The 72,089-nt window shown below is 33.5% G+C and overlaps 2 protein-coding genes across 2 annotated transcripts; both read right to left on the bottom strand.

Annotated features, from left to right (window-relative positions):
• Window positions 1-20,988: 20,988 nt before the first annotated feature.
• LOC120182738 (exocyst complex component EXO70H1-like) lies at window positions 20,989-32,609 on the bottom strand. The gene is made up of 2 exons (XM_039187615.1): window positions 32,599-32,609; window positions 20,989-22,949 (listed from the first exon to the last, which is right to left on the bottom strand). The coding sequence occupies exon 2, from the start codon at window positions 22,925-22,927 to the stop codon at window positions 21,095-21,097; it is 1,833 nt and encodes a 610-aa protein (XP_039043546.1). The 5' UTR covers window positions 22,928-22,949; window positions 32,599-32,609; the 3' UTR covers window positions 20,989-21,094.
• On the bottom strand, window positions 31,540-33,238 carry LOC120182739 (60S ribosomal protein L35-like). The gene is made up of 4 exons (XM_039187616.1): window positions 33,157-33,238; window positions 32,896-33,031; window positions 32,648-32,804; window positions 31,540-31,803 (listed from the first exon to the last, which is right to left on the bottom strand). Exons 1-4 carry the CDS (start codon window positions 33,158-33,160, stop codon window positions 31,729-31,731), a joined length of 372 nt encoding a protein of 123 aa, XP_039043547.1. The 5' UTR covers window positions 33,161-33,238; the 3' UTR covers window positions 31,540-31,728.
• Between the last annotated feature and the right edge of the window lie 38,851 nt (window positions 33,239-72,089).

Consider the following 72,089-nt stretch of genomic DNA (forward strand, 5'->3'; position numbering starts at 1 on the left):
TCCTCCGAAAAGCATAAGTGTCATAGGGACACGTGAACGTAGTCTCCTCTTGGTCCTTTGGTGCGGCGACAATTTGATTATACCCCGAGTATACATTCAAGAAACAGTAATATGCCTTGCTAGCCAATCAATCCAGGATTTGATCGATGACAGGCAAAGGGAAGTAGTCCTTCTTAGTGGCCTTGTTGAGTTTGCGGTAGTCCAAGCATATTCGTCACCCGGTGACAGTGCGTGTTGGTAACAGCTCATTGTCTTCACATGTTACCACGATCGTGTCTCCCTTCTTTGGCACACATTGGACGAGACTCACCCAAAAACTATTAGAGATGGGGTAAATCATTCCAGCATCAAGTCATTTGAGAATTTCTTTCATCATGACTTGCTTCATGATTGGGTTTAATCTTCTTTGTGATTCTATGGATTTGCCATAACATTCTTCTAGCAGAATTTTATGCATGCAAATGGTGGGACTTATTTCCTTCATATCTTCCACAGTCCATCTTAACGTTCTCTTATGTTGTGATAAAACTCTTAACAAACTACATTCTTGGTTAGGAGTAATGGCATAGGAAATAATAACAGGTAAAGTTTCATTACTAACCAGATAGATATATTTAAGCTCTTGTGTCAAATTCTTTAACTCTAGGGTAGGTGCATGCTGTAATGAGAGATTAGGAGGAACAAACTCATCGAAATCAAGAGGTTCAAAATGTGTACCTAGGCTAGCTATGAGGAAGCTAGCCTGCTACTCCTCCAAATGAAAGTCATTGGGCTCTTCAGACTTTTCTTCTTCAAATAGCCTCTCATACTTTTCCAGCTGAATGAAATTGTCATGGTAAAATTTATCAGATTCTCTTGCTATCAATGAATCCGCTTTGAAAATACTCTGGCATTCTTCAGCCTCATCCATGTACTTGAGAGTACGGAAGACATTAACTGTGACATATTGGTCGGCAACTCTCATGGTAAGCTCACCCTTCTCGCAGTCAATAAGAATACGTCTGGTAGCTAGGAAGGGTCTCCCCAAGCTTATGGGTACTGTAGCATCAACCTCGCAATCCAGTATAAGAAAGTCTATTGGAAACACGAATTTGTCCACCTTCACAATGACATCCTCGACTCGCCCCTAAGGATAATTATGAGAACGGTCAGTAAATTGCAAGATAACAGAGATGGGCCTCGTATTTCTTATTCCAAGCTACATGAAGATTGACTTAGGCATTAAGTTCACGTTTGAGCCAAGGTCACATAGTGCCTTCCCAACATAATTTTCTCCTATCGAACATGGAATGATAAAACTACATGGATCTTGTCTCTTTGGTGGTAGCTTTCTTATGGCAGAACAATATTCTTTTGTCGTGGCAACTATCTCGTACCTCTCAGCTTTTCTTTTCTTTGTAACAATCTCCTTGAGAAATTTAGCATATGTTGGCATTTGTTCTATAGCTTCAAAAAAAGGAACATTAATGTGAAGTTGGTTCAAAATGTCGAAAAACTTCTTGAATTGAATGTCATCATTATGCTTCTTTAGTCTTTTTGGGAAATGAGGTGAGGGTCTGACTTCCTTTAATGAAAGGGCGGGAACAACAATTGCCTTGGCATTTTTGTTTGCTCCCTCAGTTGTTTTACTCTATGAAGCCTCATCCTTATCCTCTTTCACTTGTGTTTCTTCTGGCAATTCACGCTTAGCCTGCACGGTTACAGGGGGTAAATTAATCTTTGGTCTTCCCCCATACTTGTCTTCTACATTAATTTGGGTACCACTCTGTAGTGTGAGTACACTGCATTGCTCCTTTTCATGAGGTTTGGTGACTTCAGTTTAACTCGCCAGACGACCTGGTTGACGTTATTGACCAACCCGACCCTCCAACGCCCTCAGAGATAAATTGTGGCTTTAAAGCAAAGCTCATTGGTTTTTTATGGAGGTCGCATGGTCTTCGTGGTTGCTATAAACACTTGTATTGTGGCCTCCAAATAACTTGTGTTAGATGAAGATGGCATTCCCTTGTTAGAATTATGCCATGGCATATTCGTTTGAAAACCTTGGGAGTCATTGAAATACTGTTGCTTAATGGGTTGATTTGCATTGCTAGTTCCTTGATTTCCCCATGAGAAGTTTGGATGTTGATGTCATCTAGGATTATATGTGTTAGAATAGGGGTTATTATTGCATCGATTGTAGTTTCCCACATAGTTGATAGATTCTTGATTGGTCGGGCACTCGCTCTCATGGTGATTACCATGGCATAATAAACATGCTGAATTGGTTGCCTTCACTTCTTTCACCTCACTTGGTCTTTTCAAATTCTTTAGCATATTGGTGATAACAGCAAGTTGGGCGAACACAGAATCCTTAGTGTCTAACTAGAATGCTCTATGTGATTTTCGCCTAATTCCAAGCCTTGTAGATGGGAATTGATAATCATTATTGGCAATCCTGTCCAGAATACTAAATACATCTGTAGGTGATTTATCGAGTAATGTCTCATTTACCGAGGCATCTAGCATCATCCTCGCATTAACTCTGTTATATAACATTACCACTTGAGTTCAATCTTAGAAACCATGATTTGAACATTTGCAAAGCAATCCTTTATACCGATCTCAACATTCATACAGTGATTCACCATCAGCTTGATGAAAAGAAGCGATGTCGTTCCTCAGTTGGGTGTTCATATTCGGAGGATTATACCGTAGAAAAAAACTTTTGCATATATCAGTCCAACACTCCATCAAACCCGCTGGAACGCCACTCAACCAAGCCCTTGCTCGGTCACGCAAAGAATATGGAAATAGCTTTAACTTTAATACATCTTCGTGCGCTGCTTGTTGACGGAAAAAATCGTACACCTCCAAGAAGAGTTATTTGGCATGCCTCTATGTATTAGAATTGTATGGCAGGTTTGAGCTCAAAATGGGCTGCCTAAATCTCGGGTGCCACAATTCCTGGATTTAAATCGTCTAAGATGGGATTTAAGTGATCACGAATGGCACGAAGTCTGGCTGCATTCCCAGCATTCAGAATTGCCTCGACATTTTGATCTTCCTCATGACCAATACCTTGATTTCCAATTTGATACATATTTTCACGTTGAGCACGTCTTTTTTTCCTAAACATCCTTTGAATCTCGGGTTCAATTGGTTCTAATGGCTCGTTAGAATGCCTTCTGGTCATACACCAAGAAAAACCTGAAAAATATAAGGAAAATGACAATTAAAACTATATTAAAAAATATAAAAGGTAAAATAAAACTTCTATGAAAAAACTAATTAGCTTCTAGTTTATAATCCCCAACAACAGTGCCAAAAACTTGTCCGTAAATTGTGACTACTATCTATGGTCGTGAAAATATGTGCAAGTATACACAATCAAATAAGTAATACAGTGATGAGTGAGTATCGTATCCATAGGGATTGGAGGAAATTTACAAGCTTAATCACAATAATTTACTACTTCACCTAAGTATAGTTAGTGATGTTATTTACAAATGAGAATGTTGTGGCAATATGAAATGGATGTTGTGGAAATGAAATGATGGTAATATGGTAGCAAATGGAGATGTTGTGGCAAAGTGGATGGAGATGTCGTGGAAAATTATATTGTGTTCGGTGCAATCAAATGAGAATGTAAAGGTAAAATAAAATTCAAATACTGGATTTGATTATCAGGACTTTAGACTCCTCACACAACAAGCTACTATGAGAATGAATGATAGAAGTCACTAAGAAAATTTAAGTCTACTTCTCAAGATGGTCTTACTTTTATGCATTATCTGCCCGACAGAATTTACTAAGGGTTCTCTATGTTATCTCTAGTCAAGGGACTCAACAGGTTCAAGATGCCATGGCAAACCTATTGGCGTTAGCAAGTGTAGGGATCCTATATGTCCAGATAACAAGATATATCATGGCAATACCTTTTTACAGCAACACTAACATCTAACCTCTCGATCAAGCATTACTCCTTTTATTCGATTGAAATCCTAACCTTAAGTCTAAGGTTAGATTAGGCCTAGTTACTACCTAGAACCCCTTGCTTATGTGGATCCTCCCTAGTTTCTCTCGAACACTAAGGACATGCTACTTAGTCATTCTCTCGAACACTAAGCAATCTCCTAAGTAATGGCTACTCTCATAGCTCATACAACCTTAAGGCATTACACATCATAAACAAAACAAATAACAACATATAAAAACAACTATTCATTAAAGTAAAACTTAAATATACATAAGGAACTCCTACCAAATAAGACTAGTTCATGGTGGGGTTCGAATATTTCAAGCAATAAGGCAAGAAGTTAATTCGTTCCATACAACCCAAATGAGATAAATGAAAGCAAACAACAAAGGGAATGAGGAAAAGCCTTCAACGTTCACTGTCAAAGCTACCATCGGCCACCACGAACGGCTCTAGCTTGTTAATGGAGGAATGCCACGGCAAATACGATTGATGGAAAAAAGAAAGACCTTTTCCTCTCTGAAAATAAGCTCAAGTCGGCGTGTCTAAAAGTCTCATTCTTATTGTGGTTTTATCTCCTATTTATAGGGGAGAATAAACCTAGGAATTTATGTTAAAATTCCTAGGATACCCCGAACATGCTTCATTCGCATGAGGGGGTGAGCAGCTGTAGCATTGATCCCCTCCAGGCAGCTAGGCAAGTACTAGACAGGATCAGCTGCAGCTAGGCGTGGTCCCCTCTAGGAAGTTGGGCATGGTCCCAAAAGGATCAGACAACCCAGGTGGCAAATGTCTCCTCTCGGGTGACTGGTGGTAGAGTGCACGTGAAGAAAATGACAACTGGCTCTTAAACTTTTCTGCTTGTTCGCTTTCGAAATGCCATCCAATTTGGCATTTGCATTTTGCTTAGCGGTCTCATCTTGTCACGACAATTCCCTTTTTTTTATCCTTGCTCCCAAATCCTGCATATCATCAAACAAAACATCTTCTCCATAATGCAGCAATATTTACAACATAAAATGCCACAACAAAATATATTTCCACCACATGCAACTATATGATACTAAATGCATCTATATGATCCTATATGAGCTCTTAGACAATCAATAACTTAAGTGAAAATGCCCTAAATATGGCCTTTTTACGGAGTTATCACTTGTCAGCAAGTTAAAGTGGAACATTAGGTTTCATCAGTGTTGCTTATGCCTATCCAGATTCTGTAATGGAAGTGGGACAGAGTGACAATGGATTTTATAACTAGGTTATTGATAACACAAAAGAAGCACGACATAATATGGGTAGTGATTGACAAGTTAACCAAGTTTACTTATTTCCTACCGATTCGTATGGATTTCACCTTCAAGAGGTTGGTTGGACTATATATCCAAGATATAGTGAGGTTACATGGAGTATCGATATTAATCATCTCCGACCGAGATGTGTATTTCACGTCTAGATTTTGGAAGACACTATTTGAGACCTTAGGCACCTAACTGTATTTTAGTATTGCTTTCCACCCATAGACCAATAGTCAGTACGTGTGATTCAGATTTTGGTGGACATGCTTAGCTTTTACGTGTTAGACCTCAAGGGTAGTTGGTATGATCATCTGTCATTGGTCGAATTCGCCTACAAAAATAGTTATAAGCCAAGATTCCAGATGGCCCCTTATGAAGCCTTGTATGGAAGAAATGTAGGACACCTTTATTATGGAAAAATCTTAGTGAGAAAAACTTGATTGGCCCTGAGTTAATCAGAGAAGTAAAAGATAAAGTTTGATTAATTTATAGTCGTTTAAAGGAAGCTTTTGTCCGGAAAATATCATACCCATATTTGAAGCGTAAAGACATAGAGTTTGAGGTGGTCGATAAAGTTTTCCTCAAGGTGTCACCTTGGAAGAGGGTGCTTAAGTTTGGGTGAAATGGGAGGTTAACTCTGCGCTTTGTTGGACCTTATGAGATTCTTGAGAAAGTCGGGACTCATTGCCTACTGCCTTGCCTTACTGCCTGAGATGAAGCGCATTCATAATATGTTTCATGTATCGATCGATACTTAGGAGGTATCATTTGGATCATTCATATATCATCCCATTAAAGAAAAAAGAAGTAAGTCAATATATGACCTATGAGGAGGAACCAATGGAGATCTTGGATCGAGAGGTCAAACATTTGATAAACAAGTGGATTCCGTTAGTGAAGGTTTTGTAGAGAAACCATAGGATTGAGGAAGCAACTTGGGAGACCGAGGAAGATATACAACTTCAGTATTTGTATCTCTTCTACTCAGGTAAATTTTGATTACGAAATTTCTTTCAAAGAGGGGAGAGTTGTAATGCTCCAATTCTCGAGTTAGTAGATTCGGGATAACCCAAGAGAGAGTTATTTAGATCCAATATACTTGTGAGAAGCCCTTGCCTAAGTATGAAATGGATTGGGCTTGTGTTGGGCCTAAGCTAGTTTAAAAAGGGGTGATTTTAATTGGAAACTAAAAGAGAATATATTAGGAGTGAAATAAACCCTTAAACTTCTTAAAACTAATTTCTAACAAAAAAATGATGATGTGTGTGTATCATGCTCCTCTTTTTCTTCATCCGTATTTGTTTTTTCATCATTCTTCTTCTTCATTTCATCTCTAGTTGAAACTATCAAAGGAAGCATCTTTGTATCCCAACTTTCCTAGTCTGAATTTGTAAAGGTAAGTTTCGAAATCTTCTCTATTATAGCTCAATTTGAGCTCATAATCTTAGAGTTTGGCCATGGTGGCCACAGGGTTTATGAAAGGTTTTAGGTGTTTCGAGCTTATGAGTGGCTCTAAACCATTCCCAAGCTTTAAAAACTTTTTTCATACCTTTGTCAAGTTTTTAGGTGAGTTAATAACTCATTTTATTTAGTGTTTTAGTGAGAGAAGTGGGTGAAAGCTCAAAGGTGAAGGGGAAAGAGAAAGAGGTTCTATGGTGAGCTTGAGGTTATTCCTAAAACTCCTAGGTGTAAGGTAAAATACTTCTAACGTTTCATTATTGCTTGTAGATTAGCATGTGTAGTTTTGATGGTTATATGTGTGTATGAGTCATTTGTGTGCTTTTGGGGGGTTCAAAGCATGAAAACGGGAATTTGTTGTTATTTATGTGTAAAGTAATGATCTTTCTTGTCCCTTAAGTACTAAATAAGCTTTAAACATCATTTGGGGTCTTATGGAATACTTTAGGAGTAATTTGGAAAGTTTTAGATGAGAGAAACATATTTTTCTTGGCATATGGTATCAGTATTGTAAGAACATTACTGATATTGCTCGCCGTAAATGGGCAAAATTTAAAGGGGTTTGTAAGGAGAATATTGATACCCCATCAAGGAGTATCAATATTGTTCAGGTGGTATTTATACTCAGGGCCTAGTATCGATACTATGTGGCTTGATCAGATTATAGTAGCCATTTTGGTATTGGTACTCATGTGAGTATCAATACCTATGGTAGAGTATCGATACTTCTAGTAAGTGTATTGATACTGAGGTATTTTTCAAAATTTTAAAGGTAAATTTGGTATCGATACTTGGGGAAGTGTCAATACTCTAGGAGATGAAGTATTGATACCCAATTAGGAGTATCGGTACCCTATTGAATCTTTGGGTTATAAGGTTAGCCTAAATTGGAATGATGAAAAATGAGTCTTAGGTTAAAGAAAACCTTGATAAGCTTACAAGTAAAAACCTTAATAATTGTGTAACATAAGATCTTTATGAGGTAAGATTCCATAAGACTTATGCCTTGCTTGATGTTCGGAAAAATATTGAGGACACTCGAGTTACTTATGTACGACGCTGGTATAATTGAGTAAGGGATTATTAAGATATGTCCAATCCAATGTCTGGGCTCTTTAAATGCTAGTTGGATATTATGTCGATGCTAAGTGACCCAGGCACATCCCGAGAACTCTAGAGGAGTAGACTAGCCGAGTGAGGTACCGACGCTATGTGACACAGACCTAGCTCAAGGTATAAGGAGATGTTAATGCTATGTGACCCAATTCTCGCCTAAAGTTCTTTAGTAAGCAAGTATGGGTGTGAGTTCCATGATGCTGAGTGACCCCGAGTTATACCATGATGCTTACTTTTGTTGTTGTGATAGTGTATGCAAATGTACATAACCATACTTATAACATGTTTATATGTTGGATGCATGTAGTATAGTAGGGTTATTTGTGTGGCACCGAGCATGTGTTTTGTGCGTAGATTCTTAGGAGCCAATTGCGGAGCTCGTCGCTAGATTTAGGACTTCCAGATCCGATCCTTTAGTAGAGTATGTCTCGAGTATTGTAGAGGGCATGTACTGTCATAGACCCTTGTTATTTTTTTGAGTTGTAAACTTTATTTTACACTTGTGTATTTTTTGGAGACTATTGTGGGTAGCTCCCCATATTTTAAATACTTATATTTTGTATCCATATTTTATATTTGCATTTATATTATGTTCGTATGTTAAAATTGATTAAATGTTTTTAAAAAAATGGTTAGCCACTTAGGTGGTTCCGTGTGATATTTTAATCCTTCGAATTTCGGGTCGGATTAGATTAAGGTGTTATATTATTGTTATAAAACCAATCAGAGATCTATTAAAACGATTTGATTTGATTTGATTTAATTTGATTTGATTTGATTTTTAAATTTTTAAAGTTAAATTTGATTTCAATCAAAATATACGGGACTGAAATCTAAGAGTATGGTTGAGTTCACTAGCATGATTAAATTATCAAATTCATAAACCTTTTATTATAGAGGACATGTTATAGATGATGATATTATCATTAATATACTATATAATTTTATATTGATATATCATAAAAAAAAAAGTTAACATCACTAGTGAAAATATAAAATTAATAGATAAAATAAAATTCATATTTCATTTTAGAGGGGAAAATCTATTAAATAATAACTTAGAATATACCTAATTCAAAAACGAAATACATATTTAATTAATTTCATTATAATACCAGTTCATGTAATTAGTTTAATCACATCACCCACAAAATAGCTGTCTAAATCACAAAACATTGATGAGTATTAGTTAAAAATACGGTTAAGTACACAAATGATCCTTCGATTATAGGGTATTATTTTATTAAATCCATCGACTATTAAAAGTTATAAAATCGTTCTTCGACTATAGAGTGTTGCTTTGTTGAGTCCTTCTACTATTAAAAGTTACAAAATTGTCACCCAACTATTCATTATGTTCCAAACTCATCATTTTCTGTTAAAAAATTGATATTCTAAGTTGAACGTTGACCTACTAACTATGCTATGATAAAATATAGTCCCAGAATCTCAAACGATTATCATATCTCAGTCATCATGTTAATGTTCAGCTTAAACAATCATCAATTTTTTATCGAAAAATATGAGTTTGGAACATAACAAATACTCGGGTGATCATTTTGTAACTTTTAATTGTTGAGGGACTTAATAAAACAATATTTTATAATCGAAAGATTATTTTATAGCTTTTAGTAGTAAAATGATTTAATAAAATAGTACCATGTGGGAGAATTATTTGTATAATTTATACTTAAAAATACTACAAAATAATTTGTTATAATTATTACCGAAAAGATTTCAAATTTATGAAAACATAATAAATGAGATCTATATTTCGATAAAAAAAAATCTATAGATTAAAGAGAGAGAAAAATACGTGACGTGTCGAGTAATAGCACAAAGTAGATGGATTACTTTAGAATTTATGTTATTAAATGAAAATAACAGCCTCGTTCATAATTGTTTATTAAACCACTAGCTTAATTATTACTTTTTTATTAACTTTGGGTCGAAGATATATGCTTAACAAATAAGTGTTGTCATTCCACCTTAAATTGACAGTTTTATTCTTTATATTCGTATTTTAATTTGTATTCGAGATTTATAATTATTTTTTAATAATATTTTTTAATATTTTTATTAAAATAACAGCATATCTCATCACTAATTCAAACACTTCATCTCAACATGATTTCAGATGGATTTATTTTTTAAATCAACGTGAGAGTTAATAAAAAAGTAATAATTCATGTTTTTTGCATCTAAAATAAATGAATAGCTATTTTCAAGAAAAATAAAAGCATAGATACATACTTGACAAATTTAAAGTCTCACTAAAAGAAAATTAATGATATTATGTAATAAAAATAATAAAATATAATCAAAATTTATATAATATTTTAAATTTAATATAACATGGAAAATAATAAAAATAAAATGTAAATACATAAATTTATCAGATTTTCATATAGGAAAAATAAAATTAACCAACTTCAACACTTTGGGAATTGAATTTTGAGACTGTTGAGGGACGTGTGACCTGTTGTTTCTTAATTATTAGCTTTATCTATATAGTTATTCTTAATATTTTTGGTTAATTCAGTAGCTTAATTCGATTAAAACTAAAATTTAAACATTTCTAAGGCTAAATAATATATAGCATATTAAATATTTAAAAGTTCAATTAATTTGGTTAGTTAACCGATTTCGAACCAAAATTAACCGATAACCGAAGTTTAAAAAAAAATCTTAACCGTTAAACAATCGAACGAAAAATTAACCGAAAAAACTTTGGTTCATTTGGTTAACTATGTTAAAACCGAACTTTGAATACCCTTGTATATTAGATTTTGGGATACATGATATATCATATATTTGTGCTCTTCATGATCATTACATTAATAGTTGATTGTTGTTCTTTTTTCGTTCATGGAGATAGATAATATTGAACCATGTTAAATCTTACTTTTTATGTGTGATCTTTTTTAAGTTGATTTCGCCTAATTATATTTTCGGTTTTACAAATGCCTAACAAGTGGTATCATGAGTCATGGTTTGAGTTATAGGGTTTCAGATGAATTTATTGTTTCAAAATTTGTTAATGTTATTGGAGACATGCCAGAAGAATTTTGTTCTATAAGTTTTGAGTTGCGTGAGAGTAATCCTCAATTGATACAATGGTACTTCAACAGCTATTACGTAAGAATTAAAGTTGTTGAAAACTTGATGATTGAGTTTGAGCGGATATTTGGCTTACGTGATAATTGAAGTTGTTGAAGATTCAAAGATCAATTTTTTTATTGAAGTTTGTGTGAAGGAAGAGATTGTTAGTTATTGACTCATATTCTAACTATAAATCAAGTTGAATTTTGTTGTAAGTCTACTAGTCGAAGATTATTTGATGATTAAGTTTATTTATCTAAAATTTCTTATAAAAAATTATTTGTAAGGTATTATCTAAGCCAATATTCCTTGACACGTCCTCTAAAGAAAACTATTCTTCACTACTACTGTAATACCACAAATAGTAGGTGAGTGACTAATTTGAAAGGAATTAAAAATTTGGAGGACTAAATTGAATAAAATGTAAAGTATAAGAAATGACTTAAGTAAGACTCATTTGTAAGAGATAGATTAATGAAAGGGCATTTTGGTCTTTTAAAGTTAAATGAATTTAAAAAACCATTTAAAATTAGGGATTTAAGAAAAAGGGGAAAGCAAGTCAACAAACTATTTCATCTTCTTATTCTTCTTCTTTCCCATGGGTTTTGCTCTCCTCCATAGCTTCAAAGGTAAACTTCAATTAATCAATTTTTCCTTTCGATTATGGGTTGTTTTTGCAATCTTAAGTGATATGTAAGCTTAAGGAAAGGTTATATAAGATTAGAACTATGGCATGGGGGAAATATTAGAGAATTAAGAAAATGGGTTTTGAAATGATATGTTAAGATATGAGTGTTTATTGATGTTTAATAGTAGATTTGACTTGTCAAAGAGGTAAATGAGAGATTAGAAAAATTGGATGAGTTTAAAAACAAGTTAAAAATGTGGTGCGATTCTTATAATCAAATGATCTTGAGGGATACTAGATGTTTTAATTAGCTAAATGAAGGAAAATTAGTAGGTATAAGTATAGAAGAGTTAAATAGTATTGTTGGGGGTAAACATAAGGAAATTTGACCAAATTTGGGTATGTTTCGGGCTAAAAATGGGAAATTTGGGTACTAGTATCGGTACTGATAAAACAATACCGATACTATAGGCTTAAAATCAGTAGAATCTGTCGAGTAGTATCAATATCGATTCAAGTGATATCAATACCAATAAGGAAGTACTGATACTATGAGGATGGTATCGATATTATTGTTAACAGAATGTAGAAATGGTATCGCTACCGTAATAGATTATCGGTACCATAGTATAGTACTATCGATACCATGGTAAGGGTATTGATACTATTGAGCCAGAAATGTGAAGATAAGCTAATATTGTTATAGAAAATATAATAATATGTACTCTTGAGTAATGTTTAAGTATAATTTTTAGGAAATATACTAACAATTAATATTGTATATGTCTTTGTTGGATGCTTGAGTAGATCGAAATCAAGTTCCCGAGTCAATCAAAACAAATGGAAAAGGCAAAGTATCTGAGTAATCAACTTTGCGTTTAGGATACAATAGTGAGGCGATCAAGGTGAGTGCATTTAATTGTGTAACTATATGTTGTGTAACTATAGGTTATACTAGTCATATATGTATGATTGCTTAATATGTGTGGGTGTGATTACCAAATAGGCACTAAGTATGCAAAGTACAGAATTCATCATATATTGATGAATAATCGTTTCGGCACTATGTGTGCAATTCACAGAATTCATCATATGTTTATGAATAACCATTTTGACACTACGTGTGTAATTCACGGAATTCATCATATGTTGATGAATAACCGTTTCGGCACTACGTGTGCAATTCACGGAATTCATCATATGTTGATGAATAACCGTTTCGGCACTATGTGTGCAATTCACAGAATTTATAATATGTTTATGAATGACCGTATGGGCACTACGTGTACATCGCAATGAAATGATAATAACTTGAAAATAAATGAAATGCATAATGGTGCATTAAAGTCATGAAATAATGTCATAAATGAAAATATATAACAATGTATAATTGGTATGAAAGGATGCCACTCATGATAATTATAAAAGATAAAGGACTATTTGGCACTTCAGTGCAATACATGTGCATTACTTTCTCATTTAACGTACATAAGGCAAATAAAGAATAATGGGGAAAATATACGGAATGATAGGTATGCTAGACCTACTAAGAATAATTTCGATGAATATATGAAAGACATATGGTTGAACTAAGAAGGATTTATCTTATCCATATGAAATGTGATTTAATGTGACATTTAATAGTCATGAGATATGTATGTATAAATTACAGTTTCTTTACAATGCTATCTCTCACTAAGTAAATATTTAACGTGTGTTGATTTCACGTGTAGGTAAAAGCAAAGACTAGTCGGATACGGGGTGCAATAACAACTATCACAAATCTAAAGTTGACTCTCATCAGTAACGGTAGGACAATCATGTTTATGTTGAACGTTTGTCGGCATGTAATCGAAATTAAGAAAAAATGCTCTGAAATGTATATAAAGTGGAAATTTTAGTAGTATATTTTTACGACTTTTTTATGATTATACTAAAATATTTTAGTATAAATTTCGAAACAAAATTTTAAGGGATTTCAAATGAAATACTGTTTTAAAAGTGATGTGACATCTATATCTTGTGAACGGAAAGGTATACAGGAGATAGGTGTTATATTTATTGGTATCAGAGCTACAGGTTCAGTCGATTCTCGGCAGAAACCGGGTTTAATTGAATTGAGAAAAAGGATTACATGCCATTAAGATTGTCAAAGTTACTGGTTTGGTATCAATTAGAGTGTGATTGATGTCACTCCTTATTAACTTGAATGTTATTATTATTTATGCCCTAATAGATGTTAGAAACTAAGTACAAAGGTAAGAAAGTAGATAATATTGAAAAAAATGTCAAAATTAAAATCGACCCAAGAGAAGTTGAATCGGATAAGGATTTAGAGGGAATTTCTGAATTTAGAGATGATTCCGATGTTTCCGATGTTTCTTTAGGTAAGCTTAAATAATTGAGAAATATTTAAGTGAAGCATTAAATTGTTTAAAGTATTGCTAATTTGAGTAAGAGGAAATGAGTAAGCAGTAAAGGCATTGACCGCTAAAAGTTTATATAAATATGAGTTATTAGTGGATCAACTGATTATGAGTTTGTTTAAGAATAAATGTTAAGATTTATGGACCTAATAGAGTTACTTTTAGAAGGTAAATTGTGAAAATGGATTTTCTACCCATTTCATACTTCAATGAATTATTATTTAAAATCGAGATTAATTATCGAGAATTTGGAAGAGTGTCAAGTTCGTAATGATAGGAAAAAGAGTAAATTTGGTTACTAGTGTAATTTTAGCATTAATTGCTATGAGGTTATTGCTACAAAGTTGTTAAGTCTTCTTATCAAATGATTTGGATAATTAGACTTTCATAGTTGAGATATAAAATGTTTCAACTACTCGTGAATATTTTAAATGAATCCGAAAAAGTTATATGGATTACCTCAAGAAGGAAAATGAAAGATTGTAAAATAAAAGTATTATATTCAACTTAATCTCGATTGAGATGATAGCGGTAAATCTTAGTGGGTCATGGTACAAGTATGAGTTGGTCGGGTAGTAAACATTTAATAAAGATTAAAGAGGTTATGTTCCCAGTGGATATGATGGAATTGTCATTTGATGAGTTAAAATCATATTGTGTATAAGTTGTTTGTCTCCATAGACCATTAGTTCAGAAAGATGTTGAGGGTATGGAAATTGTAGTTTTTGGAGAGAAAGTAAAATCATCGCTCAAGGTGTTATCAATAATGATGGTGAAGAAAATGATGTCAAAAAGATATATATATATATATATATATATATATATATATATATATATAGCTTTTATGGTTAATGTGATAGATACTCAAATAATTAAAGAAGAATTTTTTGATAATCTCACAAAATTGGGAATTTATAGATGTCTTTTCAGATAAACTTCTTGGGTTACCTCCATATCGAGAGGTGGAATTAAAGATTGATGGTTATTAAGGTATTGAACATGTTTCTATGACTTAGTATCAAATGATTTAAGTGAGTCAAGAAAATTAGGGGCTCAATTATAAGAGTTGATTGATCAAAGTTTTATCAGCCATAATATTTCATCTTGGGAAGTAATTGTGTTATTAGCGAAAAGAAAGATAAATCTATGTGGTTATGCATAGACTTTTTACAATTAAATAAGACTCTTCGAGAGAATAACTTATATGCCAAACTATCCCAATGTGAAATTCTGGTTAGCAAAGATGGCTTTCTTTTGCCAGGTGGTTTCGGTATAAGGTATAAGAGTATATCCTAAGAGAAACTCATGTTGTAGTAAATTGGAAACTCCCAAAGAATGATCCTGAAGATTGGATTTCTTTGGGGATTGTTGGTTACTATCGAAAGTTAGTGAATAACTTTTCGACGTTAGCCCCGCTTCTAACTACGTTTTTAAAGAAAGATGTGTCTTTTGTAGAACGGAGAAGGGTCAAAAGAGTCTTGAAATGCTAAAGAGGATTTTAATAGAGACGTCAATGTTTATACAACTTGAGTTGGATAAAGAATTGGTGGTTTTTACTAATTCATATCCCAACAGCTTAGGAAGTGTGCTTATGCAAAAAGGTAAGGTTGTGGCATATGCCTTGATAAAGTTAAAGACTCACAAGAGGAATTACCCTAGACATGATTTAGAGTCGGTTGGGTGGCCTGGTTTGAAAAGAGCCATCATGAAAATTTTAGCAAAATGTCTAACGTACTATTAGAGGAAAAATGGAACATCAAGATGGTTTTATACGAAGCTTTATATGGGAGAAAAGGTTGAACACCATTAAATTGGTTTGAGTTAAAAGATCTAAATCTAGTTGGCCCTGAATTAATGAAAGAAATGAAATATAAAATGAAAGTCACCCAAGATAATTTTAAGATAGCTTCCGATTGACAACAGTTTTATGCTGATCTAAAGAGCAAAGATATTGAACAACAAGAAGGTGATAAAGTTTTTCTGAAAGTATCACCTTAGAAGAATGTATTACGTTTTGGGCGAAAAGGAAAGTTGAGTCTGAGATTCATTGGATCATATGAGATATTAAAAAGGGTTGGACCCGTAGCATATCAATTAGCTTTGCCTCCGGATATGAACAAGATCCACAGTGGTTTTCACGTATCGATGCTTATGAGGTATAGATCAGATCTATCCTATAGTAACACTCTTGAAGAAGTAGAGATCCGACCATATTTACCTTATGAGGAAGAGGAACCAGTGCGAATCTTGGCTAAGGAAACAAAGGAATTTCGTAACAAAAGGATTATGTTGGTTAAAGTGCTTTGGCAGAATCATAAGGTGGGAGAAGCTACATGGGAAAGAGAGCATGATATGAGGAAGCATTTTCCACACCTCTTTGTTTCAGACTTTTTTTAAAATTTGAGGACGAATTTTCTTAAGGGGGAGAATTGTAATACCCTAAATAGTAGGTCAATGACTAATTTGAAAGAAATTAAATATTTAGAGGACTAAATTGAATAAAAGGTAAAGTACAAGAAATGACTTAAGTAAGACCCATTTGTAAGAGATAGATTAATGAAATGGGCATTTTGGTCTTTTTAAGTGAAACGAAATTAAAAATCCATTTAAAATTAGGGATTTAAGAAAAAGGGGAAAGCAAGTCAACAAACTATTTCTTCTTCTTATTCTTTTTTCCTATGGGTTTTGCTCTCCTCCATAGCTTCAAAGGTAAGAGCTAAATGAGAGATTGGAAGCATTGGATGAGTCTAAAAACAAGTTAAAAAATGTGGTGTGATTTTTAGAATCAAATTATCTTGAGGGATGCTAGATGTTTTAAGTATCTAAATGAAGGAAAGTTAGTAGGTATAAGTAGAGAAGAGTTAAATAGTATTGTTGGAGGTAAACATAAGGAAATTTGACCAAATTTGGGTATGTTTCGCGATGAAAAATGGGAAATTTGGGTACTGGTATCGGTACTGATAGAACAGTGCCGATACTATAAGCTTAAATTTAGTAGAATCTGCTGAGTAGTATCGATGTCGATTCAAGTGGTATCGATACCAAGAGGGGAGTATCGATACTATGAGGATGGTATCGATACCATTGTTAACAGGATGCAGAAATGGTATCGGTACCGTAATAGAGTATCGGTACCATAGTATGGTAGTATCGATACCAAGGTAAGGGTATCGATACTATTGAGCCATAAATGTGAAGATAATCTAAGATTGTTATAGAAAATATAATAATATGTACTCTTGAGTAATGTTTAAGTATAATTGTTAGGAAATATACTAACAATTAATATTGTATATGTCTTTGTTGGATGCTTGAGTAAATCGAAATCAAGTTCCCGAGTCAAGAAAAACAAAAGGCAAAGGAAAAGTACCTGAGTAATCAACTTTGCGTTTAGGATACAATAGCAAGGCAATCCAGGTGAGTGCATTTAATTGTGTAACTATATGTTGTGTAACTATAGGTTATACTAGTCATATATGTATGATTGCTTAATATGTGTGGGGTGATTACTAAATAGGCACTAAGTGTGCAAAGTACGGAATTCATCATATGTTGATGAATAACCGTTTCGGCACTATGTGTGTAATTCACGGAATTCATCATATGTTGATGAATAACCGTTTCGACACTATGTGTGCAATTCACTGAATTCATCATGTGTTGATGAATAACCGTTTCGGCACTATGTGTGCAATTCACGGAATTCATCATATGTTGATGAATAAATGTTTCAGCACTATGTGTGCAATTCACGAAATTCATAATATGTTTATGAATGATTATATGGAACTACGTGTGCATCGCAATGAAATGATAATAACTTGAAAATAAATGAAATGGATAACGGTGCATTAAAGGCATGAAAGGATGTCATAAATGAAAATATATAACAATGTATAATTGGTATGAAAGGATGCCACTAATGATAATTATAAAAGATAAAGGACTATTTGGCACTTTGGTGCAATACATGTGTATTACTTTCTCATTTAACGTACATAGGGCAAATATAGAATAATGAAGAAAAAAATACAGAAGGATAGGTATGCTGGACGTACTAAGAATAATTTCGATGAATGTATGAAAGACATATAGTTGAACTGAGAATAATTTATCTTATCTATATGAAAATGCGATTTAATGTGTCATTTAATAGTCATGAGATACGTATGTATAAATTACAGTTTCTTTACAATATTATGTCTCACTATATAAATACTTAACGTGTGTTGAATTCACGCGTAGGTAAAAGCAAAGACTAGTCGGATACGGGGTGCAGTAGCAACTATCACAAATCTAAAGTTGACTCTCATCAATAACGGTAGGACAATCATGTTTATGTTGAACATTTGTTGGCATGTAATCGAAATTAAGAAAAAAAATTCTCTAAAATATATACAAAGTGGAAATTTTAGTAGTATATTCTTACGACTTTTTTATGTTTATACTAAAATGTTTTAGTATAAATTTCAAAACAAAATTTTAAGGGATTTCAAATGAAAGACTATTTTAAAAGTGATGTAACATATATATCTTGTGTACGAAAAGATATACAAAAAAATGGGTGTTACAAGTATCTCTCTACCGATGTCAAAACGCAATCGCTTATTGTCAAACTATCCTTAATAAATTGAACTCTCTAAAAGAGAAAATGAGATGCCTCTAAAAAATGACAAGTGTTAGAAAACCTCCAATGACAAATAAACTCAAAAGGACATTTATTCCTTATTAGTCGTGACTCTCTGTCTAAACAATAAATGGTGAATTGTTAATGGCCAACACAACCATCTATTTCCAATCGAAGAACACCCAACGAAATCATAAAAATGCCATTATACTTCCTACCATTAATTTCGAGTCATGTCACTTTATGACATCCCCTTGACTAGTAAGGGATAATTTGTTATACTAGCGGAGATGACCTTCGAAAACAAAGAGCAAGAATTGTTATCATCATTTGGATCTCCAATCATCTTGACTAATTTGGTTGAATCTTCAGAAGTTCGCATCTTAGACCACATAAGACGGAGCTTAGATTCTATTTCAAGGGGTAAGATATAACAAATAAAAATAATATAAGAAGTAAAATAAAAATAAATCAAAATACAAAAAACGAAATTAAAATAAACTAAAATTTAAAGATCTAAATGCATATTTATCTTTATATATTTTCTAATATTAAAAGACTAAAGACAATAACCCCTTGACTTTACACATAACTCCATCCCTAACCCCAGACGAAGGAGATATCATCATAGAGCCCCCATAATTTTGCATTCAAGAAATTTGTCATTCCAATATTCTTACAAAGTGAATGTAGGAAACACGGCATAGTCGCATAAAGGATCAGGAATCCATGTATCATTCTAGATATAGGCCTCTATTTATAAGTATTAGGTGAGCAATTAAAAATAAAAGTGAAAACAAATAACGGAGAGAAAATTATTTTCAAGGGTAAAGTACATAAATGGTCCATCGAATATAGGGTGTTGTTTTATTAAGTTTCTAGAATGTTAAAAATTATAAAATGATCTCTTAACTATAAGAGATTATTTTGTTGAGTTCCCCCGACTATCAAAAATCACAAAATGATTATATGACTATTCATATGTTTCAAAACTCACTTTTATGGTTAAAAAATGACGATAATTTAAGTTGAGCGTGAATTTGTTGATTGTGATATGATAAAATTTGATAAACAAATCTCAAACGACTATCATATCTCAATCAATAAGTTAACATCTAGCTCATATTGTCATCATTTTTCGTTAAAAAATGATGAGTTTGGAATAAATGAATAGTCGAGTGACCATTTTGTAACTTTTAATGGTCGATGAACTCAATAAAGTGACGTCCTATAGTCGAGGGACCGTTTTATAACTTTTAATGGTTGGGAGTAAGCGTGATCAAATCCAAGTACCCAATTTTAGGGTACCCAAAATGTCAGGTACTCGAGACTTTCGGGTCAAAAAAATTTGAACCATGATCCGACCCGTAAGAGGCGGGTACCCGTAAGGCGAGTACCCATAAAACTCGGGAACCCGTATTTTCGTGTCACGGGTATCATGTTAATATTTATTTTATTTTATTAATTTATATTAAGTTTTTTTAGAAAAATCTATAGAAAAACATAAAAATTAAAACTAAAAAGTTTATAATACATAAAATAAACATAAAATTTATAAATTTAAATTATATAATCTAAAAATAAAATATAAAAATATAACTTAAAATTAAAAAATTACAACTAAATTTAAAATAATTTAAGATTAAAATAAATAATTTAAATATTAAGGTGAATAATTTTAAAAATGGAGATTTAGAATTTTAGGGTTAAATAATTTTTTAATTAGAAATAAAAAATCTAATTTAGAATAACTAGTAGCATACTTGGTACTTATGATATGCAAGAACCAAGTAACATATGTGATAAAAAGAATTGTTGTTATTTCTGAGGATATGGGTTCGAGCACCATATATGTCAGGGATGTGAGCGTTCAATGTCGAAAGATTAAAAATTATCTTTGAACATATACTACTATGTACTACCCTCAATTAATAAAAAAAATACTTAGCAAATAAAAACATGCTTAACTTAAAATATTTATAAATAAAATAAAGAATATGGATAATTAATTTTAGATGTTAGTTCTATAAATATTCTAAAAATATTATATTTAAATAAAAATACATATTATTCCACATTAATTTTAATTATTATTTCGATAAATAATATTTATTTTTACTCCATATTCTTAAAGAAGATTTGTTCTACAATCATTTGTTTGGCATTTTCTTCGTTGTCAACGACTTGCTAATTACAACCTTCCTTTTAAATAATTGGTTGATTAATTCAAACCCTCACGTCACCAGGAAAAAATACGTACACATGAAACTAAAAAAAGCAAACGCCATAAACAACAAGACAACTGGGAAAGTATAAAAATTAATTAATTAATCAAAGAATTATACATTTCAATTTAAAAAGTGATGAACAAAATAATCAGTCTACTATACACGCCTCTTTGTTCTTATTATCCACGAAATGCCACGAGCGTAAATTCCTACATGGCCGGCGATTTTTTCAACGGCCCCAAAACACATCGGTTCAATGACTCCGGCCACCTCGGCTTGAACTTGACGAAACGCTCCCTGAGGTTCTGCTTCCATAGAACAAATCCGACCAGTAATTTCCCAAATCATCAGGGGTGTATCTGACAAGTGATTCAACCCACAGTTCCTTCTTCGCCTCCACTCCACCGTAAATCTCGTAAAACTCATTGTAGATTGGTACGATCCGTCTCGCCAACGAGATTTTGATATGATCTCGGAGTTTTGGGTCCGGTACGACCCAAGAACACTGTTTCATATAAGCTTCTTCGAAAGCGGAATTAAATCTTCTGAAATGATTGTTCACCTGATCCTTTGAAATCTCGGCCGTTGGATTCTCCGGCAGTGATGCAAGCACTTTGCTCCATCCGATCCTCTCGTAGTTCGCAGCGTACTGTTTCACTTTCTGCTCGTGCTTGATCACCCAATCGTCGCCGAGGAGGAAATTCAGATTCGATTGACGGACTTTACCGATGACGTATTGGAGATTATTTGCTAAGAACAAATAAGAAAGTGCCGCGTCTTTATACATCACGGCTTTCGAGTCGAGTTTACATAACATGACGAGTACAAGCCAGGCTATCCGGACGGATATCGGCGATGAAATGCTTTCCTCGTTGTCGGGGCTTCCGAAGTAAGATTCCGGTAAAGCTGAAGGAATCGTGAACGGCCAATCCGCGAAAATATCGGAGAGGATCCCGCTGTAATCGGAGAGGAAAGCTATGTAATTCATTACATAGCGTGCTAGGGGGTGGACTCCACCTCCCGGAACCGTCGTCTTGGATGAATCCTTCTGAATCGCCGTTTCGAAGTCCGTTAGCAGCGTTCTAACGGCGTCACCGAGTTTGATCAAGGAGTTAACCGCCGTTGATCGTACGGCGGAGGTTGATTCGAAGCTGAAGATTGATTCAATATCAGTCCAAAGATCGGAAACCGCTTCGTATAAATCCAAGACACGGAACATTTTCTCGGGAGTTTTCTTGCAATTGGCTACATTTTCCGGGAAACCAAACAGGGCCAAAGCTCCTTCTTTGGAAATCTCCGTGAAACAAGATTCCCTGAGGGGGCTTGAAATGGAGAACACTTGATCGCAGAGGATTCTCTCTCCATGAAACAAGGTTTTAACCGCCATCTTAACAGCGCTTAACCAAGTCTTTATTTTAACCTCCAGAACCTCCCATTCCATCTTCTGAACCTGCTGAAAAGTGAGTCCCCGTTCAACTCCGAGATGGTAGAGAGCTTCATCGACGATCGATTTCCGAATAATCTTATAAATTTTGATACACTCCTTGGCGTACCCAGCTGATATCATAGCTTCCGCAATAGCCCTCAAATCCGCCATGGCTGCGAACGACACTCTCTCTACTTCAGATATGGAATCATTCTCGTCCGTCGACTCGTTTTCAAATTCCTCTTCCTCAAAATCCGAAAATATAGACTTGGAAACGGATGGTCTTGAGGACGAGTGAGCCGAAACGGATTCCGGATCAAGATAAGCCCGGTTGGACTTCAAAATCAGGTAAAACTCCTTCTCCAGCCTTTTCATGGCTGTTTGCATCAGTTTTTGAGCTCGGACGAGTCTCTCCGAATTCGAGTGGTGTAAGACCAAGAATTGCATGGCCTTTTGAAGTCCCTTAATGGAAACCAAATATTGTCTGGCTTCCTCCCTATCGGAGAAAAGGGAAGCAACATCGGTTTCCCATTTGGTGATGATAAAGTCGGCAACTTCAATGTTTTCCTCCATTAATGACTCGGAGAAGGTGTGGTGGAGAGGGGAAGGAGGAGGAGTCATCCTCGTAGGAGATGGGGATTTGAAGAAGATGGACCTCATTCAGTTTCTTAGCATTTAGAGGCTGAGTTAAATGGAGTTTGTAGGTATATAACGAGACGAAGGAAGAAAGAAGTGAAATTTGTATACTATTTCTTGTGCAGAGCAGTTAGTGAAGATGGGGGGAGGGGGGGATATGGGTATATATAAACAGAGGGTAAAGAGTCCACGCGGTGGGATGGAATTGGAAAAAATCAAACTGTAGAGTTTGTTGAGATTACGTGAGGGGCTGACAATGACCACTTCAAAAAGTCCAAATATTGATCATAATAAGATAACTATTGAAATCAGTAGGTATTCCAACGAGTAAAATTAAAATTTTGAGTTATTTGAATTAATTAATTTATAAAATTTGAGTTAGGTTGATTTTTTCAAGTTTTTGTTTTAATATTATTATAAATAATTATAATATTATGATACTATTTAATTTTGATTTAAACAGTTTTATATAATCATATATGATATACCTATATATTTTTTCATATTTTTACACGTGATTTATAATTATATATATAATGTATAATTGAGAGACTCGACTCGAACTTAAAAATCAATCCGTTTATTAATAAAAATTTTGAATTCTATTTTATAACTCAATTTCAATTTAAAAAAAATTGAATCAAAATAAATTTATAAAATTACAATTCAAATTAATTTTTTTAATATCAAGTTTAACTCTTTTTTTCAATTAAGTCAAATTTATTCACCTCTAAAAATCAACCAAAACTCTCAATACTCCCGCTTTTTTTTTATGATGGCCTGCCTTTCTTGTTCTCTAAGAATTACTTTTGATTCATTCTGCCATAATTAAATATTCTTGAACTTGCCTTTCTAATATTTTCTAGGGTAGTAACGATCTAGGAAACTAGATGGAAATTTATATTGTTTATAATCATAGAGTTACTTTTATTTTTTTAAGTTACAAGTCATCGAAAATACATTCAGATAACTTGTTAAAATAAACCAAAACGATCAAATGAAGTGCTATGGAGTTTGAATATTTATACTTGAAGCTATCCATATATATAATCTTGAAGATATTTTTTCTTTCATGTGGTAGATATTTTGATTTAATGCTAAAGTCGGTAAATTAATTTTTTACCACTTTGGTAGATTTGTTACCACGTAAATCTCTTTTGTTGTAGCCAATCTAATGATTTCGCGTTATTCTTAGCTGTCTAATTTTAAAATTTGATGACATGTTTCTTGTTGGAAATCATCTGGCCTTAGTAATACCTTAGCATCAACTACAAACGATAAGAAACAAAATAAAGCCATCATTCTTACTAATGACGAAAATCGTCTCATCTATATTCATTTCACGTTTGTATGAATATTGAACTTAAAAATATTCATTTTCGAGAGTAAACACATTTGGTCGATTGATCAAATTGTTTATTTTTTTATTTCATATTTTTTTAAGTCGTGAGTTTAAACTTATTAAGAATGTTCTCATTCATTTTCTTAAAATTTCTCTTTCCTCTATCTTTTAAGTAGAACGACGATTAGATTTAGAATTTATTAATATATATATATATATATATATATATATATCAATTATATCTATTTGTTTACCGTTGTCTCTTATTCTTTATTACAAAACCACAAATCCATGCAGCGTGACGGCTTTTACAATGGGTTTGTGCCTCGGTTCATGCAACACAGATAAATCCATGTTGAAACAATCAACATTGGTCTTTCTTACAGCTAATATCAGTCTTAAGAATTTCAAAATTCGGACAAATATTACAATGCCAATCATCTTCCAGCTCATGCAATTTATGTCTGCAAAATTAACTTGGTCTTTAGTGGTCGGATTTCATAAACTGTTTGATTAATCAAAGTCATAATATCATGAGAGGCAACAGACAATAGGATATGATATTTGACCCATTGTTTTTCTTAGGGTGCGTTTTGCCCACAAGAATTTAAGTTGACCCATTAAATTCCAACTCTTTCACCCACAAAACACAATATTCCAGAAGATGTTCAACAACGTAACACCTTACGACAACGAATTAACCTAATCCAAAACCAATTCCACGCATAAATGACCGATCCAATGTTTTATTAACAAAATGCATTAACCATTTCACAACTATTACGCGTCTAGCAAAGGCACCTGCATTCTCTTAATTATACGTACTAATTATATTGTTGTTCCCACTACGCTTCAAGAACCAAAATCCAAATCCCAAATTCTACAAAAATAATTATTTAATATTTAATAGTTAGTTAATCACAATGAGATAACCTATTAATGAGAACGGACCAGGCAATCTCAATTATTAAAGGGATAATTGTTATCCCTAGAGGTCTCAAGTTCAAATATGATGTTTGCAGGGTGTTTAAGCATTCATTATTAAATAATTAATAATTTTCCAATGAAATACTACATTATAATCCCTCAAGACTAATAAAAAAATCAATAATGAGATAAATAATTTTTTAAAGAGCCCCTAGTTATCTCAATCAATGGATATTGTATAAATAATAAGGTAAATTCTATACATGTTCACTTGAATATGAACAATTTTATGTTTTGTTCGATAGATTTATAAATGTTATTTTTGTTTTTCCACTACTTCACTAAATGAGTAATCTTTCTAATCAGTCTGGACATTCGCATCGCTCACGTCATGTGGGTGTACCCCCAACCTCGATAGGTTCACCACGCTTGGATTTGCACCCTTACGCCTCTGCGTGAGACACAATTTCAACTCATGTCATTTAACAACTAGCAAGTGGGTTGATGTATATAAATTATTCTCATGCTTGTTATCCCACCAGTGTAAGATATGAGTTTTCATTTTTCTTACACAACACAATCCACATATACCTACTTTGAGCATCAATTTTTCATTTATCACTCAATCGTTTGAACATAGAAGATACCGTGTAAAGATTTTATGGAGTATAATATGAATCAATAAATTCATTATTTAAATCTCCACCTTTACCCTAAGAAAATACACCTCAAAGTTTCTAATTTATCACAACTTTTTCAAAAATCTCTCACATGAATAAAATTGATAATTTTATCAAAAATATTTTTGACCTAATGCGATGATAGACCCTACAAACGATAGTTGCATAGGATAGGTAGGTGTCCTCCTTTGAACCTTATCTTATAACAATATATTTACTTTACTGGCTAACTAGTAGACGTGATGTCCTTGAATTGTTTTGACGTGCGTGTAAACAATGATATACTTCACACAACTACCTTTCTGACAAGAATTTTAGTTCTCATGGGTATGTCCTTAAAGCCATGAACATAGTCTGGTTTTGCAAGAGTTTGAAAGAACTAAGTCTGATAGTCTCTTTAAAGCAGCCTCACTTACTTTCACATAGGTGACTTATGTTGCTCAACTCATTGAAACACAAAATGGTCATCAAAAGATTTGCTTAGCCTATACCAATTTGATCACTATTTACATCATAGGAATGAACTTGGGATAAGAAACCCTACAGTGGCCACGCACGGTTTATACAATTAGGTTGTCCTTTTAAACCTATATATTGGGATCTCCAGTCAATTAGGTAGGGTTTTTCTTCGTATATCACCTTTAATTTATAGGCAAGAATTTTATTTTAGAATTTTTAAACCAAAAAAATTTCTTCTCCTTCGTATTCCAGATAACGTTAAATTTGGAACGATTTTCTTGTTGTAAATACGATGATTGTTTTGATATTAATTACAATATGTTTTCATTTAATTTTTAAATTACTACTAATCACAACATAATTGGTGTTGACTTATTTTAGATTTGAGCATTAATTCAAATTAATTTGGGCTGATGGCAGCAGACGATGATGACAAGTTGACAACAAAGGGAGGGTTATAGAAGAAGAGAAATTTTGGGAGAATTTTTAGATTTTTTTGTTTTTGTTTGAGAAGGGGTGAAAATGAACTTTCAAAAATTCAGGAATCAAATTAGAAACTAACAATTTTTGTTAACGTGCCAGGCCAGCAATCTAACAAAAGATAAACATTTAAGTGACCAAAATGTTATAACTTAAAAACATAAGTGATCACAACAAAATGTTTTTTCAAATGAGTGACCAAAACAGAATAAATCAAAAATAAAAGAGACCACTGGTATGGTGTACACTTTATAAAATTAAATCGGTATCATCATTTTATAAAATTGCTATCAATTATCCGTTTTATTAATAATATAAACCAGTAGGGATGTCACATCTGATTAACGTTACTTATGGTTTGTATCTATTACTTTCTTTGGTTAGTTAAGGTTGAGACGCTATGAAAAGCAAACAACTCCTTTCATATTAAATTAATCAAAAAAGGAAAATACAAAGTAAAATACATACACATGTTTAACTATTGGGTAAATTACGTATATAGTACCTAAATTATTAGTTTTGATCCGTTTTAATACCTAAACTTTTAATTTTTTCAAAAGCATACCTAAAGGTTAATTTTTGTTTCATTTTAGTACTACTGTTCAAAATTTAATGTTAATTTTTGAAAAACAATTAAAAGTTTATGTATTAAAACCAACCAAAAATGATATTTTAGGTACAAATCGCGTTAAGTTTTTAATAGTGGAATACTAAAATGAAACAAAAACTAAATATTAGGTATGATTTTAAAAAAAATGAAAGTTTGTACTAAAATGGACCAAAATTGATAGTTTAAGTATTAAATGTATAGTTTACCCATAATTATTTAGCTATAATATCAATTTAAAAGCTATTTAGTTGTTATTTATAGTACATATTTTCAACTCTTAAAGATGACATAGGATTAATAGGAAAATTTATTTTTCAAATAAATAATAAATTTATTATATATTTAATTAAGTACATTTGGGAATGACATTACTATAATGTTACATTACTTGATATATTAATGGGAATGTTGTATTACATTGTTTGATTTGTTTTATAGGAATGTAAGATTACAATGTTTGTTTGAATGAATATAAGATAGGAAAAATGTATATTTTACTAAATTATCCTTGAGATATATTTTTTCTTTGACAATATTAAAGTCAAAATATTTACATGAAAGCTCATCGAAAATATATATTTTCAATTATATTTAATTTTAATATTTTTTTAATAAAATTTATACACAAATAAATTAATATATATTTTTATGAGAGATGTACATACTTACACTGGTATAAGTACATGTTTATTTCTAAGTTGAGAGATGTACATACTTACACCAATGTAAGTATGTGTTAATTGCTACACTTTTTATTTATGCTATAAGTATGAGTTGTAAAATGAAATATTATATCATATTATATGAAAACATTAATAGAAAATATTAAAAAAATATAATATAAAATCCTTTCATGAAAATTAATAAATAATACACGTAATAAAATATGTACAAAAATAAAATTTGAATCGAACACATACGTAAAAATAATCAATATAAAATAAAATTTTGATATATTTTTATTTTACTTTTTATTTATATGCATCATATTATTATATAATAAGTATTAAAAAAAATTCCTAAATCATTAAAAAATAAACAAAATAGATTTACACTTGTATAATTATATACAAAAGGAATGATCATTTTGAAATAATTATATTATTTCAGGGGCATTATTTTCTGAATGGGAGAAAATTGTCTAATACCTCATAAAATGGGAGAATGAGATTCCCGACAATGCAAGGTGAAAGAAACATTGTAGGTAATGTTTCATTACCTCCCGGTGAAAATGCTTTTGAACCAAGCATATTAATGTGATTCTGGAAAATATTATTCTCTTTTGGTATTAATCTTTTTTGTGATCTAAACGTCCCTAAGTGTGTTTAAAATTCTCTAACCTTAAAAATATTAATTAAACTTTTAACTTTTTACCGAAATTAAGTTCTTATACTTAAAAATTTAATCAATCTATCCTTTGATCAATATTGATAGTTTAATCTAATAGTTTTTTTATCAATTTATATCATATATCACGTAATAGTATTATCAAGTAGAATTTCTAAAATATATCAATTTATATTTTTCTTTAAAAATTTAAAAATTTTATGTGATAGAATCTCATCATGTCATGTGATAGTAACACTTGAAAAATATTAAGGCTTAACATTCAATTTTGGTCACATGACTTAATTTCTCAAATTTAGAGACTTAATTGATGAAATTTTCCAATTCCATAACTTAATTAATTTAATTTCTCAATTTGATAATTTAATTGAATACTAAAATAAATATTTAATTATTTGTTTTCAAAACTTCACTCCTAAGGAAATTGTTTTTGCTTGTTTTTAGGGACCAAGTCAATTGGAGGTGGGAGGGATATGATCAAATTGCATTTTAAGGCCTTAATAGTTTTATGACCAATGGAATTAAGATATGATGCTTCAATTTTTTTCTTAGTTTAATTATTTGTAAGATTCTGTCAATTAATGAAATAAAGTATTGATCTCATCTTTTGATTTAATTATTTTTCAAAAAAAAATATTAACTTTATACAAGTATGACATTTGATTTCCAAATATAATTTATTTTGAGCTATCGGCTGACTTGGTGTGATTGATTTGTCCTTAATTTTATATTAATAAGTATACATGTGTAATTAAATTTGCAGGCCTTCAACAGCAACACTGCAATCAGTTTTTAGGGAGGAGACCAAAGAAATTAGACTATTTCATTACTGGTGTTTGACCGTCAAACAAGCCATAGCCCTAATAATTTATATAATACACTTATTGTTTTTCGCTATTTAAATCAATAAAACTTCAATTATACGACACAGCCTATAGGTGTGATTTATTGATGGATTTTTTTTTTAAATTTAATGAAATTTAATGATTGATTAAATTTTCTATAATATTACCATTCAATTTAAAAATTATTAAAAATATATTTTAAATAATAATTTAATTATTATAAGAATAGTTTTATTTTTTCGTACTTTTACATAATCTTTAAAGTTTAAATAAAAGAATTAAAATAATCACTTTGACCCTTATTCTTTTTTTTTCTAGAGCACTTTAGCCCTCAACGTTTTATTTGATGATTAAAAAACCCTATTTTAGAGTGTTAATTATTTATTAACTAATGATTTTCATTCATAGATGAATATTTGTGTCCTAAAATGAAACGTTACGGGTCAATAAAAAGACTAAAATGATAGAATTTCTTAATATAAAGGGTTAAATTATTTTAAGCTAGGACCAAATTTTCAAACTTAAAAATTATTTTAAATTTTATATGAAAATAACAAAGACTAAAATTATTATTATATCGAACCACATTACTATTCCATCGAATATCTAATGACATAATCAAGGACGGAACTATTAAAGATATGGGCGGGATGTGCCCTCCCCCAAAACCGACAAATTTTTGTACATATAATTTATTTATAAAATTGAAGTACATATGAAATAACTATGAAATTGCCCCTTTAATTTTAGAAAAATTATATTTTGTCCCTCAAATTAAAATCCTGGTTCTGTTCTTGAACGTAGTAATATGTTTATAAAAATATTTTAATTGGATAAGGTGTTTATAGTTTCCGTTTTAAAAGTGGCATGGATGTTACTAAATTCATAATTAAGTGAGATTAGAGATAATTTACCCTTTCATTTTCTTCTATGCATTTGTGAATATATACACTATCCGTTCATTTTAAGACATGAATTCGTAGAGTTGAAGAGAAGATCTTAATTCAAACTAATTTGTTAAGGTTGAGTGGATAACTTTTAAATAATAAATTGGGCCATGACTTGAGATTGAGAGCAAACTAATTTCATAGAAACTTAGAAATAAAATATTTTCTTTTAAATTAATGAATACACAACCCAAGATTCGTATTTTATTGAAATCCATGTAAATAAATGGCACATCATTCACATGTTTGGTTCCGATTAAAAAAATTGGTCAACGGTTATCTTTTGTAAATAAATATGTTATAATTAGAGGTAAACATTTGACCGAGTTAATTAAAAGATTTTTTAATTATTTAAATGGATAAATCATATGTTATAACTCAAACTTAATTGGATATTTTTTGAGTCGACTTCATAAGATTCAAGTCAAGTTTTTATTTAAATTTATTTATAAGTATTTATAATACTATGGTATTATTTTATTACAATTTAAATAATTTTTTATAACTATATACAATATATAATTATTTTATTATATTTTTTCATAGGTTATATACATATATTATACAAAATCAAGAAATTCGACTCGCACTTAAAAACCATTTCACTAATTACTAAAAATTTTAAGCTATTCGAGTCATTCAAATTACTCTAGTTGTGTTTTATAACTTGACTTAAACTTGTTATTTTATCGGGTGAATTCAAATTTATGACAACTCCAAATCGATACGAGTCAAGTCAAATAGAAAATTTTGATTTTTTTAATTGATTTGAGTTTTACTCACTCTAGTAATAATAACCAATTTGGCTCTTTATACAAAACAACCTATCAGTTTAAGTCGAGCGAAATTCAAAACCAATGTGGAAATGAGGATCTTGATTCCCTTTAGTCACTTGACGGTGTTTAACAACGCAATGACCATCTTATAACTTTTCGATAACATTAGTGATTATTTTGTTACTTTCGAAACTTTAATAGGAAAAAGAAAAGCTTACTCATACTTCAATGATCATTTATATAGTTTACCCTATATAAAATTATAAAAGAAAAGGCTCAATCAAACTCTTCTCTAAGATCCAATAATTCATATCAAGTGAGAAAAATGAAGTGAAAGTTAAACAATATATCATTGAGTAGGCATTTAGAATCTATCAAAGAAAGGGTATCCATCATAATGTAAGTTTTGAGCTTACACCTTAATGGCATACTTCCTCATTGGAAAGTACATCTCCCTCTTCTTCTCCCTCTCTGTTTTCAAAGATTGCTGCATAAACCAAAACACAAGAGCTCAATGTCAAATTAACCATTCTGGAGTTCGGAGTCATGTTGCTGACATGATTAACTCGTAATAACATGTAGCAAAGAAAATCCAAAACATGATTTAGAAGGCAAAAAATAGAAATAGACAAACTCGTATGAAACACGAACAAGTAGATCATTTACAACCCAAAGTGGACAAGCATTAAACATAAATAGAGACAAGATTCATAAAACAGCTTTCCACTTCAACAGTAGATAATATTTGAACATTGCATTTTCTATGTGTTTTTTCTGCTTATGCTATTTCATATGTTGCAGTAGGTGAGTCAACTCAAGGACCCTTAATAACTTTAGTGATTTCATTAGCTTGATCAAGGTCGTAAAAGAGGTTACTAGCCAAAATAGATTTGATTACATCAAGAAGCAGAAAGCACCGATTTTCTTAGGATATGAGCAACCACCACAATGACAGACACAGTTCAATCTCTGTATGGAAATAGAGGAATAGAATATCCTATAAGCCTTCATTGTTCTGCATGTACCAAACATAAACATAACTATAAACAGAAATTGTCACCGAACATGTTCGAAGGTGCATTTCTTAGGACCAAATACTAGCCAACAGAAAAGTTCAAAGGTGCATCTTAATTAAGTTCAACATGCTGGAATGATGGGAAAATGAAGCTACTAGGTGGAAAAAGTTAAAGATAGTGGCAGTCAAGATTATTTCACTTTCATACATACACATCAACACGACATTACTAAAACGAAGGAATCTGGAAATGTCAATAAATTAAACACACAACAAATTACAACAAAAATTGAAAAAGTAACGACCCATAGATAACCTGGTGTTTGGTAAGGCGGCGGCGAATGGCTCTGGTCTTCTTGGGACGGAGATCAAGAGGCAAAAACTTTTTCTTCTTATAAGCTTCCCTCAATGCAGCCTTCTGCTTCTGGGATATCACTGTCAACACTTGTGCAATCGATAGCCTCACCACCTTACTAAAACCCAAACGTCAAAAGCATCAAAAACCCACACTTAAAGAAAAAAAAATGAAAAATCAATAAGTGGAGGAAGAGGGAATTGGGTTACATTTTGGAGAGCTTGTTAGGGGCACCACCAGTGACCTTGGCTACACGAAGTAGAGAAAGTTCAGCTTTCAAGTCCTTGAGCTGGCTCAAAAGCTCTGTCTTTGATTTGTTCCTTAACTCGTGTACCTTGATCCTTGCTATAAAACAAACATACCATAAAAAAAAGTAAAAAAGAGATTAGCACTACTATGATCAAACAATTGAAATAACTAAATCATGAAGAAAACAAAAATGGTGTTTGCATTAGTATTGTTATCAATACCCATGGCGTCTGCCTTTTTTTCTCTCTGCGGTGAAGAAGATCCGGAGTGTGCAATCGATATTCAGGGTTTTAAATATCAGTTCGCAAACAAAACCCTAACGCGGGAAAAAGGATGGTTTCACTTTTGGGGGCCAATACTCGAGGACTTTGGGCTCTGAGATATGGTTTGAGCTTATGAAAGCCCAATTTTATTTTGTTCAAATACAACAGCCTGAAACTTCCTTCTGCTTTCTTATTGTACTCCCATATTCGGTAGTTACATAAAGTAGATTTATTAGCACTAATTAGACCTGACAAATTTGACCTAGATCGATTACTTGAATCGATTTACTCGAATTGAGATATGAAATAGACTTGAATATGATGATTCAAATTTGACCTGAAATTTGAAAATGTAACCTGAACCAAAAGCAACCGAAGATAAAATTACTTGAACTGAAAGTAACCCGAATTGAATTTACTAAACCCGATTTAAACTAAACATTGACCTAATTTTAACTCGATAATTGAGTTAAAATATATAAAAATACTAAAATAATTTATTAAATTGGTTTTTAATTTATTTAAATCAAATTATGAATTATTAATGAATTAATTGCATCATATGTCCCAAATATATCACCCTCATTTCAAAATAGTCCCTAAGCTTTTAAACATTTTAATTTCATCCTTAATTATGATTATTATTCTAAATTAGTCCTCAAACTTTTGAACATTTCAGTTTCATCCCCAACCTATGATCTTCATCCTAAATTGGTCCCCAAACTTTTTCAATATTTCAATTTTATCCTAAATTATTTGTATATACTAATCACATCTCTTGTTAATAAAATCATTAGGCAAGTTAAACTATTATATGTTTGAAAAAATAAACAACAACAACAAAACCCTATTCTCATATGTAATGGGGTAATGGGGAGGTAGGGTAGTAGGCTGCCCCCAATTCCAAGTTGAGAGCAACTTCCGTGGAAGACCTCCGACAGTCAAAAAAGTAAAAATAAAGATAAAATGCAATGCATATATGAATGAATAAATAAATAAATAAATAAATAAATAAATACATAGTTGAACAGTCTTCATATGCTTTCTTCATATACGCGTCTGTAATGGAAGTAATCCCTGCAAATAAATCCCTGTATAAAAAAATCTCTGCATATAGACAGAAACGTAAGACCCGACAAAATTTAAAAAGAGGAAACATGAAGAGAAGGATATACAGAAGTTAACGATAGCAAGCTACGAGAAGGAATAAAGTCAAAATGGGTTAAAACCTAAACTAAGGCAACACTACTCCGCTATCCTAGTTCTAAGCCTTCATAAATTCCAATGAAAGAAACGTATATGGAAATTACTACAAAGGCATTAAAAGAAGATAGAGATGATACACCCTATGGATGTGACCCGCACTACTCGGCTACCCTGGTCTTAAGTCTCCATATTTTCCTATCAGAGGTCATGTCCTCGGTAAGGGCTAAATCCTTCAAATCAGATCTCAAGCAGTCTTCCCACTTCCGCCTTGGTCGTCATCTCCTTCTGGCACCGTCGACTGTAATCGACTCTACCCTCCTGACCGCATCCAACAGTTATCGCCTAAGAACATGCCCAAACCACTGTAGTCTTCACTCCCTCAATTTTTCAGATACAGGCACCACCCCCAAGGACATCCTAATAACAGAGTTTGGTGTCATGTCCCATAGAGTCCAACCACATGTCCATCGAAGCATTCTCATTTCTGCGGTCTCCATCCTCCTTACGTAATCCTTCTTGATGGCCCAACATTCTGATCCATACAACAATGTTGGTCTTATTTCCATTCTATAAAATTTTCCCTTAAGTTTTAGAGGCACCTTCTTGTCACACAAAACTCCAGTAGCAGCCCTCCACTTTAGCCAGTCCGCCTTTATATGATGTGTAACGTCATCACCCATACCCCCATCTTTATGTATCATATACCCTAGGTACTTGAAATAATCCTTTGAGGGGAGAACATGTCCTTCTATGCATACTTCTACATCTTCATCATTTTGGTTCCCACTGAAGTTTGAACATAAATACTCTGTCTTTTCAATATTGATCCTTAGACCTTTTTCTTCCAAAGCAGTCTTCCAGGTAGCCAGTCGACTATTCAACTCAGTTTTTGTTTCAGCAACTAGGACAATGTCGTCAGCGAAAAGCATACACCATGGAACACCGTGTGGTGTCGCACAATAGATGTCGTCCATAATCAAGGAGAAAATGTAAGGGCTAAGAGCCGACCCCTGGTGGAGTCCAATTTCCACCGGGAATGCCTCGGTGTCGCCAAATGTAGTCCTGACGTATGTAGTAGATCTACAGTACATATCACGAATCGCCCGGATATAAGCAGTTGGGATCCGTCTCATTTCAAAGGTCTTCCAGATCGTATCGCGGGGAACGCTATCATACGCCTTCTCAAGGTCAATGAACGCCATATGAAGATCTTTATTTTTTCCCTGTATTTCTCCATAAGTCGTCGAAGTAGATGAATCGCCTCCGTAGTAGACCTGTCTGGCATAAACCCAAATTGGTTTTCCGAAACCCTAGTAACTTGTCTCAACCTAGCCTCTATCACCCTTTCTCATAGCTTCATGGTAACTTTCTAAAATCACTACAAGAAATTTCATCTTTTGTATATGAAAAAATATTATTATTTAAATTTAATACGAAGATAACTTATTTTATACTACACAAATAACTAAGTTTTATAATATAAAGATATATATTCTTTTATAATTTAAAATCAAAGTATTGTCGATGATACAATAATATAATATCATTTATAAATATATTTAGAATAATATTCATTCAAACATAAATAGTATATTATTATTACTTTTAAGTTTAATAAAATTATTATATTTATAATTAAACGTTAAGTATCAAATTTAAAATTTTAATAAATAATAAAATTTGTAATTAATATTTTTTATTTTTTAATCAAATATATCATACCAACTTTTTAGTCTAGATCAATAAAAAATATCACAAACTCTAACATATCTTATAGGTCGAGTTTGAATTAAATTATAATTCGTAATTTATAAATATATTTAGAATAATATTCATTCAAACATATATATTGTCGAAACGGTTTTTTTCCGTGTGAGATTTTGGAAACCACACCAATTTTTAATTATTCTCATTAGATTAAATTTAAATTAAAAATGAATGTGATTAAAAAACCTCTCGTTTCGAAAATTTGAAAATTCCTTTATGATAAAAATACGGTTCGAGTAGTCGCCACCAATCTTTTATTAAGGTGCGATTGGGCACCCAAAAACGTTTTGTCATTTTAAATAAAAATTAATTTTAATTAAAACAACAAATTTAGGTCTGTGTTACCAGAAAATGATTTCGGGAGTCTGTTACACGTGGGGAAGGATTAGCACCCCCACAGTGCCCTAAATCGGTACCTAGTCGATTAATTAATTGTCTTTGTAATAAAATGTATAAGTTCAAAATTAATTTGATTTATGATCCCCTAAAATAATATTTTTCAAAATTTTGGATGAAAGAATAATAATATTTAATTATTTCCTATCGAGAAGAAATGATCTATCATACCTTGAAGCAATCGATTCTTACTCCAATCGAAATAAAAAATATTAAAATTTCATTCTAAATTTCAAAATAATAACACCCAAAATAATTTTTAGAGATAAAATAATAATATTTATTTATTTATGATCGAACATTATTATTTTGAAAACCCTTTAAAACTCATGCAAAAGTAAAAAAAAAAAACTATCAAGCAATTGATTAATTATTTATTTACCAATATTTAATGAGAACAAGGATATTCAATTAATTAAATATCAAGAGACGAGACCATAGATTCGATCTAACTGTCTTTTCTCGATGAATTTAATTAAAAGAATACGATCTTTTCCTCAATCCCCAAATTTTATAATATGGATTCAATTTAATTGGTATCACTTGATGGGATAGACTTTCATTTTAAAATTATCGAAAGTAACTTTCTTATCCGTTAAGACAGTCACTTTACGACAATATTAAAATGCTAGAATATTACCCTTAGTCAATTTATGTAATAATATCGAGTTATGCACGTGAGGATATCATGCAAATTATAACACTACTAATTAATAAAATGATACAAATAATGTCAAAGAAAATGTAAATATATAAAATAATGTTAACAAAATAAAAATAATCCACTTTGAGGTTAAATAAAAATATATTATAATAATATAACAAAAAATTAATGTTCACGGCGTTAACTTATTAAAACAAATGAAAACAAGATTTATATTTCTTAATTAATTTATATATATATATATACAACAAAATAATTAACAAATTTACTTAATATAAATATAATTTACTAAAACTATTATGGAACCATTTAATTCATTTTTAAACTTTGTAATATCACCTTTACACCTAGATTGTCATAAAAAATAAAAAGAAACATAAGGGTTGAAAATAAATGGGTAGATAAACCACTACAACAAATCTTACCTACTTTATCACTATCATTAATCACAAATAAACCAACCATAACACGAGGAGAAAGATTTGGTGAAGCTTAAAAATTAAAATCATAGATTAGATACAAATCAAGTTATAAAACATAAACTATCACATTCCATGTAATTAAATTGAAATAAACCTCTAAACATATATAAGACTTAAAAGAAACATGCAAAAAATGTAAAGGTCAAATGTCTAAATTCAGCAAAAATTAAATACACTAACTTGGGACCAAAATTAAATGAGTATAAACTAAAGAGACAAAATTATAAACATGCAAATATTGATTTGATGACTTAAATGAATTATAAATAAATATACTATTACCCTAATATCAAATAACCCTGAAAATTATAACTAAAATGTAAATTTGGAAAATAACTAAATCAAGACAAATACCAATAGATAAATTCGAAATAAGCCCTTTCGAGTGACTAAAGTGCAAATTCGCGCTAAAACTTAGAGGACTAAAAAACTAATTTACCCTAAAGTTACTATATATCTCTTAATTTAAAAAACCTAATACTAAACTTATTCTAAACTAAACCCATATCAGCCGCACAACCCCCTTTCTTATCCACTCTCTCCCTCATTTTTCTTGTTAACCAGAAACTTCAAACAACAATTATGGTGACTACCATGGCTACACCCCACGCCGAGCCTATCAAACGCATGCAAGCCCCAATTCCTACGAAGGTAAACACTCTAGTTTTTAGTTTTGCCTTTTAATCTCTCTTCATTTCATACTTGTTTTCATTTTAAAATAATAAAAAATGTCTAATATACCTTTGAGATGTTGAGTTCTTTTTTATGGTTTTCGAATGAGAATAAAAAAAATAAAATGCTTTCTATGGATCTATGTATGGAACAAAAATAGGATGAAAATGTTTCTCTATTGATTTTGAATGGAGGGGTAAATCCCTTACATTACTTCTCTGTTTGTTTCCCTTGTTCGAATGGTCACATCCTATGAATTGCTTCCCCCCTGATTGCTGTTTGTTGATGGCCCTTCGAATGTCTTGCTTTTTTTTGGTTAATTTTCTGTTTCTGTTTGCTCCTCCCCCTTCCGTCTTGCACTCTCCCTCGTATTTATGGTTGCTTCGAATCCATCTTTTTCCTTCTTCCTCGGATTAGTGCTGAAGCAGGTATGTTTTAATCCCATAATTTCCAGGATTTATTTTTATTTCAAAGTTTAGGTAAAGGTTTGTCGAATATTTTTACTTGGGTGGCTGATTTGGTGCATGTTTTGCTGACTTTTGATGGAACATAAGGAAGCATGGATGGCGTGGCATGGAGTTTTCAGTGGTGGTGCCAAATCTGTCATTTTTTTTTTGACTTATGGGAAAAGGAAAATCCACTTGGACATAATGCAAAAGCCATATTCATGTGTGGTCCACCCCTAGATGTATGAAAATGATATTTCACCAATCCTGTGTATGAATATCTCATGTAAGAAAATGATGATTGGCTACTTGCATGGCCTACAAAAGCAATATTAATATTAATAAATAATAATAATAATGATAATAATAATAATAATAACGGGATGAAAAATCGAGTATCGACAGTTGCCCCACTTTGTCCATTCTTGTGTTAACAAGAATAGGGCAAAGATGAAGAGACAATCAATTTTTCGTCCAGTCAACTTCATAGTTTGAAATATGATAAAGGATCTGTTTCGCTATCATTCAGGGATTATCAGATCTGGGGATGTTGATCCACTCTATTGTTCTTCAGGGTAGATTGAATCAGGGTAGACTTGTTCCATTATCACTTATGAAATATCAAATCTTGAAAGAGATTTGATCTGTTCCACTTCTTCTGAGGGAATATATCAGATCTAGGAAAGTTGATCCATTGAATCAGGGTAGACTTGTTCCACTGTCGCTCAGGGAATATCAAATCTTGAAAGAGAGGGATCTGTTCCGCTTCCTCTGAAGGAATATCATATCTGGGAAAGTTGATTTATTGAATCAAGGTAGACTTGTTCCGCTGTCATTCAGGGAATATCAAATCTTGAAATAGGGATATGTTCCACTTCCTCTAAGGGAATATCAGATCTGGGAAAGTTGATTCATTGAATCAAGGTAGACTTGTTCCGCTGTCACTCAAGGAATACCAAATCTTGAAAGAGAGGGATCTGTTCCACTTCCTCTAAGGGAATATCAGATCTGGGAAAGTTGATTCATTGAATCAAAGCATACTTGTTCCACTTACTCTGAATGGAATATCAAATCTTGGAGAAATTGATCCATTGAATCGAAGCAGACTTGTTCCACTTACTCTGAAGGGAATATCAAATCTTGGAGAAGTTGGTCCATTGAATCAAAGCAGACTTGTTCCACTTACTCTGAAGGGAATATCAAATCTTAGAGAAGTTGATCCATTGAATCGAAGCAGACTTGTTCCACTTACTCTGAAGGGAATATCAAATCTTGGAGAAGTTGATCCATTGAATCGAAGCAGACTTGTTCCACTTACTCTGAAGGGAATATCAAATCTTGGAGAAGTTGATCCATTGAATCGAAGCAGACTTGTTCTACTTACTCTGAAGGGAATATCAAATCTTGGAGAAGTTGATCCATTGAATCGAATCAGACTTGTTCCACTTACTCTGAAGGGAATATCAAATCTTGGAGAAGTTGATCCATTGAATCGAAGCAGACTTGTTCCACTTACTCTGAAGGGAATATCAAATCTTGGAGAAGTTGATCCATTGAATCGAAGCAGACTTGTTCCACTTACTCTGAAGGGAATATCAAATCTTGGAGAAGTTGATCCATTGAATCGAAGCAGACTTGTTCCACTTACTCTGAAGGGAATATCAAATCTTGGAGAAGTTGATCCATTGAATTGGGATTGAACCTGAAAATTAAACATTAACATTTGTTAGTATGTGTTTGAGGATTCAAAAACATCATACCTGAAAGTCTTGGGATGATAATTTTTTTTTGAAAAGATTTTTCTTGTGGAAGCTTGTCTTGCCACGACAAAACATGAAAATTTGAATTGGTTATTTCTATGCTGGGTCTTTACATCTTTGTCCTTTTTAAGAGAACCTGCAAACACACATCATTATGAATTTTATGTCATGGTCCTGTTTATGCCTAAAATGTGTGCAATGATGCATTTATTTTTAAGGTATTTTCTTTTTAAACGAGAATTTTATTTTGTTAACGGCCTTGTCCTTCAGTTTGATTTGGGCTCGAAAAATAATCAACATTCCATCTCAATCAATAACCCTGAATAGACACTCTTTGGTTGAGCTTGACTCTGATTCTCTTTACTCTTTGAACCCATGTGCTTCTCATGACCCGCTATTTAATCAGTGACAAAACCTCTTGGGTTATCCCACATTGTTGAGTATTCAAGTATATCCCAAGGCTTTAACTTCTTGTGGTATGACATTGCATAAGCCTTATGCTAAAACCATTTTCGGCTTTAGAATATCTGTATTTTCCAAAACTTTTTATACAATAATGCACAATGACCTCATGTTTCCCGAGTTAATCTACATGTTTTTATTTTCAATAAGTATGCTTGCAACGTGGTTAAAAACATCTTTTTATTTATAAATAAAGAGTTTTTGGATGAATACATGGCAAACTTTAACTGGAATAATAAAAAACACAGTAGGCGTCCTCAGACATCAATAATACGAATGCTTTTGAAATGACACGCCGTAAAAAGACCTGAGTGTAGCTTCTGTCAAGGGGATCTTGATGATTGTGGTAATGCGTAAGGGTGTGAAGTTCCCCCTGTACTGCCAAATTCCCTACTGTTGGATATCATAAGCCAACGTTTGAGTCTCGTTTACTTTCTTGTTATCCAAGCTTTTCAATTTCCAACCCTAACCCATGACTATCATATCAAGCTTTCAAAACTAATTCAGAACCTCCACCATGCACGAATTCTGAATTTACACCATTCTCAAGCCAACCTTTACGGGTTTTCAACATGAGACCTTTTCTGGTTTCAAGACGCCCTTTACATGTTTTTATCTTGAACCCTTCTTTTATTTTTCTTTTCCTTTTTCCTCATTTTTTTTTTTTTTTCATTTTTTCCATTCATTTTTCCATTCATTTTTTCAGGCGAAATACTTCTTGACTGTATCAGCATTCACAGGGTTAGATAACTCTGGTCCATCCATCTCGGTGAGGATCAAAGCTCCTCCAGAAAAGGCCTTCTTTACCACATAAGGTCATTCCCAATTTGGCATCCATTTTTCTCGAAAGTCTTTCTGAATTGACAAAATCTTTCTTAGCACCAAGTCTCCTTCTTGAAACTCTCGTGGATAAACCTTTTTATTATGTGCCCTTATCATACGTTTCTGGTACATTTGCCCATGACAAATAGCTTTTAATCTGTTTTCCTCAATCAGGTTCAATTGATCATACCTATCTTGCACCCATTCTGCTTCATCTAACTTAACCTCTGACAGCAGTCGTAGTGACGGAATCTCAACCTCGATGGGTAACACAGCCTCCATACCATAAACTAAAGAAAATGGAGTTGCCCCAGTAGACGTCCTCACTGAAGTTCGATAGGAAAACAGAGCGAATGGTAACTTCTCATGCCAATCTCTATAAGTCTCAGTCATTTTCTGTATGAGCCTCTTGATGTTCTTATTGGCTGCCTCTACCGCTCCATTCATCTTTGGGCGATAAGTGGTGGAATTATGATGTTTAATTTGGAATTGTTTACACACTGACTCCATCATCTTATTATTTAAATTCAAGGCATTGTCAGTGACAATCCTTTCTGGTAGCCCATACCGACAAATAATTTCTCTCTTCAAGAACTTGCAAACTGTTGACTGAGTGACATTTGCATAGGATGCCGCTTCTACCCACTTAGTGAAATAGTCTATTACCACAAATATGAAACGATGGCCATTAGAAGCTTTGGGTGAAATTTGCCCAATGACATCCATGCCCCACATAAAGAATGGCCACGGAGCATTCATTACATGTAATGGATGAGGAGGGGTGTGGAGCTTATCTCCATAAATCCGGAATTTGTGACATTTTCTGGAGAAATTGATACAATCAGTTTCCAGAGTTGACCAATAATATCCAAATCTCATTATTTGTTTAGCCATTACATGTTCATTAGCATGGGTACCACATACTCCTTCATGCACCTCTTCAATGATTGTTCTGGCTTCTTTGGCATCCACACACCGTAACAAGACTTGATCATGACTTTTCTTGTACAAGACCTCACCATCAAGCACATATCCTGCCGCCATTCTTCGAATAGTTCTTTTGTCATTCTCAATGGAATGCTTAGGGTAGCTTTGATTTTTAATATATTGCAGGATATCGTAATACCAGGGATTTACATCCTCTTCCTCTTCTATGCTATAGCAATGGGCTGGATACCCATAAGCTTCCATCGTAATAGGCATCATGCTTGAATATTCATTGACTTTGAAAGCTACTGCCAAAGTGGCCAGAGCATCCGCCATTTGATTCTCTTCTCTGGGGAGATAATGAAATATCACCCTCTTGAATTTTTTAATGAGCTCTAAGACCAACTTCCGGTATTCCACCAACTTCGTATCTTTTGTTTCCCATTCACCTCTGAGTTGATAAATTACCAGGGCTGAATCTCCGTACACTTCGAGTATTTTCACTTTACGCTCAATGGCAGCTTTCAGACCCAGAATACATGCTTCATATTCGGCCATGTTATTTGTGCAATCAAAATTCAATCGGCTGGTGAAAGGATAGTGTTTTCCACAAGGTGAGATGAGAATTTCCCCAATCTCGTGCCCTAAAGCATTAGAGGCACCATCGAAATTCATCTTCCATTGTTCATTAGTAAAGGAAACTGCATTCTCTGTTGAAATAACCATTAAATCTTTGTCTGGAAAATCGAAGTTCAGTGGTTCATACTCTTCAGAAACCCTACTTACAATGAAATCGGCCACAACACTTCCTTTAACTGCTTTTTGGCTTATATATTGGATATAAAATTCCAACAATAAGATTTTCCAACGAGCCAATCTTCCAGATAAAGCAGGTACATCCATTATATATTTCAGAGGATCAAGTTTAGATATGAGCCAAGTAGAGTGATACAACATATATTGTCTGAGCCTTCGGGTAGTCCAAACTAAAGCACAACACAACTTTTTTATTGGTGAGTACCTTGTCTCGCAATCACTAAACTTTTTGCTGAGGTAGTAAATTGCTCTTTCTCTTTTCTCAGTTTGATCATGCTGCTCTAATACGCACCCCATTGAATTCTCAAAGATTGATAAGTAGAGGATTAATGGTTTACCGGATATTGGTGGCATTAATACTGGAGCATTCGACAAATATCCTTTTATTGCTTCAAAAGCTCCCTGGCAATCATCATTCCATACCCCTGGGTTATTTTTACGGAGAAGGAGAAAAATGGGATCGCACTTCTCAGTTAATTGTGAAATAAATCGGGCAATGTAGTTTAATCTTCCCAGAAATCCTCGAACTTCTTTTTGTGTTTTTAGGGGTGGTAAATTCTGAATAGCTTTGACCTTGTTAGGATCTACTTCAATCCCTTTTTTGCTTACTACAAACCCCAAGAGTTTTCCCGATGTTACCCCGAAGGTACACTTGCTTGGATTGAGTTTTAACTGGCAGCTCCTTAATCTTTGGAAGAGTTTCCTCAGATTCTTGATGTGTTCTTCCTCCGTTTTAGCTTTAACAATCATATCATCGACACAAACCTCTATTTCCTTGTGCATCATGTCGTGGAATAGTGTTACCATGGCCCTTTGATAGGTTGCCCCTACATTCTTTAGTCCGAACGACATCACCTTGTAACAGAACGTACCCCACATGGTGACAAATATAGTTTTTTCCATATCATCTGGATGCATCTTTATTTGATTGTAACATAAAAACCCATCCATAAATGAAAATAGAAAGTTTCCAGCTGTATTGTCCACCAGAGTGTCTATATGTGGCAGCGGGAAATTATCTTTCGGACTGGCCCGATTAAGATCTCTGTAGTCGACACACATACGAACTTTTCCATCTTTTTTTGGTACTGGAACAACATTCTCTACCCATTCCGGATACTTGGCTACTTTTAGGAACCCAACATCAAATTGTTTCTTTACTTCTTCTTTAATTTTAAGTAACATTTCGGGTCGCATCCTTCTGAGCTTTTGTTGTACCGGTTTACATTCAGGCTTTATTGTCAATTTATGTACCACTAATTCAGTATCTAACCTGGCATGTCCTCATACGACCAAGCGAACACATCTCTGTACTCTCGAAGCAGCTGAATCAGATTTTGTCATCCCTCAGCATATATGATGGTGCCAATCTTTATCTCCTTTTTATCCTCTTCTGATCCTAGGTTCAAGATCTCAATGGGCTCTTCATGAGGCAGAATTTGTTTATCTTCTCTTTCTACCATTTTTAGTAGTTCAGAAGATAAGTGGCTTCCCTCATTACTATCATAACCTTCAATTTCCCCTTGACATATGGGCAACTCGAAATCTATCTTCAGGTCAGACTCATCAGCATTCATACTATTGATATCGGAGGTCCTGAAAGAATAACGAACGAGAGGATATATTCATATACAAATACAGGAGAATCTATCCCATATCAAAATAGAATGAAATAATAATATATAAAAAAGAAATAAATAAATAAATAAATAAAAGAATGGAAATGATGATATTTGCCATTTCGTGAATTAAGAGGAATGCATCATTTATTTAAAAAAAATAGATAGATTAACCCCTTACAAGAGATCACCTATTGCCTCAGGGTTTAAACAATAGGGAAAGTTTTTGTGCATTACTCTGAAATAGTTTTGTAAACTACAGGTAATTCTTCTGCAGTCCAATTGTTTAGCACAAAGCCTGGTGGTGCGGGATAGATGCCCATAGCCCTTCCATCTTCGATTCCTTCCTCTGATATCATATTTATGCCCAAATCCTTCAGGGTATTTTCAATAACAGACTCTTTTGATGATCGACTCCCCTGAAACATATGACCCCCCCAGATATGAAGGTGTCACGCAACAATGGGAAATTCATGGGTTCCCACTTAATATCTTCCCCGACTAACATGGCTTTCCTCCTTTCCTGGCTCTTTTGAACATTTTTCAACTTTTCCTTTAAGGTCGGGTAATATCCCAGACCAAAACGGTCTCGCTTAATACCAGGAAAAACTGGACTAATATTTCCTTGTAGGCGGCTTCCCAACCCTCTTCCAACCTTGGCTCCTCTTCCCATAGTCATTTTCAGTTCCATTTTGGTACAATTGGATAGCCTAGGCTTCGGAATTTTCTTTCTTTCGGCAACAAAGGTGGCATTAATGAATTCCAAGGCTCTGAAAGAGTATTCGACTGCATCTTCATCTATTTCAACATATGGAGCGGTAGTAGATATGGAAGCAATGATATCTTCCTCAGCATTAAGGCATACCAGTCTCCCCTCAATTACAAATTTGAGTTTCTGATGCAAAGTGGATGGCACAACTCCTGCCTGATGGATCCAAGGCCTTCCTAACAAGCAGCTATAGGAAGGCATTATATCCATTACAAGGAATTCGACCTCATAGGTTGATGGGCCAATGGTTAAAGGAATATCGATCTTCCCCAGCACCTCCTTCTTTGTTCCGTCAAAAGCTCGAACGATGCTTTGGCAATTTCTCATGTATGTACTATCAACCGGCAGTTTTTTCAATGTCACTAATGGCATCACATTCAGGGCATAGCCATTGTCGATTAGTACTCGCGATAACACATGTCCCTTTCACCTGATGGTAATGTGTAGGGCTTTAGGATTGCCCATCATTCCGGACGGGATTTCATCATCAGAGAAAGAGATGAAATTGTCTGCTTGAATATTTGTAACCAACCGGTCTATCTTTTCTACTGGCACATCTTTTGGCACAAAGGTCTGATTCAAGACTTTCATCAAGGCATTTCGATGTGCCTCAGAGCTTAATAGTAGAGCCAGGATTGAGATACGAGCTGGCAACTTGTGTAGTTGCTCGACGATGCTGTACTCGCTATGCTTCAAAAATTTTAAAAACTCCACAACTTCGTTCTCAGTTACAGGCTCATTAATTGTTGGCTCATCATCTTTCAGCTGTATCTTGACCTTTTTTCCTTTATCCGGGGTTGCTATTTTTTCGGGTTCATTGGTCGGATTAGGAGAATAACACCTCCCACTTCTGGTGAAGTGGCCTACCTCATCCACCTCTTCCTTGGCACCCTTTGAAACACCAACATCACCTAGATGGCACTCGTACCTCCAGGGGACCTGTTTGCTATCTTTATAGGGAAAGGACGACGTGGGTATGATCATCACTTTTGGGGTTATATTCTATACTGTACGGGCTTTCGGCATAATAACTAGAGGGTAGTTGGAATTATAGACTCCTTTGGATGTATCCTCGGAAGCACAAATCTCTACCTATTCCTCCTCCATAACTTCATGGTAAAATTCCATGTCTTTACTATCCATCAGCCTTTGAACCAAAGCCTTAAACTCATCACAGTTTTGAATGACATGATCCTCACAACGGTGGTAGGGGCAAGCATGCTTACTCCCGTTAACATTAAAGGTCAACCAACCTATTTTGACCATTTTCCCCCATACCCAATGCATGGCTGATTTCACTTCATTGACTTTGGTTATGACTTTGTTCACTCTTTCTTCAATAACAACATTAACCCCTGTCCCTGCATGGTTCGGCAATGGGTTATGAGCCACATTCGACTACTCACTATCACCGAAATTGATGATATTTCTTTATCTTAATCTCTGCACCAACTTTTTAAAGGCCAGACAATTTTCAATTGAATGCCCCGATGCACCCGCATGATACTCACATTGAGCATTGATGACAAACCATTTTGGGTAAGGAGGTTGTATTGGAGAAGTGTGGTAAGGTGACACCACATGTTTGTCATACAGGATCTGGAATAATTCTTTATAGGTCATGGGGATAGGGTCAAATTGAACCCTTTCTCTTTCCTGTCTTGGTTCTTTCACTCCTTGCTGGACAGGATTTAATGCTGACGACGCAGTGGCCGGTGGTCGAGATACTGTAATGTTATTAGAATCATATTTCTTCACATTACTGACCTCATTATCTTTTCTTCTCACTGGAAGCTTTCGGCTAGATTCTCCCCCGTCTAGCTTCCCGCTTTTGATCGCCATCTCGATCATTTCTCCTGTATTAACCATATCAGCAAAATTCTTGGACGAATTTCCAATGAGATGTCCAAAGAACGGGGCCCTCAGAGTATTTATAAAAAAAATATTGGTTTCTTCCTCTTCTAATGGTGGATGAACTTGTACAACCACATCTCTCCACCTTTGGGCATAATGCCTGAAACTCTCATTGGATCTTTTTTCCATACTCTGCAACAGAATTCGATTCGGCCTCACATCTTTTACGTGCTTATATTGCTCTAGAAAAGCCTTAGCCAAATCCTTCTAGGATTTAATCTGAGCTCGGCTTAGCTGATTATACCAACGGAATGCTGAGCCTGTCAGGCTCTCTTGAAAACAATGAATTAATAGCTGATCGTTTCCCACATAGCCTGTCATTTTTCTGCAAAACATGGTAATGTGTGCAGAAGGACAACTGGTGCCATCAAATTTCTCGAAGTCTGGAACTTTGAACTTCGGTGGTAACACTAAATCAGGGACCAGACTTAGCTCTCTGGCGTCAATTCCATATAAGCTAGCATCTTCTTTCATAGCTCGAAATTCATGCTTCATTTGTTCCCATTCTTTCTTAATCTCCTTATCATGTTCTTTTTTGTCTTCCTCATCCAAATCAAGGACATCTTCAATTGGTTGTAGGTTCGTGGAAGAACCAGGTAGGTTTACTTGTATTTTTTCGGTTGAATGGTCGTGGCTTGTTGTGTGTGGATATACGGTTGTGTGAAGCCAGGGGGATATAAAGGTTCCTCAGCAGCAGGACCGATAACTGGAGCCTCTCCTTGGACCACACTATTTCCTTGTAGCAAACTAACCAACTTTTCCATCATGTCGTCTTGAGCCTTCATTATCTGTTCGCGCATTTCCTCTTGCGCTTTCTTTAAATTCTCTTGCATTTCAGCTTGAACCTTCTCTATATTGACAATTCTATCATCCATTGCCTTTTTTCGCGTGTTGTATGGATGCTTATAAGTGTCCAATATTCTGCCACAATATTTTTTATTAATCATGGTGTTTTATTAATGAGGTGTGAAAAATGTGATTAGAATGTTATTCATAAAAGGAAATGCAATGTATATGCAAGATGAATGCAATATAAGGTGTTGATTCTGGGACGATTCCTTAGAACAACTTTTTATATTGGAAACGAAGCTCAATTACAAGGATTAAACAGATCACAGATACAATAGAGCTATCTCTCCTAATTGTTGGATATGTCCCAGTAATTCCACTATCTTCTGGTTTTCTTCTTCCTCTGGATCCAGTTCTTCAATCACATTATCAGCTTCCTGTGACAGATCAACCAAGTGCTGAGCCACTCTTTGAGCTTGCTATAGGTATCTTGCAATGAGATCCTCCCTTTGCTTAACTCTCCGCTGAGCCTACTCCCAACGATAGCGCCATTGCATAACTCCTTCATAAGGGACCAATGGAAGTTCATTTTCTCTTCTTTGCAAATCTTGAACTAAGGCCTCGAGTTCATTCGCACGCTTCGTCAATCTTCCCACTTCAGCATGTGAACTACTTTCTCGACTTCGATATCGTTGCAAAACAGTCTCTAAGCTCAAGACCCTATTCTTTAATTTCTCATTCTGGGTCTGATTCTCTTGCAATTGTTGTTCAAGGGCATTTTTGTCTCTCAAGAGTAATTTGGCCTGATGTCTACTCCGTTTGATTTCTTCACTACTTTCCCCAACTTCACTTTTCAGTCCTGCCACTTCTTGCCTCCATTCAGTAGAAGACTTACTAGAGCTAGAAGATGCATGATCTTTGATCATTCGTTGGTGTGATAAATGGAGGTCATTGAAATCCAATCTAAGTTGCTTCTCCACTTTTTCAATCCGATCAGCTCGACTCTTTTGGATGTCAGTCTCCAGTCCTTTCTGATACACTTCATATTCTAGCTTTTGCAAAGTTACTCTCCATTGTTTCCTTTCTGCCTCAAAATCAAGCCTGGCTTGCTCGAGCGGAGACGGGATCACCCTGAGGTGTTCTTCCATAGATTGGATATTCTCTTGATTGCCTAATGGAATATTATCATTAACTCGGTTGCTTCTCCACTCCTCGTATCCTCGAGATAGCCTTGACTCAAAAGTAAAGAGATTTACCCGATGGGTGTGTCTCCAAGCATTAGTGACCCCTTTAACTTTATTCTTATACAGTTCTCCCCTGAATGCGAACTCAGAGTTAGATAACTCCCTTGTTGCCGGAATAAACTGTCTCGACCCAAATTGTCGGGAAACCAGTAATGGGGCATACCCTACAGATCCCCAAATACCAGGTAATGGAACCCAATCTCTATCTCCACATCGATACAATGTGTCAGATGAGACATTCCATGAGGTACGCCATAATATGTCACTGTCTCGGATACTTTTGAAAATGATCATCCACTTTTCCTCAGTAAAACCCCCAGCCACTGCCGAGAAATGAAATCCTTCAACGGTGAAAAACCATTTAAGAAGACCCGACCAGGTGCTCTCTCGACGTGTTTGAAATGACTAAGGATCCAGGTTAACAACAATGGTGCATAACTTATGAATCGTCATTCCCCTTCTCTTCGGCAAGAGCTCAGGGAACGAAATGTTTCTGCCAGAATAGCTGGAACAGGATCCACAAGTCTATCCAATCTTTCGAAAAGGTCTACCACTGATACATCAATATGCCCGAGAACTCTCGGGAAAATAACCAATCCATAGATACCTAGAGCAAAGAAGTCAATCTTTTTTCTTCGATCAGGATGACAGTCAATCAAATCTCTCATAAGGGTCCAAGTAACGCATTCGCGGTCTCCTTTCTTTTTTATGCCTCTCATAACCCATTCTTCACTCATGCCAGTCATCAGAATAAGTTTCTTCTTAAATGAATGAGTATTTGGGGGTTTGGTGTATACTTTGTCTACTTGGAACCTCAGACAGCGAATCAAGGCACGATACTCCTCTATAGTAGGTGTCATGTCTACTCGGCCAAATGTAAAACAGGTATAAGCAGGATTCCAAAACTGAGCTAGTGCTCTAAACAAATTTTGATCAATCGGGATATCAAGGAGATATGAAATATCACCATGGAGTTGATAGAACAATTGCTTATCGAACGCTTCCCATCTTCCCCAAATCTCTTTCAGTTCGTTCAGATCATTCTGACAAACGTTGATGTGAGTATACCCTCTCAGCTCTGATATATACCCTGGTGATAAACTGTCTCCATTTTTTAGTTGAGACTGCTCGGACCATATCAAGATGTCTGCATTGTCCTCTACTTTTTGAATCATTCGTTCCATAATACTAGTCTTCTATATGGACATCAGTCATGGATCAACACCAATGAAATGAATAGTGCAATGCAAGATGAGGATAAAGTAAACAAAAAGAAAGAAAATCGGTCAGTAATCATAAATGAATTGACTAAACATAAATCAATTTATCGATAAAACCTACCCTACATGTTAGCTACCCAATCATGCTTTAGTAGATCCTACCCAGTCATGATTTCTACCCATATGCTTTTGTTATTCACAAAAATCCTAACCGCATGATATCTAATTCACATGTTTGTTCAGGAAAATAATCATAACCGCCTGATTTCTAGTTCGCATACATTTATTCAAAAAGTGAAAATAAATGACTCAAAAACTTTTCCTTGTGTACCCTCCTCACGGGACTCCTAAGTTTCAAGTCAGGCTCGACCTAAATTTGGGCTCTATGTTCACTATATGCTGGTTCGGTTCTAAAGTAAAGGGTCCTCGAATTGTCCTTTGCCGGTGCCCCCTTGGGCTACCGAACCCTCAATCCTAGCCCATCACAGGCTTTCAGATTGAGTTCAATTTGAGGGGACATACTTCCTTATGTCATTGCGGAGGTGAAAACCTCACGAGGATCATAAGGCATGAGTTCAAGGAGCATTTCACTATCCCGCACGGAGGTGAAAACCACACGAGGGATTAGTTACTTTCTCCTACTTAAATAGGACGGAGTGGGGTTTTAGCTCATGTTATGCGAATGCATTTGTGCAGTGTGTGAGGAAAAGCGAAACAAAGCAAACAACACTAAACATAAAACTCAAGACCCTGAACAATTATTTAATCTGACAACATTAGCAAACAGATCAGTACAACTATTTAGTGGTTAAGCAAATTAAGAGTCAAAAAGCAAACAAAACTTATTTAAAACAAAACAAGGGATCAAAAACCAAATTAGAACGAACTTGTATTTTTTATTTGCAAAGACAATTAATTAATCAATTATCGGCCTGACTCTCTAAAAAAAATCCCCAGTGGAGTCGCCAAGCTGTCGAAAAGGTTTTTTTCCGTGTGAGATTTTGGAAACCACACCAATTTTTAATTATTCTCTTTAGATTAAATTTAAATTAAAAATGAATGTGATTAAAAAACCTCTCGTTTCGAAAATTTGGAAATTCCTTTATGATAAAAATACGGTTCGAGGAGTCGCCACCAATCTTTTATTAAGGTGTGATTGGGCACCCAAAAACGTTTTGTCATTTTAAATAAAAATTAATTTTAATTAAAACAACAAATTTAGGTCCGTGTTACCAGAAAATGAGTTCGGGAGTCTGTTACACGTGGGGAAGGATTAGCACCCCCACAGTGCCCTAAATCGGTACCTAGTCGATTAATTAATTGTCTTTGTAATAAAATGTATAAGTTCAAAATTAATTTGATTTATGATCCCCTAAAATAATATTTTTCAAAATTTTGGATGAAAGAATAATAATATTTAATTATTTCCTATCGAGAAGAAATGATCTATCATACCTTGAAGCAATCGATTCTTACTCCAATCGAAATAAAAAATATTAAAATTTCATTTTAAATTTCAAAATAATAACACCCAAAATAATTTTTAGAGATAAAATGATAATATTTAATTATTTATGATCGAACATTCTTATTTTGAAAACCCTTTAAAACACATGCAAAAGTAAAAAAAAAACCATCAAACAATTGATTAATTATTTATTTACCAATATTTAATGAGAACAATGATATTCAATTAATTAAATATCAAGAGACGAGACCATAGATTCGATTTAACTGTCTTTTCTCGATGAATTTAATTAAAAGAATACGATCTTTTCCTCAATCCCCAAATTTTATAAGATGGATTCAATTTAATTGGTATCACTTGATGGGATAGACTTTCATTTTAAAATTATCAAAGTAACTTTCTTATCCGTTAAGACAGTCACTTTACGACAATATTAAAATGCTAGAATATTACCCTTAGTCAATTTATGTAATAATATCGAGTTATGCACGTGAGGACATCATGCAAATTATAACACTACTAATTAATAAAATGATACAAATAATGTCAAAGAAAATGTAAATATATAAAATAATGTTAACAAAATAAAAATAATCCACTTTGAGGTTAAATAAAAATATATTATAATAATATAACAAAAACTTAATGTTCACGGCGTTAACTTATTAAAACAAATGAAAACAAGATTTATATTTCTTAATTAATTTATATATATATATATACAACAAAATAATTAACAAATTTACTTAATATAAATATAATTTACTAAAACTATTATGGAACCATTTAATTCATTTTTAAAGTTTGTAATATCACCTTTACACCTAGATTGTCATAAAAAATAAAAAGAAACATAAAGGTTGAAAATAAATGGGCAGATAAACCACTTCAACAAATCTTACCTACTTTATCACTATCATCAATCACAAATAAACCAACCATAACACGAGGAGAAAGATTTGGTGAAGCTTAAAAATTAAAATCATAGATTAGATACAAATCAAGTTATAAAACATAAACTATCACATTCCATGTACTTAAATTGAAATAAACCTCTAAACATATATAAGACTTAAAAGAAACATGCAAAAATGTAAAGGTCAAATGTCTAAATTCAGCAAAAATTAAATACACTAACTTGGGACCAAAATTAAACGTGTATAAACTAAAGAGACAAAATTATAAACATGCACAAATTGATTTGATGACTTAAATGAATTATAAATAAATATACTATTACCCTAATATCAAATAACCCTGAAAATTATAACTAAAATGTAAATTTGGAAAATAACTAAATCAAGACAAATACCAATAGATAAATTCGAAATAAGCCCTTTCGAGTGACTAAAGTGCAAATTCGCGCTAAAACTTAGAGGACTAAAAAACTAATTTACCCTAAAGTTGCTATATATCTCTTAATTTAAAAAACCTAATACTAAACTTATTCTAAACTAAACCCATATCAGCCGCACAACCCCCTTTCTTATCCACTCTCTCCCTCATTTTTCTTGTTAACCAGAAACTTCAAACAACAATTATGGTGACTACCATGGCTACACCCCACGCCGAGTCTATCAAACGCATGCAAGCCCCAATTCCTACGAAGGTAAACACTCTAGTTTTTAGTTTTGCCTTTTAATCTCTCTTTATTTCATACTTGTTTTCATTTTAAAGTAATAAAAAATGTCTAATATACCTTTGAGATGTTGAGTTCTTTTTTATGGTTTTCGAATGAGAATAAAAAAAATAAAATGCTTTCTCTGGATCTATGTATGGAACAAAAATAGGATGAAAATGTTTCTCTATTGATTTTGAATGGAGGGGTAAATCCCTTACATTGCTTCTCTGTTTGTTTCCCTTGTTCGAATGGTCACCCCCTATTCGAATCCTGTGAATTGCTTCCCCCTGATTGCTGTTTGTTGATGGCCCTTCGAATGTCTTGCTTTTTTTTGGTTAATTTTCTGTTTCTGTTTTCTCATCCCCCTTCCATCTTGCACTCTCCCTCGTATTTATGGTTGCTTCGAATCCATCTTTTTCCTTCTTCCTCGTATTAGAGCTGAAGCAGGTATGTTTTAATCCCATAATTTCCGGGATTTATTTTTATTTCAAAGTTTAGGTAAAGGTTTGTCGAATATTTTTGACTTGGGTGGTTGGTGCATGTTTTGCTGACTTTTGATGGAAGATAAGGAAGCATGGATGGTGTGGCATGTAGTTTTTCAGTGGTGGTGCCAAATCTGTCATTTTTTTTACTTATGGGAAAAGGAAAATCCACTTGGACATAATGCAAAAGCCATATTCATGTGTGGTCCACCCCTAGATGTAAGAAAATGATATTTCACCAATCCTGTGTATGAATATCTCATGTAAGAAAATGATGATTGGCTGCTTGCATGGCCTACAAAAGCAATATTAATATTAATAAATAATAATAATAATGATAATAATAATAATAATAACGGGATGAAAAATCGAGTATCGACATATATATATATATTACTATTACTTTTAAGTTTAATAAAATTATTATATTTTATAATTAAACGTTATGTACCAAATTTAAAATTTTAATAAATAATAAAATTTGTAATTAAAAAGGTTTTATTTTTTTAATCAAATATATCGTACCAACTTTTCAGTCTAGATCAATAAAAAAATTTCACAAACTCTAACATATCTTATAGGTCGAGTTTGAATTAAATTGTAATTCTTAAATGATAATTGACTTTGAATGAAATTGAACACAAATGATAAGATTTAAAAAGGAATGACACAATTTTTACAAAAATATATCAATAATTCTATATATACTTGATTTGACTTACATCCAATTTAACTTGAATTGACCTTAATATCTAAAGTTGACATAAAATTAAAATAACTAATCGGATATTGATTCGACCCAAAAATCAACCGACCTAATTTGATCCGACCCGAAATCAACCGACCCCATATTGACCCGACCTGATACCCAAATCGACCCAACTTACTATAAGTAATAAACCAAAATACAAAATGACCCGATGCGAATTAAGTCTAAACCAAAATAACTCAAACCGAAATGATCCAACAAAATTTGATCCGAATGACCGTTTGCCACCTCCAACACTAATAAGTAATAAATTTAAAAAAATTCTCGTATCATGAAAAATCATCATTTTAATGATTATTGTAATAGTGAAGTACATGTCGTTCTTGATTTTAACTAAAAAATTTAATATGTATATACCTGAATAAAACAAAATAGAACCCAACTGCTATTATTCTTCTCAGAAAGAAAAAAAATAAGAGAGAAAGTGTCTTAAAAATATGATTCATTCTACTTCATATAAAATGAGAAAAAGAAATGGTTATCGTTCCTTGAGACCCGAGTTCGAGCACCATGAACGTCAGGGGTGTGAGCTTTTAATGTTAAATAATTGCAAGTTATCTTAAAATAAATATTGTATTGTACTTATCCCAGATTAATAAAAAAAAAGAAAAAATTTATTATTTACCGGAGTGTCAAAAGTAACAAATCAATAAAAATCCCAATAAATGTTATATCATTAATGAAAAAAATATTATTTTATATTCAGTAACACCTATAAATAGAAATTTATAAAATTCTGATAAAAATATTTAATTCTTTCAAATATTATAAAAAAATTTATCCAAAAACATGTTTACATGTAATAGATACATGTTAACACAAAAATAAATTTGTAAATGAGTAGCAACAATCACATGTGTGAATCATAATTCTAATTATTTAATGAAAAAATTATGAATTGTATTTAAACACTCATAATAGTCAATACTCAATAAATGTGAGATATTCAGGATGGACCTCTCTGCTGAAAGCAAGTTGTTCCAATGTTATTTTCTTCATTTATAAGATAATGGCCTTTTGTCTATTTTCATTTTCTTGTTATTGCCTTTGATAATGTATTTTGTTCATCGGTTATCCTCTGATTATTTTAGTTTCAAATTCTACAAATCTCTGCCACAGATCACCAAAGCTTATGCGACTGCATGTTTTATGACTACTGTAGCTTCTCATCTAGGACTATATCCACTTGAAACTGTTGCATTAAGCCATGAATAGGTGTTCAGTTTCAATGACCAATTTGTTACTTGTCGTAACCGGTTTTCGTCCGGGCACGAAATATTTACTTGACGGGAAAAGTGATGTGAATAAATGGTTTTGAAAATAATTTGGGAGTCGCCATCGGCCTTTTGGGTCAGGTAGGTCGAATACCTAAAAAATATATTTTAAAAGAGTTTTTAAGAAAACATCAATTAAAAGATAAACTGATCTGCGTTTTAACCAAAAATTCGTTCTTTTTAATAATAAAAAGGGATTCGTGGTCGGTTACGTTTAGGGAAGGATTAGCACCCCTACAACGCCCAAAATTGGTACTTTTTAATTATAAATTCTCTAATATTAGAAATTTAAAAATTCAAAATATATTTAATTCATAATTATGTTATTTCAAATAATTTAAAGAAAATATATTAATATGTATAAAATATTTATTTATTTAGAAATATCAGAAAAGGGCTTCTAGGTGCTTTAAGACAGCTCTTTTCTTCGATATTAATAAATAAATAACTAAAAAAAACATTTTTTCTAAAAAAATAATTAATATATAATTTATAAAAAACAGGATATTTATTTATTTAAGAATATCAGAAAAGAACTTCTAGGTGCTTTAAGACAGTTCTTTTCTTCGATATTAATAAATAAATATTAAAAATGTAATAATTTTTCATAAAAATGATTTAAATAAATTATAATTTTTATAATATTTAATATAAATATATTTATAAGACTAAGATAATAATAAAATAATAATTAAAGCCATAATTAAAATATAAAGTGATAACAAATAATATTGTAATTAAATAATGATCAAAATAAAAGAAATTAAAATTATAAAACTAAATATAAAGTATCAAAAATAAAGATAATAATTTGAAATATTATGAAAGATAATGGTTAATAGTGTAATTTAACCTAATTAATTAATACGGGATTAAAATAAAAAATACTAAACTATAAGGGACTAAATTTGATATTTACCTAAATATATATATATATATGTTAATAAGGACTAAATTAAAATAAAATAAAATTAGAAGACTAAATTAAAATAATCAAAAATTGCTTTTAGTGACTAAATTGAAAGGTATACAAATTTGGAGCACTACGGACGGGGTTTACCCTTTATGAAATTACAGAAATACCCTCCCCAAAACGACGTCGTTTGGGGAGGGTTTTAAATACCCAATCGGCCGGCCCTTATGTGCCATTTTTCTCATTTCTTTCTTTTCTTTCTTTCTCTGAGAGAGAAAACTCTCTCTGCTCTCTCTAAACTCTCTCCCCGGAGAGAGAGCTGACCACCGACCGATAACCATGATCCGCCGCAAGTTCCGCCGCCGACCACCGCCTCCGGTGGCCGAAAATTCCCAAATTTACCTAAAATATAGATCTAAACGCCCTAAGACTAATTCATGTCTTTGTTTTCCCTAAAAACCCTTAGGTTCCTGTAGATCTAATTTTTTTACCTCCGAACTTTTGATTCCACGGTGGTTCGGCAGCTCTTCGATGGTGAGTTTCTTCTCCGTTTCTCTCCTTCTGTCTTTCATTTTCTTTGGATATGGTTGCTCTCGTCGTTACTGTGTTGTGTCTTGCTGGGTATCTTTGTCGTTGTTTTCTCTGGTCTGTTGGTTGCTGTCTTCGTTCTTTTCTTGCTCTTTTTTTTTCGTCTTGCAGGTGATGGCTTTATAGCCTCGATGAGGCTCTCGTCGGACCAGTTACAAGGGTGTAAGGCTCGGTGAGTCACCAAAGCTATGCTGGTGACTCACCATAGAGGCGACGTGTGCGGCTGTTATCATGGCAGCAAAGCTTCTGGAGGCTTCTGGCGAGGGCGTGGCATTGGTGGAGCGTTGGCAGTGGCATTGGCAGCTGCTAGTTGGGTCACTTGGAAGTGGAGGCGTGGCAATGGGCGTCGGCACGGAGGTGGTGGCGATAGCGGCGGCCGCGTGGTCCCTAGGGTATCATAACCCTAGGGTTTCTTGTTGTAAAACTTTGGACCGTTGGATCTTGTCAGATCCAACGGTGGAGATCGTCTGGCGGCTGGGGATGAGATGGAAACCCTAAAAGGGTTCTGCTATGCCTAGACTAGATTGGGCCGGTTTTGGTTGTGTAAAACGGGCCTGATTATTGGGCTCCGGGTTTTGTAATTATTTATTAAATAATAATAATATATAATATTAATATTAATAATAAATAATAATAATAATAATAATTATAATAATAATAATACTAATAATAATAATTTTAATAATAATAATAAATTTAAATGAAAAAATTAATGTCTACAGCTGCCCCTCTTTGCTCATCCTTGTGTTAACAAGAATAGAGCAAAGACGAAAAAGACAATAATTTTTTCATTTGGCTTCTTTTGAGCAGGATGGAAATGTTGAAAACATCATGCACTGAAGGGCTTACAGATGACCCGAAGGTTTTTGAAAACATCAAAAAGCTCCCGAAGGCTTTTTGGAAACATCATGCACTGTAGGACTTACAGATGACCCGAAGGTTTGAAAACATCAAAAAGCTCCCGAAGGCTTTTTGGAAACATCATGCACTGCAGGACTTACAGATGACCCTAAGGCTTTGAAAACATCAAAAAGCTCCCGAAGGCTTTTTGGAAACATCATGCACTGTAGGACTTACAGATGACCCGAAGGTTTTTGAAAACATCAAAAAGCTCCCAAAGGCTTTTTGGAAACATCATGCACTACAGGACTTATAGATGACCCTAAGGCTTTGAAACATCAAAAAGCTCCCGAAGGCTTTTTGGAAACATCATGCACTGAAGGACTTACAGATGACCCTAAGGCTTTGAAAACATCAAAAAGCTCCCGAAGGCTTTTTGGAAATATCATGCACTGAAAGACTTACAGATGACCCTAAGGTTTTGAAAACATCAAAAAACTCCTAAAGGCTTTTTGGAAACATCATGCACTGCAGGACTTACAGATGACCCTAAGGCTTTGAAACATCAAAAATCTCCCGAAGGCTTTTTGGAAACATCATGCACTGAAGGACTTACAGATAACCGTAAGGCTTTAAAAACATCAAAAAGCTCCCGAAGGCTTTTTGGAAACATCACGCACTGAAGGACTTACAGATGACCCTAAGGCTTTGAAAACATCAAAAACATCCCGAAGGCTTTTTGGAAACATCATGCACTAAAGGACTTACAGATGACCCTAAGGCTTTGAAAACATCAAAAAGCTCCCGAAGGCTTTTTGGAAACATCATGCACTGAAGGACTTACAGATGACCCTAAGGCTTTGAAAACATCAAAAGCTCCCGAAGGCTTTTTGGAAACATCATGCACTGAAGGACTTACAGATGACCCTAAGGCTTTGAAAACATCAAAAAGATCCCGAAGGCTTTTTGGAAACATCATGCACTGAAGGACTTACAGATGACCCTAAGGCTTTGAAAACATCAAAAAGCTCCCGAAGGCTTTTTGGAAACATCATGCACTGAAGGACTTACAGATGACCCTAAGGCTTTGAAAACATCAAAAAGATCCCGAAGGCTTTTTGGAAACATCATGCACTGAAGGACTTACAAATGTGGGAAATAGTTTATTAAGTAAAAAAACTAAGGAAATCGTTTTCTTACTTTTCAACAATTTCATTTTTAGAAAAGATTGAATGAGAAACTATGGAAATCGTTTTCTCATTATTTTTCAAAATAACATGTTGATTGGGTAACATGCCCCAATCTCAAGATAAGGTTGTTGGAAATAGTTTACTAAGTAAAAAAACTAAGAAAATTGTTTTCTTACTTTTCAACAATTTTATTTTAGAAAAGATAAAATGAGAAACTATGAAAATCGTTTTCTCATTATGTTTTTTTGTGTGGAAACATCATGTTGATTGGGTAACATGCCCCAATCTCAAGATAATGCTCATTTTTGTGGATTATGTCCATCTATTCTTCAGATGTTTGCGTGATTCCTGTATTTACGGTTTTGAATACCTTCTTTTTGTAAGGTATTTCTTACTATGAATCTTCTTGTTCTTCCGAAGATCTGTAAAACTTCATGTTTGAATGCACTCAGATGTATCAATGTAATGCATTGTCTATTGTGCAAATGATGTTCTTATGAATACATGAATGTTGATGCAATCTTCATTTGACTTCAAAGTGGTGAACTTGGTCTTCCTTCACTTCATCATTTATTGCCAGGGTTACCTCTAGATATCAGTGTAGAAACTTATGCTATCAAGCTTGCATTTCTGCAGAATCATCTGATCAACTTGTATCGTGGTGCCTTCTTTTCTTCATTTAAGTCTTAGAAGAAATGTTTCACTTGTGGAACTCTTGTCGTAGTCAAAATTATGACCCTGATGCCCCATTTTGTCTTAGATAAAACCAACTTTATTTGCTTGGACTTGTGTAGAAATCCCATAAAGCTTTCATCTTTGAAAAGAGAATCTATCATCTTTAAAAAGAGAATCTATCATCTTTGAAGAGTGTAGATGTAGATATGTGACTCAGCGGGGATTAATTAGGGGAGTAGAGTCTGTTCTGATTTGACTCTTGAAACACATCATAAGGAAGATTTATTCCAATTCCTTTCATGTCTCCACATTTAATTGGTTCTCGAACAAGGCAACTTGAACCATATCATGTCGAGATGCTTAACCACAACCTGTCGTTCAAATAGTTTCTTGTTGTTAAAATTTCAGCTCTCCCTTATGTGGAAAGAAATCTTCATTATATCTTACTTCTAATCTTGGGGTTGAAGAAGACAGATTTCATCTTGGATCAATAAATGGAAACCATATGATCGTAACATTGGTTCAGCATCAGAATAGCAGGTTCGTAAAACATTTGATAGTGCATTCATCCTTTCCTGTGGCTTCTGCTCAGATGTTCGTAAAACATTTGACAACACATTCATCCTTTTTTGTGGCTTCTGCTCAGATGTTCGTAAAACATTTGACAACACATTCATCCTTTTTTGTGGCTTCTGCTCAGATGTTCGTAAAACATTTGACAACATATTCATCCTTTTTTGTGGCTTCTGCTCAGATGTTCGTAAAACATTTGACAACACATTCATCTTTTTTTGTGGCTTCTGCTCAGATGTTCGTAAAACATTTCGTAAAACATTTGACAACACATTCATCCTTTTTTGTGGCTTCTGCTCAGATGTTCTCAATCATTGAAGCTCTTTGCCTAGTGTTCAAAGCTTTTGAATGATGTCACAAGACTATTTGAGAACAAAAACTCAGTGGGGATTCAAGTGTAATGTTGGTATGACCAAAAAGTTGGTCAAATTCACAAGATATGCTGGTGTCGAATTGAATAGGAGACACTAATTGATCTTGATATCATCTCGGGCAAAGACAAATGTGATACTGATCACGTTTTCTTCTATAATGATCTTTGTAGGAAGTAAAAACACATCAACTGTAGGATCCATGTACAGAAAAAGGTTCATGAAATTCTTGCTGCTGGGGATGAAACGCACGTGATAACCCAAAATAGATAAAAACTCAGTTCAGCCTGGCTAACAATAATGACCCCAGTAACAACGAGAAATGTTAATATATGTAAGTCGAGCTTCTCTCTTCAATGTCATCAAGTAAAAAACTGATGTGAAAAACAGCTTCATAATCCCAATAGTATGGTTGAAACTAACTGCCAGGAATCTCAAAGAAATATTTTCAATTGTCACCGACACACAGAATACAAAATTCAAAGCTGAAATCTTGAGGAACTGAACCCTGGATCGAGTAGTCTGCCTGGGGATCATCTTTATTCATGCAACCGTAATGTAGCTTAAAAAAGAACATACTATCATGTGACATACGGTTAAGAAGATTAGGTATTTGAAAACATACTTGTTGAGTAAACATTTGTTCAACAACATGATCATAATGTAACTGCCTGATGAACGAAGCAATTATGTATAGTCAGCTCGACTGTCACTGTTTCACCATTTTCATTCTTCATATCTTTCTGTCTCATTGGAAATATTTGTTCAAATCAATGATCTTGACACAGGATGATATGGGCCTTCAACATGCCCCAACATTTGCTAATATAAGCATTCAAAATATATCAATATTCTTGATTCTGATTGAAATGGGGTTTCAGCATGCCCTAACATTTGCTTCTTGTTAATCTGAGCCTTCAAAATGCCCCACATGGATCTGTCTGAAGGAACCTTTAAAATGCCCCAACATTTGCTGATACAGATGCTAAAAGTATGCTCAACATTACTTCTTATTGAGATGAACCTTCAAAATGCCCAAATATTCATATTGTTATGAGCCTTCAAAATGCCCCAATATTATATTTCTGGTTGAAATGGGTCCTCAAGATGTCCCACATGAAACATTTCTGTCTGAAATGGGCTTTCGATATGCCCCAATATTCTGCTTCTGGTTGACTCTCAATGTCTGTTTGACTTGAATATCATGATCCCCACGAGGTCTAATTTTGACAATACACTGTTGTACTTGTGGCTTTATTCATGCCCCAAATTTGTTTATCTTGAATACTCTCATTCTGGTGTTACTGAACAGCAATGTTGTCAAGTAACTGGAGAAATTCTCTTTATGTTGTCATAAACTTAAGAAGTATTCAATCATTCATTCCAGGTTGACACAGTGGCTTATCATCTTTCAGTGAAGGTCATCTCTGAAATATACTTTTCTGTGGGAGAGAAACCAATTTATGCGAATAGTAATCTGATGCAATGGCAAGATTACATATACAGTGGTACAGGCTCATCAAAAATCCGCACCCATGCAACATGTTGATTCTGATAACAACTCATCTGATTATGAAGTGATTTTTCAGGATGATTTCACAGATATATATAGTTTTTTTTCTGATACCGAGGAAATCCTGAATTCTGATTCTGATGAGGAGAGTAAACTATTATACTTGACAAAAATGAGATTCTCAGAGGCTGAGGCTTCAATAGCCATGGAGAGATGTGGTCCAGATTCATCACTTACAGAGTTGACAGATTTTATATGTGCTGCTCAAATGGCTAAGGCTGCTGACGCACTTCTTTCAAGAGAAGATAGGAAATCATTATGCAATGACCCCAATTACAAGCAAAGGCGAAACTCGGGCTATGATTTTTGAAAAGGAAGAAGCAGAGGAAGCTTGAAAAGAAGCTTCTTAATGAAGACGATCATGCAATTCATCTTTTAATTCCAATGATTGGTTTTAGGGTTCATACTAAATCAGATCAGATAACTCAAAGAACACTTCCAGAAGATGCTATTGGATCTCCTTATTTCTACTATGAGCAAATTCATCTTTCAAATCCAATGATTGGTTTTGGGGTTTATACCAAACCAGATCAGATAACTCAAAGAACACTTCCAGAAGATGCTATTGGATCTCCTTATTCCTACTACAAGAACGTGGCACTTGCTCCAGTTAATGTTTGGATTGGAATATCAGAATACTTATTCAATGTAGAGCCAGAATTTGTAGATTCAAAGCATTTTCATGCTGCTATACTGAAAAGGGGCTATATTCATAATCTGCCAATTGAGAACAGATTTCTTGTTTTCTCCACGCACTATACATGATATTTTTCCATTGACAAAGAAATGATGACCTTCATGGGATCCAAGAACAATGATGAACTGTTTATAAACATGTACAAGAAGTGCCAAATTGACAGAAAGGATCCGCAAGGTTCTTGAAGCTTGTGATGATGAGTCATCTTCGAGTGTCCATAAGTATATTCTTGATGAATGCCGAAAATGGAATCTAGTATGGGTTGGAAGGAATAAAGTTGCTCCACTTGAACCTGATGAGGTGGAAATGCTTCTAGGTTTCCCTAAAAACCATACACGAGGAGGAGGATCTGCTAGAGACATGTTCCCCGGTGGTATCAATGTCCTGTCTCTTTCTGGGATCAGTGATGCAGAGGCCGTCTTTTACTATCTTGGCATATCTTTGAAAATAGATGTGCAAGAACTGAATGATGATTGATTGGAGCAATTGATGAGTAGATTTGGCGGATTCAACCTTGTTGTCGATGGCATTCCATGTAACAACCTTACTGGAAGAAATAAACATCATCAGGATGAGCTAGACGATTTTTGTAGGTGCATTTCCTTGCAATGACTGCCACATTGACTGTCTCTTCTGCTGCTCCAAAATGCACACTGTCATATCCCACTCTTCCCTAACCATGGAAATATTTAATTGATGGTAAAACTGGTTATCTAAACTTTTGGAATCCTGTATGGCATACAAATGTAGAATTTGTTCCAACGTCTTATTTTGTGCCATAAGTCCTCAAATTCAAATTCAACAATCTTCTGAATAACATAATGGATATCATTTTGACAAAGAAAGTGATCGGCATAGAAGAAGCAACAATGATGTATCAAGACTTGAGCCAGCATCACGGTATAACCAGAGTGCAGGTAGTGACTTCTTCATGGCTCTATGATGTAATCTTATAGAGAACATGAATTGATGGTTGGGAAAAATAATTTGTCTGGTGATGCTTATCGACCTCAACATGAGATAAACGATAATCTTTCTTGATGAGCTGCTAATATTGTCATAGGAGAGTGTCACATGTTCAATTCTCCAGACTTTCTGGCTTCTCAGACCACTTGCTTTCAACAATGTGAAGTGCTTCATTATTCTGGCCTCATTCATTCTTTTTCTACAACAGAGGTAGAATAAGCAACAATTGTTTCAAAGACCTTCCTCATTTGAGACTGTCCTGTTTGAAAATGGTTTTTCTCCTTTCTTTATTGAAGAATGAAAGAATTTTGTAAAGTATTACTGTAACACCCCAACCCGTATCCGATCCGACTACGAGTCTGAGATGTCACATTGACTTTTTAAAACCTTTTTCTTACAAAATATCAAAACCTTTGAACTTATATTAAGAAAATATGATCATATATTGTTTAATTGTGTTTGGTATAAAAGTTTGAGATAAAAACGTATTTATGAATAGTAAAATACAGTATGAACAGTACCGTATAAACAATACCTGCTACAGTACTTTCGGTAAAATACTTATAAATTCGTATAAAATCTCTATTTACATATGAACCTTACAAAACTTAATCATATGATTTTACAAAACCGATTAAAACACATCGGATTTTAACCTTTATTTACATGCCAACCACTATCATTGTTACAAAAATACATATTATACATTTATGTTCTGATCTGATCTTTGGAAAGGAGAAACTGACCTGTCTGGCATAACTTTTACCAATCTTCCTCTTCTCAAACCTACGCGTGAAATAATCACACGCTAAGTCGTTGACTTAGTGAGGCATATAAAATATATAAGAAAACCATATAACATTTCATAAAATAAAATGCATACATATTCATATACCATCATCATCATAATCTCTATTTATCATATGATTTTGTACCTATCATTTCTCATTTGATCATCACTAATTTCTTTATATACTATATCAGCATATAATATAAACTTCAAATCTCACTATTGCATAAATAATTACCAATCTCATATAACAAATACATTTCACTTAGGAATGCACACAATATCACCTATGAATCTTGTAAATACTTTCAATGTCTTTTATGGGCCCATGTATATTACTGAGAACTCAAGGTATTCGAGTAAATTGAGGTTGTGCACTATTGCTGTCACCACAGCTCGTATAAGTCCCACTGAGTGGCATATGAAATTTGTCCCGAATGACCTGTGAATATGTCCCGAAGGACCTATGAGTTGTCCCGAAGGACCTATGAAACCCTCGACTCTTGGCATGCCAACTATACCCCTAGCTCTCAAGACACATAACATGGGCATTGTCATTTATATCATTTCACTTCACTTATTCATATCATTTCCTTTCTGTCACGTACCATATGTACGTGTAATCATTGATCTTATAATCACATATTTCATATAGTCACTTGGCTTATTTCATTTCACATTGGCCATGTCTCATAGCATATATCACACATGCATATAATCATGTAACATATATAATAACCTATATCCATTTCATGTATCCATGCAGATATCCAAATCATAAATCAAATAACATTGTATTATTACATACTTTGTTCCATAGCCATATATTTACCTATCTTATACTTACCTAGTTTACTCTGTTTCACCCATAGTCACATAATCACGTAATTTACTTACGCATAGATCATTTTCATACCTAAATCATATAACACCCAATTCTTCCTCATAAAGATATATATATTATATTCATATAATATCATAATATCATATTATCCTATAAGTAAATACTTATCTTATGGTTTGGTATCATCATTTATACTCAATTCCCTTCACTAATATATTATTCTCATATTACTCTATAGTCTAATCTTATTTAACTCATCACCTTTCTCATGTAGTCATATAAATCTATTATATAAATTCTTATAATTGATCACGTATACTATTAACATGTATAGTCACCTATCATATAACCTATTTCACCTTCCCATGAAATCATATAGACCATTCATATTAATTCCTATACTTATCACAATACATGTATTCACACAATCATTTAACACATATTGTAATATATATATATCACATACCCCAAATCAAACATATGCCTATGATCATAAATTAATGCATTCTAATATAGGAAATAGACTTGTTGCAAGTCTTATTTCCATAAAACATCATAAACTAACTTGTATGCACTCACCTGGCCTCACTAGTCCATTCCAATCTCTTATCTTCCCTTTTTATCGATCTTACTTGTCACTGATTCCGGAACTCGTTTAGGCTCTGAATCTACATAATTATACATTTTAAGACAATTATTAGATACCTACACCTTGTAATTGGATACTAGTAACTTAAACGAACTTATTAAACCAATATTCACATTTTCCTTTAGGGGGAATCGGTTCCCTACTATGGGGGTATCGATTCCCTCATGACATTCTGGAATTCTGTCGTTTGAAGGGGTATCGGTTTCCCCTTGAATGGGTACCGATTCCCCTTGCCCAGAAATCATATTTTTAGCTCGAAAATCACTTCATTTTCAGCTCAACACTTCATATATCATCCCCTTTTCATTCTTAACTCTAGTACACATACTTAAACCAATCTATATTCATTTATTTCATCTTAAACCTCAAAATCCTATATTCCATATGTAATTCAAGAATCATATCAAATTTTCTATATGTTCAAAATCCAATTCTATCACTCCAAATCTCTTAATTTAACCATTGACAAGTCAAATTTAACTTCAAATTCTACTTATCAATTCTTTTCCAAAGTTTCATATAAAAACTCTAAATCTTTAATCTCTCTTAACCCCTCCATTCTTTGATTTTTACTGTAACCCAAGCTTTCCTTATATTTATCCATCAACTAAAGATCAAAACCAAGCTCAAAATTCAAATAATAATCAACTAATAAAACTCTCACCTTTGCCTTGCTCTCCCACGCATGAAGAAGAAGAAAGGAGAAGAGAACTCTGGATGTTTCTCCCATTTCCCACGTGTATATAATTCCTTAAATGATCAAATGACCATTTTACCCTTTATTTCCTTTAACAATTACAAAATAACCTTCATCATATGTATCCAATAATCATAGAACTATTTCATTCTTCTATTTTAGTCATCAAATTATGAAACTTTACAATTTGGTCACTAACCCATAATTTGGGATGTTACAATTACCCCTTTCAGGTTCACAATATAATCAAATCATAAGCATGAATTCAAAGAATATCAAAAGAATCAACAACTCTGTAATGTTTGAGAATTATAATTCTTTGACAAATATCAAGATTTGGTTTGATTTCAGGATGGCTTTCCTATTTTCTATGTTTACATCTATTTAAGATGTCACTCATCTCTATCTCTTTGTGAACTTTGTCACATACCTCACTTTAAGGACTTGGTATTTTAACCGGATGCGTACAAAATGACGCAACTAGGATTGCCAATCACTAGACCTTCTAGAATCCTTCTATTTCAATTCTCTGGAATCTTTCATTTAGATTCATATAATCAAAGTAGTGCAAAAATATTGGTCTAAAAATGAAATTTATGAGTGCTAATGTGAAGTCGACTATAACAGCTGTTTCACAACTCCCTTAGTCCATTTGTTTAACACATTTTCCATTTTGGCTAGCTGAATTCAGTTTTATTGTATATAATAATCACTTTTATCAGGTTAATTGAAACTTATCCATAAAGCCGGGGCGATTAACCAATTGCTCTAGAGGGACAGTTTTATTGCATATAATAGTATAATAGACTAGCTGAATATTATCCATAAAGCCAGGGCGATTAACCAATTGCTCTAGAGGGACAACTCAAACTTTATTGTATATACAACATGGGTGTTCAAATCCAATTTCTTAAGCTTGTTAAGAAGAACCTGTTATAGTCTAGGTGTTTTGGTGGAATTCAGAAAATCTCTTTGTTAGAATTCAATTCTCAAGCAACTGACTTAAACTAGATTTACCTATTTGTGAAGATTACGTTCATCATTGAACGTTATCAATAGAAAAATACTCTAGTCGGTTTTGTAATGTAATACATCAATGATGCACCATGTTGTACGCTCCTATATATAAATACCAAGCCTTTTTGTAATTCATTTCAATAGGAATAGGCTATCTCATATTTGTAATAGGATAGTGTTTGGGTGTATTTATTCTGAGGTAAGGTCAATGGTCCTTGTTTTTCTGGTTTTCAATCCTGATATTCTGTCAAAGATTATAACTCTAATCATGAAGAACTTTTTAATCCAGTTGATATTCAAAGAACTGCAAGATTACAAAATTGACTCAATGCTCATAACCTTAAAAGCAACACAAATTTATTTATTGCACAAAAGGTGTAGAAAGGAACAAAAAACAAGTTTAAACAGGACGCTGAAAATAGAAAAGTACTATAGTGGTAGATAACACTTCCACTTGTTTATGCATCATGCCTCATTATTCCTATAATGTTGGGTATGTAATAAGATCAGGGTTCTTTTCTTCATTTGCCCCCCATTTCTTGATCATTTCTTGTGTCAAAACCCCTTTGTCAACAAGCATCTCAATTTCTTTTAACAGTGGCCTACAATTGCCTGTAGAATGCCCCTTTACCCCCAAGTGGAAATTACAAACATTATGTTGATCATAGCTATGAGCAGAAGGGTTTGATGTCACTTTAGTTGGTCTTGGTGTGATGTATTGACCTTTAACCAAATGAAGATACAAGTCTGAAATGGAAGTTTGGAATACTTCCAAAGTTTTTCTTGATCGCATGACTTTCTTTGGTCGATCCGAACAACTATTTGCTCCTTTTTCTTTTGCAATTGCGGGGACTTTGGATGTGATACTCATTCACATTACCAACTTTAGCTTTTTGATCCGTCAGGCTCCTGGATGTGACTTTTGAGTTTTCTTCACTGATTACATTCTCAATTAAATTTCCACTTGTCATAAGATTCTCGAATTCCTTTGTCGGGTTTGCCTGCATTAACTTGCAGAAAGGAGCGGAAATGGAATCCCGAAACATATGTGATATCTCCTCTTCTAACATGGGAGGTTGAACTTGTGCTGCCACTCCTCTCCATCTTAAGGCATATTCTTGAAATCTTTCATTGGTTTTCTTCTTTATTCTTTGAAGATCCATACGTGTTGGAGCTATGCCTTTAACATACCGATATTGTCCTAAAAATGCATCAGCTAGATCAACCCATCTCTTGATCTGTTCTTGGGTCAACTGATTGTACCAGACTGATGCTGGGTCAATAAGGCTATCATGGAAAGAGTGAATTAACAGATCATCAGAACTCAAATATCCTTCCATTTTTCTGCAAAACATTCTCAAATGGATTAAGGGACAACTGGTGCAATCATATTTCTCAAAATCAGGCATTTTGAATTTATGGGGAATAATCAAATCTGGAACCAAGCTGAGCTCTCTTGCTTCTAATTCTTTGTGGTGGGCACTAACATCTTTAATGTTTCTGATTGCTTTCTCTGTCCTCTTGACTTTCTCCTCATATTGTGAATAATTAATGAGACTATTCTTTGGGTTTGAGTGGGATGCCCTAAGGTATGTTATCTTTCTCGACTATTCAATATGATAGCACAATTTCTCTTTATCAGTTATCTCTTCTTTATCAGATTCCATTCCCTGAATAATTTGATCTGATCCATCTGGTACTGAATCTGATGCTTCTTTCCTTATATCACGAGGTAACCCTGTCAATTGTTCTGGCCAATGGTCTTGTAGTCCATTATAAGATTGCTCCATTGTTTTCATGATGATAGTATAGTAATATAAATGAATGGTCTTGGTTTTTACTGTTACAAAACCTTTCATGAATTATTTACATGTTTTTATAATTAAAGTACATAACAATACTTTAAATAAAAATGTGAAAAATGCATAAATGGAAAAATAAGAATGCAAAATGTGCATTTCAAAGGCAAACATAAAAGTATGAATGCAAAATGAAAAATAAAAAGATGCAAAATGAAAATGCATGTATGAAAAGGTGTTTCTCAAGAGTGATCATCTTAGAACAGATTTCATTTAACACAAAAGTTTCGGTACATCAAACAAAACTTTTACATGTAGGGGATAACTTTTAGTCCTAACTTTACATATAGGGAATAACTTTCTTATTTTCTTCTCTAAAACCAAGTTAGTTTATCAGCTTATGAGCCATATTGCTTGTCTGGACTGCAGCTTCTTCCATGACATTCTGGTGTTCTTTCATCTCCTATGTCAATTCTCGGAGTTGCTCATTTTCCCTTGTGAGAGAACATTTGTGTTCAAAAAGTTTTTGGACAAGATCTTCATGTATGTTGCAACTTTTTTTCAGTTTGGTGACCCCTGCTATCCACTCTTCTGGGGTGTTTCCTATACCAGCATTTTGAAAGGCTTGACTGACCTTCTGGAAATCTTCATGTATGGTTTCCATTTTGGTGCTCAATTTATCGTTTTCAATCTTCAAATGACGTATTTGAGCTTCAAACCTCAGCAAATCTTCTTCTCTCTGGGCGCCCCTACTGATATTCTTACCTTTGAAGACTTTTGGTATTAATCTATCAGGACCCTCGCTTACCAAACTAGGTCGATCATTTACCATAAATTGTAAGGTTCCATGATCCAAAAGACTTTGGACTCGGCGTTTGAAGGCAAGACAATTCTCGATGGTATGTCCTTGAGCTCCGGCATGATATTCACAATGAACGTTGATGTTATACCAATTTGGATACGGAGGTTGGAACGGTTTTATATAATATGGATCCACTTCTCGTGCTTCAAGTAACTTTTCATACAACTCTTTATATGATATAGGTATAGCATCAACATGAGAATCGCCTTTTGTCTTGAATTGAACCTGAGTTTTAGATATCGGGAGCATACTAAACTT

The sequence above is a fragment of the Hibiscus syriacus genome, unplaced genomic scaffold, assembly GCF_006381635.1.
Source record: "Hibiscus syriacus cultivar Baekdansim isolate YM2019G1 unplaced genomic scaffold, ASM638163v2 tig00112737_pilon, whole genome shotgun sequence".
Classification (NCBI taxonomy): Eukaryota; Viridiplantae; Streptophyta; class Magnoliopsida; order Malvales; family Malvaceae; genus Hibiscus; species Hibiscus syriacus.

Excerpts from the sequence above, each read along its gene's own strand:
- LOC120182738 (XM_039187615.1), bottom strand. The coding sequence starts at position 22,927 with ATGAGGTCCATCTTCTTCAAATCCCCATCTCCTACGAGGATGACTCCT.
- LOC120182739 (XM_039187616.1), bottom strand. Across the intron at positions 32,805-32,895 it reads CCTAACAAGCTCTCCAAAAT|TAAGGTGGTGAGGCTATCGA; the intron begins GTAACCCAATTC and ends TTTGGGTTTTAG. Across the intron at positions 31,804-32,647 it reads GCCGCCTTACCAAACACCAG|CAATCTTTGAAAACAGAGAG; the intron begins GTTATCTATGGG and ends TGGTTTATGCAG.